At 51.1% G+C, this 70,600-nt stretch overlaps 3 gene segments (V, D, J or C); all 3 read right to left on the minus strand.

Moving 5' to 3' along the window:
- Positions 1-5,126: 5,126 nt before the first annotated feature.
- LOC101355523 (immunoglobulin heavy constant alpha 2-like) lies at positions 5,127-17,022 on the minus strand. The segment is given in 7 exon segments: positions 5,127-5,261; positions 5,586-5,815; positions 8,725-9,057; positions 9,230-9,550; positions 9,730-10,051; positions 16,239-16,372; positions 16,905-17,022. Coding segments are annotated over 6 exon segments (1,389 nt in total).
- Positions 17,023-20,153: 3,131 nt separating this feature from the next.
- LOC101356044 (immunoglobulin heavy constant epsilon-like) lies at positions 20,154-28,093 on the minus strand. The segment is given in 5 exon segments: positions 20,154-20,621; positions 20,719-21,039; positions 21,127-21,450; positions 21,835-22,131; positions 28,090-28,093. Coding segments are annotated over 5 exon segments (1,284 nt in total).
- Positions 28,094-57,541: 29,448 nt separating this feature from the next.
- The window catches only part of LOC101356308 (immunoglobulin heavy constant gamma 1-like), a 458,188-nt gene continuing 445,129 nt past the window's right edge, over positions 57,542-70,600 (minus strand). The window contains 6 exon segments of the C gene segment in view: positions 57,542-59,062; positions 59,283-59,413; positions 61,373-61,693; positions 61,775-62,104; positions 62,215-62,256; positions 62,666-62,956. Coding sequence covers positions 58,979-59,062; positions 59,283-59,413; positions 61,373-61,693; positions 61,775-62,104; positions 62,215-62,256; positions 62,666-62,956 — 1,199 coding nt within the window.

The raw sequence follows: 70,600 nt of genomic DNA on the forward strand, positions 1-70,600 counted from the left end.
CACAAGTGTGGAGGGAAGGAGGAGACTAGGTAACTATCATCTTCAACCCTGACATGAGGTGAAATCAGGCAGTGGTCCTGACTAACACATGAGGACCCAGGAAACCTGAGCAGCACTCAGATGGATTCCTTCAGAGGGTCAAGGGAGAGGCAGTATGTCTCAGAGCTCCCTGGGGTGTCCCACACCAAGAGGCTAGGGACCACGGAATGAGGCAGGGTGAATATGCGTGACATTGACACATATGCAGACAGGAGACAGCCTGCATCTCTGCCTGTCTTTTGTGTGCATGTAAACCAGTCTATGATGAGCAGGTCAACCCCTTCTCCCACTTCCACTATCCTTCCCTGGCCCAGCCCCTGGTCCCCCAACTCCTCCACCTCAACCCTACACCCAAGATCCCTTCTCCATGCAGCAGCCAGAGATGAGATACAGCAAGTCAGACCCTGTGGCCCCAGGCCCAGACAGAACAAAGCCAATGTCCTCCCCCATCAAGGCCCTATCCTCCCTGTTGCCCCAAGCTCCTGTTATTCACTGCTCCTTCCCACTGCCCACTGCCCCCCACCCCCCAGCTTCTGCTGTGCTCCTGGGCCAGGTGGGATGAGACTTGGCAGGATCATCAGGACACCCATGCCCACACAAAGCCCCTCTTGGTGGTCCTCCCACCCCTTATAAAATCACACCTCCTCCTTGTTCCTTGGCTCCTTGCCCTGGCAGCTCCCACCACTCCAAGAGCCTATACTGTGGCCCCAGGGCAGGGCTCTTATCTGACCCCTCCCGAGTGCCCCAGCATGGGTTCGTGCTGCACACAGCAGGGACCGGAGGTATAAGGTCCTCGGCCTCTCGTGGTCAGGAAAGGAGTGGTGGAGACTGTGGCAGGAACATCAAGGCGGAGGCCAAAGTGAGGGGTCTGTGTGCCCTGATTGCAAGCTCTGCCCCGGCACCCATGGCCTTCATGGCTCTGCCTCCAAGGGGGCCCAGGTTTCCCCGCCCAGTGCCCCCTTCAGCCTAGGACAGTCTGAGGAACGCTGAGAGGCAGCAGGGGTGGACAAGGGGTCAGGGGATACTTCAGGCCTGGGGCTTAAGGAGGCCAAGAGCCTGCACCATCTATCTACCCCTCAGAGTCTGGGAAGTCCCCGGGCTTCCTAGGGGAACTCTACCCTAAGACCACAGGCCCAGAGCCCTCCACACCTAGCTGTTGAGGTCTCCTGGGGACCTGCATCAACCCCAAGGCCTGAGCTCCAGAGCTGGGCCTTTGGGCCCCCGGGATGTGGCCTTTCTTGCCTTCCTTCCCTCCACTGCCCAGCCTGTGTCCAGGGGTCCCATGGAGATTTATGGGTTTCCGAGCCTGGTGGCACAGTGATTAAGAACTCGGCTGCTAACCAAAAGGTCAGCAGTTCGAATCCACCAGCCGCTCCTTGGAAACCCTATGGGGCAATTGTACTCTGCGCTATAGGGTCGCTATGAGTTGGAATCAGCTTGATGGCAATGGGCTTTCAGTTCAGAGGCAGCGCCTTGTGGCAGGGGACAGTGATATGCAGAGGGGGTAGGTGTTCGCGGACCACAGGGGCAGCCGGGCCAGACACTGGTGGGCAGGTGTCTTGGTTCTCTGCCCTCCCTCTGCACAGAACCCCAGGATGTACTTTAACTCCTGCAGCTGCCAGGCTGTCCTTGGTCATCTGTCCTTCCTCTGTGTGCATCTGGGGCCTTCCCCTGGCCAGGCCCTGATGGGCCCTGCCCCAACACCCTGGAGCAGACATGTGCCCACCACACAATGGGACCAGGACCACTCCCAGGACATGGCAGGCACAGCCAGTGAGTAGTAGGGCCGCTGACCGGGTCTGCAACTCCAACCCCAATGTCAGGCGTGTTGCTCAGCCTTGTAGGACACATTGGGGAGACAGCCCCAGTGTGAGCCCTGAGCCCACGGGGCCTAGAGAGAGGATGTGTGTGTGTGTATTTGTGTACATGTGATTGTGTGAGTGTGTATGTGTGAGTTTTTGCATCTCTGCCCTGTCTCTCCTGCTGACCCTATTTCTCTTAGTATCTCTGTCTCTCCCCCATCTCTACCTTTTCTGCTGTCCCTTTTCTTTCAATGTCTCTTCCTCATCTCTGTGCCTATCTCTCCTGCTGTCCCTATTTCTCTCAGTTATCTTTCCCTCATCTCTGTGTCTGACTCTCCTGCTGTCCTTGTTTCTCTGTGTCTCTAACTCTCCCTATCTCTGTCTCTCCTGCTATCCCCATGTCTCTCAGTGTCTCTGTCTCTCTGATGCTGTCTCTGTCTCTCCCATTGTCCGTTTCTCTCAGTGTCTCTGTATCTCCTCGTCTCTGCCTCTCCTACTATCCCTGTTTGTCTCAATGTCTTCCCTCATCTTTGTCTCTGTCTCTCCTGCTATCCATGTTTCTCTCAATGTGTCAGTCTCTCCCCCATCTGTCTCTCCTGCTATCCCCATGTCCTTCAGTGTCTGTATCTCTGATCTTGTCTCTCTCTCCCACGGTCCCATTTCTCTGTGTCTCTGTCTCTCCCCCATCTCTGCCTCTATCTCTCCAGCTGTCCCTATTTCTCTCAGTGTCCCCCTCTGTCCCCCATCTCTGTCTCTCTCTCCAGCTGTCCCTGTTTCTCTCAGTGTCTCTACCTCTCTCCAATCTCTGCCTCTCCTGCTGTCCGTTTCTCTCAGTGTCTCTCCCTCATCTCTGTCCCTGTCTCTCTTACTGTCCCTATGTCTCTGAATGTCTCAGTTTCTCTCACTGTCCCCATTTCTCTCACTGTCTTTGATTCTGTCTCTCTTGCTGTCCCTGTTTTTCTCACAACCTTTGATTCTGTCTCTCCTGCTGTCCCCGTTTCTGTCACTGTTGCTGTCTCTCCCCATCTCCTTCTCTTTTTCTCTTGCTGTCCTTGTTTCTATCAGTGTCTCTGTCAGTCTCTGACCCTGTCTCATCTCTTTCTGTGTCTCTCTCTCATCTCTGTCTCTCTCTCACTGTCCCCTTTTCTCTTACTGTTTCTTTGTCTCTCCCCTATCTCTGTCTCTCCTGCTGTCACTGTTTCTCTCAATGTCTCTCTCTGACCCCATCCCATCTCTCTGTCTGACCCTGCTCAGTGATCCCGCCTTGGACCCTTAGGGTCTGCGTGTGGGGTGCAGGTCCTGCCCTGAGCCAGTTCTGAGTGGCTGAGAGTCCTGGGCATGTTTGTTTTGGACACAGTGGGAGGCTGGTGGCTAGTGGAATCCCTGGGTTGTGCCCCACATTCTGCCTCATTCTAGGGGCCTGGGCAGAAAGAAGCAGGAGGGAGGAGCGTGTGGGGCGGAACCTGACAGAGCAGGGCCAGGGCCTGGGCTGGGGTCTGCAATGCAGTGCCCCACTGGCCTGCTGTGTCATGGGCACTGTGTTGTGGGGGCTGGAAACTGAACATTCTGCCTCTGGTTGAAGTCTTACTCAGGTGGACACCAGAATTACCCTCTGCAGATCCTGGGCTGACCATGGCTACATGTGGCTGACTCTGGCTGACCCTGGGCTGACCTTGACTGACCTTAGATAGACACTGGCTGATCTTAGTTGACCCTGGGCTGACATTGGTTGACCCTGGGTAACCCTGGACTGATGAAGGTCATTGTGGAGTGGGGGCTGAGTCCTTCAGCAGGCTCTGGGGAAGCTCACTACCCTGGAAAGCCCCCCAGCCCTAGTCCTGGCACCTTTCCTAGCCAGGGAGAGGTCACCTGGCTAAGTCTCAGTTTCAGGGCATGATTCTCAGAAACATAGGCACTCTGGTCAGGACACCTGGGCTGGGCTCACAATGACTCAGAGGCATAGGGGGCTATTTTGGGTGTTCCAGCAGGTGATGGGGATGCAGAAGCCTTGAGAAGAAAGAAAAACAAGAGAACACAAACATTCTTGATTACCCCCTCCCTCTTACGGTTTCCAACTCCCTATACCCTCCACTACTTCCACTAACCCTTGTGACCTTCATGGCCTGAGGGAGCCAGGCATAGCCCAAACCAGCCTGAGTTCTGGGGCTGTTCTGCTCTGTGCCACATCTGCCCTGAGATGATGACAGGGGCTGGGTGATCATTACAGGGGCTGAGTGGTCAGGACAGGACTGAGAGATGATGACAGGGGCCAAGTGGTCAGGACAGGGACTGAGTGATCAGGGCAGTGGTTGAGTGATCAAGACAGGGGCTGAGTGATCAGGACAGGGACTGGGTGATCAGGACAGGGGCTGAGTGATGATGACAGGGGCCAAGGGATCTGGACAGGGATTAAGTCATCAGGGCAGTGGTTGAGTGATCAGGACAGGGACTGAGTGATCAGGACAGGGGCTGAGCAATCAGGACAGAACTGAATGATCAAGATAGGGACTGAGTGATGACAACAGGGGCTGAGTGAGGATGACAAAGGCTGAGTGATCAGGACAGGGTCAAGTGATCGAGATGGGCTGAGTGATCAAGACAGGGCCCAGAGATCAGAGCAGGGCTGAGTGATTTGGACAGGGATCAAGTGATAAGGACAAGGATGAGTTATCAGGAGAAGGGCCTGATGATGAGGCCAGGAGCTGAGTGATCATGACAAGAACTCAGTTATCAGGGCAGTTGCCCAATATTCAGGACATTGGCTGAGTTATTACAATAGGAGCTCAGTGATCAGGAAATGGGCTTTGTGATTAGGACAAGGGTGAGCAATCAGGACAGTGGCTCAGTAATCAGGACAAAGGCCCAGGGATCATTGCAGGGACCCAGTGGTGAGTGATCAGGACAGACACACAATGATAAGGACATGATTCCAGTGATGAGGACAGGAGCCCAGTGATCAGGACAGATGCCCAGTGATCAGGACATGGACCTAGTGATCACTACAGCGGTCTAGTGATCAGAACTAGGTCGAGTGATCAGGTCAGGGACTAGTGATCAGGACAGGAACCAGTGATCAGGACAGGGGCCTCAGGTCATGGGGCTATTTTTCTGGATACTCTTCTGTGGGCAGTGCCACACCTGGCCTTGGTTCCAGATGGTTTATGCCCTTGGCCTCATCAGGTCCTCTAAAGGTACTAGGCACTCCTGTCTGTATTTTCCATGTGAGTCCCCACAGACATGCATCACCAAGACTGAATTGCAGCCCCTCCCTTCTCCTCTCATACAGGTCTCTGAGAAAGTTTGGCTTTTGGATCTGTTTATTGCATGGGGCAAGCTTGTGCAGGAGTAGTGGGGACTTCAGAGCAGGGCTGATTTTTGGCATCCAGAGCAGACTTCTCCAGGGCTCCATGGTGCTTCCACCTGTGGACACAGAGGCAGTAGCTAGTGTCTAGGCAGGGGTGGTCCTGAGTGTGGGCAGGGTCCTGCCAATGGCCATCCCCCTTCATGTAGGGCTCCCAGGAGACTGCAGGAGTCCTGGTGTTCCTGCACTGAGAAGTGCATGCCCCGTCCCTGGCTGGGTGACATAAATGTTGACTTCAGCACCTACCTGTGTCCTCAGTGTCTGTTATGGGACCACCTCTGGGCAGAGCAAGGCCAGCTACAGTAGGCAGCTCCAGCACCCCCCTGAGCTGTGCAGCTCTGCCCCCGAGGCCTCCTCCCTGCCTTCCTGGGCCCAAGACACACCTGGGCCTGCAGCTGGTCAGTACTGAGGAACTTCCTTGCTGCCCTGGGGGCCCCAGATGCTGGTCACTGTCAGTGCTGTGCTGTAGACGAGGCTGAGCAGGAAGAGTGTGAGCAGAGTGACAGTGGTTGGCCACAGGCTAGCCCCTTGTGCCTCCTCCTCCAGGCTGTCCTGTGGCAGGTCCAGCACCAGCCATGGGCAAGGCTTTTGCCAATCTGCAAGACAGGAAGGCCTGCCAGGCCCAGACTCAAGTGGTCAGGGGCCCAGACACTCCCCTCCCAGGCTTCTTGGGGCCCGAGTCACTGGCAGGGGCCCCCTGTCTCAGGTCTGAGACTTGCCTCAGGGAGGACAAGGAAGCAGGAGGTCCACAGGAAAGGGGCTTGGGCTCTGAAGACCCTGAGATGCCTGTAGGAACCCTGTGTCTTGGGGGTCTCAGGGTGCCTTGGTAAGAGAGATCTGCACAGGGTGGGAAGGGGGGCACTATCTTTGATGTTCCACCCAAGGCCTCTGGGTCTCAGCCCCAGATACTCAGCAGGCGCTTACCCAGGACCCTCTCCAGGCTTGCCTTGGGCTCAGAGGGCCATGGAGGACCTAGACACAGCCAGCTCTCAAGGAGCTCCAGGTTGAGACACAGACCTGAGTCTGCAGTTCATTGGGCCAAGGGCTGGTTGGGGCATGCCCAGGGGCCCTTCTTGCCCTCCCAGGGTATGTGGCTGAGGGACCACAGGGAGTACTAGGGAAGACCAGGTGAAGGCCACTAGCACAGACAGCCCTGGCTGTCTTCAGGGTCCCAGGGCATGGATCACCCATGTCAAAAGGGGCTTGGGCTTGTTTGTCGTATGCTGATATATCCAATTATTTATCCATCTGCCCACCACCCATCTATCCATCCATCTATTCACTCACTCACCCATCCATCTCTCCATCCATCCACTACCCATTCACTCACTGATCCATCTGTAAATCCATCTACCCATCTATCCATAAAGTTATCTGCCCACCCACCCATCCATCCATCCATCCATCCATTCATCCATCCATCCATCCTCCATCCCTCCACCCATGCAACTATCTATCCATCCACCTACCTACCCATCTGTCCATCCATTCATACACCTATAAAGCCATCCATCCATCCATCTTCCATCCATAAATCCATTCATTCATTCACCCACCACCCATTCATCTATCAACTCACCCATCCATCCACTCATCCATCCATCTAACCATCCACCCATCCATCCATCCATCCATCCATCCATCCATCCATCTATCCTTCCGTCCACCCATTTGTCTACCCACCCGTATATTCATTGTACATCCTATGATGCATTCTCTTATTTGCTTGCTGCCCACCTGCTGACCAGCGCTTTATTGTTGATTCTTCCTCCCTCCCCTTTGGAAAGCCCTTCCGTTAGGCCAGGTCCCATGCTGAGTCTCTAGGGATGGCTGGAGCACCTTTAGGATAGCACTTCCCCACCTTACCTGCCACTCTCCCTATCACTGTTTGGACTACTATACCCTTGACAGGGAGCAGTGGCAAGGGTGGGTAGCGGACCCCACCCTACCATGGCCCTGGGAGCAGAGGAAGGCAGCCACATGGCTGGGTCCCCCTGGAGAGGCCAGGAAGGTTCTGAAACAAGAGCAGGAGCCCCACTGCCCCCTTGTGGGAGTGGTGGTGCCAGGTGTCCCCATCGCAGTCTTGGGTTGCCCTCTCTGTGCTCTGTCTCTCCAGGTGTCCCCCTTCTATGGGGAACCCCAGGCAGAAGCTGCAGGCCTTCTGAAGTTCTTGGCTGGAAGCTCTCTGGCCTGATTCTAACCCCCTTCCCCAGCCCTGCCCCTACCCTGTCTATTGTATAGACCTTACTTTAGCTCAGGAAGGGATGGAACATTTAAGTCTGGGGGCCCAGGCTGGTGCAGCGGCTTCCTGGGAGGAGCTGTGGAATAGGGCTTTGAGTTGTGTGGAGCTGAGCACACAGGGCGGGACAGGAGAGGGCCCAGGAGGGGTTCTGGGCAGTGGGGCTGGGCCTCAAACCCCAGGTTCTGGGGCAAGACTAGGGGAAAACCCAGCTAGGAGGCTTTGGAAGGGACTCCCCTTGCCTTTCTGGAGCTGAGGTCTGTGCTTTGAACTTCCTGAACCTGCAGGGGCTCTGATGGCTGTGTGGGCATGCATACATGTGCATATATGTATGTGTGTGTGTGCATGTAGCCGTGTGTGTATGCATGTGTGTGCATGTGGCACATGTGCACGTATGTAGGTGCATTGTGTGTGCATGTGTATGTGTGCATGTAGCCATGTGTGTGTGGGTATGCAAGGACATATGTAGGTGCATGTGTGCATATGTAGGTGCATGTGTGTATGTGTGTCTATCCACAGAGTGATGTGATTAGGGAGGTGGAGAAGGCTGTGTTGGAACTGGGGTTGGTCCCATTCTGCACAAGTCAGTGAGCAGACTTAGCGCCCAGGTGTTTCACGGCCTGAGCCTGCACTCACTGAGGCAGCTGTGGGGCCTGGGTGTGCCCTTCTTCCCAGGAGTGCCGCTGGAATCTAGCCTCAGTCTCTTGGCCACCCTTCCCTGACACTCCCTATTTCCTGGGTGCCCTGTTCTCATCTTACCTTCTCTAATAACAACCCCCCTCCCCCAACCTGATGCAGCCAGAGAGAGCTTTCTAAGATACAAATGAACACATTACCTTTCCATTCAAAACCTTCCCATGGCACCCACTGACCTGCAGGTCATCTCCAGGCCTCTGATCTCACTCTTAGCTTAGCTTCACTGGCCATCCACAGATACACACACATGTCCACACATGCACGCACTCACATGCATGCACACATGCACACACATGTGCAAACACTGATTCTCATACATTCACGGGTGGGAAGGCATGCCAAGGTGCGGCTGAGCAGGGAAACTGAAGCCTGACAGGGTCAGGACAGAGGGCTGCCCTTTCTTCCCTGCCCTTGCCCTTCCCAGGCATGCTGCCAACAACCAGGATGGACAGACAAGCAGCTGGATGGAAAAGCAGGGCTGCTTCTGGTGGAGCACGGAGTTTATTCGAGGGGTGAGGGTGGGGCTCAGTAACAGACTCCATCCGCCTCGGCCATAACCACAGACACATTGACGTGGGTGGGTTTACCGGCCAAGCGGTCGATGGTCTTCTCGGTGAAGTCCAGGGGCAGGGCCTCATGGCCCACCAGGCAGGAGAAATTATCACCCTGCTTCCAGGTCTGGGCCTCCACGCGCAGCACACTGGTCACGGCAAAGGTGACAGCTTCCTGGCCTGGCTCCTGCCGTGGGGGCCAGGTCAGGTAGTTGTTTTGGGGCAGCTGCTGGGCCCCGTGCCGCCAGCGCACCAGCACGTCTTGGGGGCTGAATCCACGCACCACGCATGTCAGTGTCACCAGTTCGTTCAGCGCCAGCTCCTCCGCCGGTGGTGGCAGCAGGTGGACCTGGGGTGGGAAGCTGTTCCCTGTAGGCGAGAGAACAGGTACGGGGCTGGGTGGGGTGGGCACTCAGGCTGCAGCCTGACCGTCTCAGGCCTCAGTTTCCACTCTGTAAACTGGGGAGGGAGCCCCAAGCCAGAGGAGCTGGGGTGGGGGAAGGCTTGGGAATGTGCTCTGCCAACCAGGGCTCCAGCCCACCTGAGTTTTTGGAAATGGTGGCAGATTGGGTCCCAGCCTCGGGGTGGGTGGCAGTGCAGGAGAAGTTCTTCCCACTCTTCCAGGGCTCCCTGCAGCCAGGAAGGATGCTGGACACGCTATAGCAGCCACAGGAGTCTCGCTCAGGTGCCTTCTGTACGGCATCTGTCCCACCTGAGGTCTGCCAGGTGAAGGTGGCACCCTCAGGGTCCTTCAGGCCACTCAGTGTGCATGTGAGGTTGGCTTCCGAGCCCAGGAGCAGGTCTTCTAGGGCTGGCCGGTGCAGTGTCAGGCTTGGGTGGCATACAGAGGGGCAGCCTGGAACTGAGAGAGGCCAGAGTGGGCCAGTCTTCCCTTCCCACTGTCCCTCCCTGTTCTTTCTTTCTGACTCCAGTCCCCAGGCTCCTCCTGCCTTCTTTACTCTCCCGTCCACTGCCTCTCCTCCCAAGCATGGGAAGGGTGGCTCCTAGGTCTCCAGGCCCTGTCCAGCCTTGCCCTCTGACCTTTGCAGGGCACCTTGGCCTCCTGTGAGCTTGAGTTATGCTGCACATGGCACGTGAGGCATTTGTTGTCTGGGCACTGGTCAGCAGGTAGGGTGAGCTGGCTGCTCATGGTATACAGGACCCCGGCAGTGTCCTGGATCGGGGGGTAGTTCGTGACGGTCACGTTCTCTCCGCTGTGGTTCCAGGTCACCTTCAAGGGCTCCGGTGGGAAGAAACCCTGGACTAGGCAGGCAACGACCACATTCTCACAGGAGGCAGCACGCTGGAGACTCAGCGGGAAGACTCTAGGGCTGGTCTCAGGCTCTGGAGCAAAGAAGACAGGCTGTCAGAGGGGACAGACAAGGTCATGGGGCCTGGCGCTTGAGTTTGTGCACAGAATGGACTATGGATGCTTGTTCATACAGCACATGCCACTGGCCAGCCTACTATTTCTGCTCCTGTGCTTCCCAAGACATCCCCAAGGGCTGCACAGAGAGGCTGAGTGGCTGCCCCAAGGTCACACAGCTCGTACACCACAGGCCTGGGATTTGAACCTGACTCTCGAGTTCCAGCTGCACTGTTTATTAACCCAGTTCTCAGACAGAGCCCTCATATAGGACATGATCCTTGGAAAGAGCCTTTGGATGGAGCCCAGATATGATCTATGGACAGAGCCCTCGGAAATGGCCTGGACATGATTCATGAACGTGCCTCTGGTACAGGCTGCTCTCAAGCTGTTAGTCCTAGTTGATAAACACAGCTCTGCCACTTACTGGCTGAGTTGCCGGGTGCCCTGAGCCTCAGCTCCCACCATGGAGTGGATACTCCATGGCACCTGGGACTGAGGAGGATCATAAGGGACAGATCCTGAAGGTAAGGGCACAGTCCAGGGCAGAGAGGCCTGTGCCTGAAGCTTAGCCAGCATGGGGGGCAGTGTGCACTGGGGAGTAGAGGGAGCCTCTATGTCTGTTTCCACTTCCCATTTTGCCTGGCAGGCTGCTAGGCCGACCTTCCCAACACACTGCCCTACCTGTCACCCTCAAATAAGCAGCATTCAGCCCATGACCTAAGATAGTCGGCCAATACCAGACTTCCCTCAGAGCCAAGAGAAAAGAAGAGTGAGGGTGTCACACATGCACCTGAAATTGCATGGCTCTCAGGGTTGCCACAGACAGAGACAGAGCAGAGCACAGAACGCTGGGTCCCAGATGCCACCCTCCAACATTGTCTCACACTAACTTGAGTCCCCAGTCCAGTTCAGCCCAGTGAGCCCAACCCAGCTTAACCCAATCAGCCCAGTCCTGCAAAGTCCAGCTCAGCTGAGCCTAGCTCAGCTGGCTCGGAACAGTCCAGCAAAGCTCAGCTCAACTTAGCCAAGCTCAGCTCAGCTAGCCCAGCTCAGCTCAGCCCAGCTAGCAGAGCTCAGCTCAGCCCATTCAGCCTAGCTCAGTCCAGCTCTGGTCAGCCTAGCTCATCCAAGCCCAGTTCATCCCAGCCCACCTTAACCCAGCTCATCCCAGTCAGCCCAGTCGAGCCCAGCCCTGTCAGTACTGCTAAGCCCACCTCAGCCCAGCTAACCCAGCCTAGCTCAGCCCAGCTCAGCCTAGCCCAACAGCACTCAGCCTAGCCCAGCCCAGCGTGACCTGGTCAGTCCAACTCATCTCAATTTAGCCCAGCTCAGCCCAGCTCAGCCCAGCTCAACCCAGCTCATTCCAGTCAGCCCAGCTCAGCCTAGCCCAGCTCAGCTCAGCCTAGCCCAGCTCAGCTCAGCCCAGCCTAGTTGAGCTGAGCTCAGCCCAGCTCAGCTAGTCCATCTCAGCCCAGCCCAGATCAGCCCAGCTAGTCCATCTCAGCCCAGCCCAGCCTACTCCAGCTCAGCTCACCTCATCTCAGCCCAGCTAGCCCAGCTCAGTCTAGCCCAGCAGAACCTAGTCCAGCCCAGTTAGCCCAGCTCAGCCCAGCTCAGCTCAGCTCAGCTAGCCTACCTCAGTCCAGCCCAGACCAGCCCAGTCCAGCTGAACCCAACCCAGCTCAGCCCAGCCCAGCTTAGCTCAGCATAGTCCAGCATAGCCCAGCTCAGCCCAGCCCAGCCTAGCCCAGCTCAGCTGACCCCAGTCGAGCCCAGCCCAGCCCAGCTCAGCCCAGCCTAGCCCTGGTTAGCCTAGCTCAGCTAATTTAGTACAGCTTGGACCAGCCCAGCTCAGCCTAGCTCTACTCTGCCCAGCTCAGCCCAGCTCGACCCTGCCCAGCTCAACTCAACCCAGCTCAGCCTGGTCCCGCCCAGTTTAGCCCAGCCCCACCCTGCCCAGCTCAGCCCAGCTAGCCCGTTTAGCCCAACCCAGCTCAGCCCAGTCCAGCTAAGCTCAGCTCAGCTCAGTTAGCCCAGCTCAGCCTAGCCCAGCTCAGCCCAGCAGAACCTAGCCCAGCCCAGCTAGCCAAGCTCTCAGCCCAGCTCAGCTCAGCTAGCCCAGCTCAGTCCAGCCTAGGCCAGCTCAGCTCAGCCCAGCCCAGCCCAACCTAGCCCTAGTCAGCCTACTCAGCTAACTAGCAGAGCTCAGCCCAGCTCCACCCTGCCCAGCTCAGCCAACGCAACCTAGCCCAGCTCAGCCCATCCTAGCCCAGCTCAGTTCAGCTCAGCTCAGCCCAGCTAGCCCAGTTCATCCCCACCCAGCTAGCCCAGCCCAGCGAGCCCAGCTCAGCCCAGCAAACCTAGCCCATCCCAACCAGCCAAGCTAGACCAGCTCATCTCAGTTTAGCCCAGCTAGCCCAGTTCAGTCTAGCCTAGACCAGCTCAACCTAGCCCAGCTCAGCCCACTTCAGCTCAGTCCAGATCAGCCTAGACCAGCTCAGCCCAGCAGAACCTAGCCAAGCCCAGCTATCCAAGGTTAGCCCAGCTCAGCTCAGCTCAGCCCAGCTAGCCTAGCTCAGTCCAGCCAAGACCAGCTGAACCTAGCCCAGCTCAGCCCAGTTCAGCTCAGTCTAGCCCAGCCTAGCCCAGCTTAGCCCAGCCTAGCCCAGCTCAGCCCAGCTCAGCTGAGCTCAGCCCAGCTCAGCCCAGCTCAACCTAGCCCAGCTCACCTCATCCCCTCCCACCCCATCCAATCCCATCCCGTTCTAGCCCAGCCTAGTCCAGCTCAGCTCAGCCCAGGCCTAGTCAGCCTAGCTCATCCCAGCACAGCCCCACCTAGCCCAGCTCAGCCCAGCTCAACTCAGCCGAGAGCAACCCAGCCCAGCCCAGCCCCGCTTAGCCTAGCTCATCCCAGTCTAGCCAAGCCCAGTCCAGCTCAACCCATCTCAGCCAAGTCTTTTCCAGTTTATCACTACTCAGTCCAGCCCCTCTTAGCTCAGCTCTGACTCTCCTGCCCTGTGGTCCTCCTGGGTCTCTGTGCCATCTCCCTCCCCCTTTCCCATTGGCATGGGTATCTAGTCTGGGTGTTCTCCATCCTCCTGCCTCAGGAAGGCTCAGGACTGGCCTGACTGAGGCTGCACAGGCTCCTCGTTGTTCAGAAATAGAGATGGAGACCCAGGACCCACCTGCTCAAGGTTGCTGGAGGTTCACTCTCTGCTGAGAGGGACCCTGGTATCCCTCTGGCTAAGCAGCCCCCACATTGCAGGTTCATCGTCACAGCCCACAGTTTGCCTGCCCCAGAGTTGGCTGGAATGGGGTAGCAGGCGTAGGCCTTGTTCAGGCCCTGTTCTGATGGCCATATGGCCTCAGCCAATCTCTTCCTCTCCTATGATGGGCTGTTTCTCCACTGATTGGGCAAGGCTGGATGGAGCAACTTTAGGACACTGCCTGATGAGAAGGGCAGGTTCGGGAGGGGCTGTGTGGCTGCGTGGCTGTGTATCTGGCTCAGTGGGGTCAGTCTCCCACTTCCTGCTCCAGCAGACGTGGCAGCACCTTTACGTCATGTCTGGTCTGTGGTCTGGCTGTGGCAAGGCCAGGTGTGTGAGGCTGGGGCTGTGTGACCCCACAGGAGCCTGGTCTGGCCTGAGACTCTGTGAGTTAGGGAGCAGGGGTATGATGGAACCATGGCCCAGGTCGCTGTCCACATGATGGGGCTGGGGGTAGACGCCAGGAAGAAGAGATGAAAAGACAGAGGATTAGAGGCTCAGGGAAACCCAGACAGAGATAGGCCCAAAGATGGAGATCGAGAAAGTGGAACCAGGGCTGGACAGGACCACAGGAGGGTTGGCAGGGGTGGGGGACACAGAGGGACAGGGCCTCCAGCGTGGAGGCCTCAGGGAAGACCTTCAGTGAGAACTTCAGTATGGGGAGACCGAGCCCTGGGGTCATGGGGTTGGAGCCACTTCAGCCATGGCCATGGTGTGGTTGTTTTTCCTCCACCAGCCCCACGAGTAGTCTATATCCCAGGCCACATGGGGGCTGCAATCTGTCTCAGAGGCCTGGAACACCAGTAGGTGGGGTCAGGTACCAAGACACAGCCTCTTTCCATATCTAGCCTGCCCTCCTCCACAATTTTCTGCTCAAGGCTTTCCTGCTTTGTTGTTCTCACCCAGTGGCCCCCTCAGAGGCTGCCTATGTCATGGCCTGTCTGATTGTGTGCTCCAGCCCACCCACCTGCCCCATCCCGGATCTCTGACTCTGGAGGCCACCTTGTTTGGGCACACAAGGGGGCAGTTAGACCTTGTTCATACAAACGTTCATCTATCCATACATCTTCCTTTCTTCTTGCCTATCTCCCTTCCTTCTTCTCTTCCTTCCTTCCTTCTATCCATCTATACATCCATCTATCCACTCATCCATCAGTTCATTTATCTTTTCATCTATCCATTGATCATCCATCCATAAAGCTATCCATCCATCCGTAAATCTATCCATCCATCCATCCACCATCCCTCCATCGATCCATCCATCTATCCACACATCCATCCATCATCCATCCATCCATCCATCCATCCATCCTCCATCCATCCATTCATCCATCAATCCATTCACCCATTCACAGCTGAGCTCTCAAGCCACACACAGGACCTGGATAGTTATGCCCCAGGAATGGCACCATTGGGAGGGAGAGGCAGTGATCAGGCAGGTGCAACAGGGAATCCTGTTTCCAGAGGAGAGGTCAGTCCTTTCCAGGATGAGGGGCTTGGGTGAGGTCCAGGCTCTCCCAGCAGTAGCGGTGGTGGTCTAGTGCAAACATTTTGGTGCAATGTGAGGAGGGTGGATTGAGAGTCCCCTAGCCAGGAGGCTGGGAGGTTGCTGGATAGATCCTTGGAAGGCTGGACATGCACTGTCCTCACATCCTCAGGCAGGGCCTGCACCTGCCTCTATGCCATGGGAGGCTGTCCCTCAGGGCCACTTTCACCCATGGGATCTGCTAAGGGTCTGGGCACTTGTGAACTAGGGATGTGGCCACTTTCCTTGAGAAATGGCCTTGGAAGCTCACAAGCCTCAGATGGGCCGAGAAGGCTCCCTCATCTCCTCCTTACTGTCACTTTTCTAATTATTGGAACAGTTTCTTCCTGCTACTGACCACTTGATCTCCTTCTGTGAAACCCACTGTCCTTAGGGCTCTTTGTGTGTAAGGTAATCCTTGTCATGAGGTGACAATAAAGCGTATTCCTCAGTTTTTATTTGACCAGGAATGCAAACACTCTCCCCAAAGCACACTTAGGTGGGGAGGGGAGGGAGGGTTATGGAAGGGAACTTTACTGAGAAACCCAAGTGGAAGGAAACAGAATTACCAAGGCTGGGAGAGACTCTGGATTCTGGGTCCTGGAAAGGGCCATAGATTCTTGTTTGGGCTGTGGGTCTTGGGTTGGGCTCTGGACTCTGGGCTCTTGGTCCTGCATTGGGCTGTGGGCTGTGGGCTGTGGGCTCTGGGTAGGTCTGTGGGCTCTGGGTCCTTGGTTTGCTTTAGGGTTCTAGGTTGGGCTCCAGACCCTGGGTTCTGGACTGTATGACCTGGGTTGGGCTGTGGGCTCTGGATGATGGGCTGGGTTCTGGGCCCTCATGTGTTCAGGTGGTTTATCAATCAGAACAGGAGTGACTGGGTGGGACCCAAGGTGGTCAACACCCTGCCTCCCCAGCTCATGTCACTCTGTAGAAGGGACAAGCACTATTCCGGAGCCTGTCTAAAAGCGGGGGTATCATTGGAGGGTATCAGTGGAGGGAATTATTGGATGCCCTGAGCCCTGGGGCTGGTCATAAGTCCATGGGGGTCCCTTTGGGGGTTCACTTGCTCTGTCTCTATCCTTGTCCCACTTTGTGAAGACTGGGCAGCCTTTGGTCGGTTGACCTGTATGGCTTGGATATAGGGGACAGAGTGGCGTTCCCATGGAATGCCACTGGCCTTGGTCGGCGCTCCAGTTGGCCAGCACCAGCTCATTCTCCCAGTCCAAGCCACTGGCTACATAATGTTGCTGTATTCATGGGAGTCCTGGAGCTTCCCCTGCAACAGGGCTGAGAAGATCCACTGTACCTGTGAGGAGGCAGAAGTGAGGCTGGCCCATCAGACTGGTTCCCCTCCTTCACTCTTTGCCAGCCCAGCCACCCATGCCCCAACCTTGAAGAGGGTGACCATGGCACTGTAGCTCACGCTGAGCAGAAAGAGAGTGATGAAGACAAAGGTGCTGGTCCACAGCTCATCCAGCTCCTTGCTCTCGTCCTCCTCCATACACAGGTCCTGAACTTCCAGCTCTGGAGGTACGAGCCAGTTAGCCCAAGCCTCTGCACAGCAGCAGGGGATGGAAGACCTGGTCCACCCTCAGGAGGTGAAGAGAAGCGGGGCCCAATGTTCCGGGAGGGGGGGAGTCAGAGTCCCTCACTAGCGGCCGGAGTGGTGGGAGTTCCCTCTCTGGCCTCCTTTGGGACTCCCACAGTCACAGCCTACTGTGACCGAAGCTCCCCAGTTGGTCATGTCCCTGTGGGAGCAGCTCACATCCTCTTCCCTCTCCTGAAACCAGCAGCCCACAACTCCCTGGGACACGGGGTGGGCCAAGCCAGGGGCCTTTTCTGACCTCTCCTTCCTCTGTCCTCCCCCTAGGTGGCCAGGCATCTTCTCTCCTTTCCCACTGCTAGTAACCTCCACTCAGACCTAGCTCTGCCCCTCTCAAATCCCTCCCCTCCTTGAGAAGGCCCTGCACAGCCCATGGCAGGAGGATCCCAGGGTCATTTGTCCCTCCACCCATGCATATCCCATGGAGGGTCCCCGGGTCAGCATTTCTCCTACCTGTACTTCCCACCCCCATCCTGTGCTGCCTTAGCTCTTCTCCCGCCAGCCCCAGGTCCCCATGAAGCTGCCTGGCCTCAGGAGTGGGTTTTGAACCCTGCAGCTGCTCACAGGACATGAGGCCGGCTCCGGCCCCACGAATCACTGAATCAGGATCTCTGTGGGGCTGGATCTCTCCCTCAGGGGATTGGAGGCACCTGCTGAGTGGGACTAAGGCTAGGTAGGCAAGTGGACACTAAAGCCAGGCCTGGGCAAGCCAAGAGCTGCTGTCTGGGCCACGGGCCATACTGGCCCTGCTGTCCCTTACTCCCATGGCCCCTTCTAGGGCCTGGGCATTCTGCTTTGGCTGCTCCTCCTAATGTCCTGGACCCACAGCATGTCCCCCCACCCCCGCCGCTGGTTCCCTTCTCCAGCCCGCCTCTGTCCTCACAACCATCTCTCATCTCCACAGGCCAGGACTGAGGTGGCGACCAGTGGGCTCTCTGCCCAGGCCAAGCCAAATCTTCTCCTCTTTCTCTCCTGGCACATTGTAAGGGTGTCTCTGCCTCTCCTGGCACAGGGTTGGGGGTCTCTGCCTGTCCTGGCACTTGGCGATGTCGTCTCTGTCTCTCCTCACACAGGGTGGAGGTATCTCTGCCTCTCCTGGCACAGGGTGGGGTGGAGGGAGTATGGAGGGTGAGGGGTCCCGGGTTCTCAGCTCTGAGGAGTGAGTGTGTACATGGGGCCCAGGAGTGTCCAAGCTCCCATGGGGAGAGCGAGGCAGAGTTTCGGTCCAAGGGCCTGGGTCTGCACGTGTTCGTAGTGTCTTCAGTGTGAGCAGTGTGTATGTGGGGTACAAGAAGCTTGTTTCCTGTGTGTGTTTGGTGTGTGCTTGGGAGTGTGTGTGTACGTATGTGTGTGTGCACATGTGATGGGTGTGTTTGGGTCTGCTGTGTGGTAAGTTTGCTGTGTGTGTGTGATGGGTGTGGGGTACGTATGGATATGATGTGTTCGGGGTGTGTGTAATGGGCTTGGTGTGTGTATATGTGATGTGAGTATATGTGTGATGGGTTTGCTATGGGTGTGTGGGTATGATGGGTCTGGGATGTGTGTCTGTGTAATGGGTTTGGGGTGCATGTGATAGATTTTGAGTGTGAGTGTGTGGTGGGTCTAGTATGTGTGTGTGTATGATGGGTTTGACATATACGATAGACTTGGTGTGTGTGTTTGTGTAGTGGGTCTGGAGTGTGTGTGTGTGATTAACTTGGGGTGTGGGTGTGTGATAGGTTTGGGGCTGTGTGTGTATGATGAGGTGTATGTGTATTTGTGTGTGTGATGGGCTTGGCATGTGGGTGTGTTTGTGTGATATGTGTATGTGTGATGGCTTTGCTGTGGGTGTTTGGATATGATGGGTCTAGGATGTGTATATGTGTAATGGGTTTGGGGTATGTATATGTGATAGACTTGTGTGTGTGTTTGTGTAATGGGTCTGGAGTGTGTGTGTGTGTGTGAGATGGTTCTATGACTGTGTGTGTTATGAGGTCCATGTGTGTGTGAGAGAGAGAGGTGGGCTTGGTGTTTCCGTGTGATGGGGTATATGTGAGTGTGATGGGTTTGGGGTGTGTGTGCAATGGGTTTTGGGTGTGTGTGATAGATTTTGGCTATGTCTGTGTGGTGGGTCTAATATGTGTATGTGTGTGTATGATTGATTTGGCATATGTATGTGTGATAGACTTGGTGTGTGTGTGTTTGAGTAGTGTGTCTGGAGTGTGTGTGTGTATATGTGTTTGCATAGTGGTTCTGGAATGTGCGTGTGTGTGCATATGTAACGGGCTTGGTGTACATGTTTGTGTTGGGTCTGGGGCTGTGCATGTGTGGTGAGTCTGGGGTATGCGTGTGTGTGATGGGCTTGGTGTGTGTGTGTGATGGGTTTGGCGTGTGTGTGTTTATGTGATGTATGTATGTTCATAATGAGTCTTCTCTTAGTGTGATGGTTGGGAGTGTGTATGGTGGGTCTGGTGTGTGTGTGTGTGTGTGTGTGTGTGTGTTGGAGGTGCATGCAGGTTAGGTGGTGGGCAGAAGCCTTGGCCCCTCTGCTCTGGTCTCCAGGAGCTAGCATGAAACTGCAGCCTGCTCTGGGTTGATTTCATTTCCATTCCCATACTCAAGGCCCAGACAAAGCTAGTTTGTGTGTGAGAGCATGTTTCTGTCAGGTGCAGCAGACAAGAGCAGTCTGGTAGGGGAGGCTGGGGTCACAGGAGAGACCCATGAGGGGCCAGTGGGCTCCTGGCCAGCACGAGGCCTCTGCATGTCTGTCTCAGAGGCAGTTTCTACCACAGGGAGCTGGTGATTCAGGTGTGGCATGGGGGAGGGCCAGGAGTGGCCACTGTGAGTATGCCTGGGCCCTAACTGTTGCAGCTATCAGTGCTGCAGAGGGAAGGGCACATGTCTCTCTGTAGGTATGGGGACATGTGTGGTGTGAGTGAGTGTATGGGTATGACCATGGGTTGACCCCCAGCCATGAGATGGGGTGGGCTTGGGTGTGCCCTCAGGACCAATTTGGGTCTGGGATGGGACCCAAGCAGTAGGACAAGCCATTGGGTGACCTGCCTGTGGGCAGGGCAAGGTCAGAGGGCCTGTCCTATGCTGAGGCTGTGTGGTGGGTTTGTTATGTGTGTGTCTGATGGGTCTGGGGCGTGTGTGGGTATAATAGGTTTGGGGGGTGTGTGTGTGTGTGATGGGCTTGGCATGTGTCTGTGTGATGTGTGTATATGTGTGATGTTCTCTGCAGTTGTGAATGGAGGTGGGGTCATGGATGAGGGTCCCTGTGTGTCTCCATCTGTGAGGGGGTCTAACTCACTGGGTTTTCCCACCCAGAAGGGGCTGTGTGTGTTCATCCAGACTGGGTGAGGCTCCCGTGAGTGCAGAGCTTGTCTGTGCCCAGCAGAAGTGGGCAGCAGGCTAGACCTGGGGATAAGACCCCAGAGTCTCCAGGAGAGAGAGGCCACGGTGGCTGGATCAGGGTCTCCCTGGGCTGCTCCCTAGAGCACCACTTGCCCTGGCCCTTAGGACTCCTGTGAGCAGGCTGGGCCCAGAGTGGAGTGGGGAGGGCGGCCCCTGTAGACATGGTTTGACACACACTCTCAGACACCCAGATGGACAGACAGAGCATACCCAACTCCTCCTGCCCCTCTCCTGGGGACCCCTTCATCAGGGGTCCTAGGGCCAATGTCAGCCCACCCCCATAAGAACAGCCCAGGGCTCCAGGCAGGCACTTGATGTTTATTGGGGTGGCTTCCCAGGGTCATTACACAGCATATGGAGGGTCTGGCCAGTCCTCCACTTCCCCAATCCCCCGCCCCAGGAGACAGGGCCCGGGAGAGGGTAGGATAGGGGGATATCAATTACCGGAGCCTTTCGACACCGATTTCTCCTGAATTCTTGTTTCAGGCAGTGCCTCATGGACCACATAGCAGGTGAAGGTCTTCTGCTGCTCCCAGTCAGACTTGCTGATCTCCAGGAGGCTGAAAGTGAAGAAGGCGCGGGTGCGGCCACTAGTTGGTTGGGGCTCAGTGGTGTAGACCTGGTCCGAAGGCACGGGCACCTTGTTGCACAGCCACTGTACCGAGATGTCAGGGGGGAAGAAGTTCTGGACTAGACAGGTGAGGGTGAGCCTGTCCTTGTCCCCCTGCTTCTCGGGTGGCGGGAACAAGTAGATCTCGGGGGGCAAACGCTTGCCTGTGGGAAGGCACTCAAGGTCAGCGGGCTTGTCCTAACTGCCCTGCCCAATTCAGCCCTCCTAGCCCCAGGCCACCTCCACCAGCCCCTGGCTTACCGGGGGCCTTGGTGATAGACCTCTCAATTTCTCTGGGTAGGTGTGGGTGGGACACTACACAGTGATAGGTCTCGCCCTCAATCCAGTTCTTGGTGTCCACTGGCAGGGTGGACATGATACTGACTGTTGCATTTTGTTGCCTCTTGGCAGTATGTGGGTCAGCATGCACAGAGGTCCCCCTGCTCCGCGACCAGTTCACTTTCACCCCATCCTCACTGGCCAGGTCCACCACCAGGCATGTGAGCTTAGGCATCTTGTTGACGTACAGGTCGACGGGGCTGGGTGGGATGAGGTAAGCGCTCACTCCTCGAGGTTCAGAATCTGAGGTCAAGAGGGGCGGCATAAAGGAGTGTATGAGACCCTGCCCCCTCTCAGACTGCTAGCGCTTGTGTTAGGGTAGGGCCGTACCTAGGCACCTCTGGGCACTGGACTCATAGGATCTTCCGTGGACAGTGACACGGCAGGTGTAGGTCTTTTCAGGCACCCACTGGCCCTGGGTGATGTTGACTTCACTGTAGATGGAGGCCAGCTTGCCCTCCTGCTTGGGCTGGGTCGTGGTTGAGTAGAGGCCCCGAGTCTTCTCTCCATTAACCAGCCAGGTGACCTCTATGGACCCTGGGGTGTAGCCGGTGATGCGGCACAACAGCTGGATGGTGGACTGGGAGTCACCACGGGGGTCGCATGCTGTGTGGAACAGCTTCACGGTGGGTGAGGTTATGTTCTTGGAACATGCTGGGGTGAGAGGATTGGGTGTGAATAAAGGACTGGACTGTGGAGGGCCAGTGGGTGCTGAGACCACGAGCCAGCTTTAATCGGGGATGTTGTTAACCTCCTTGAGCTCTGTGTCCCAGCTTGTGTCCCCTTCTCTCAGTCCCCACTGCCCCTACGTCCCAGCCAGGGCCCTGAACACACTGGGCAGCTACCAGCAACATCAGTAGTGACATTTGAGCCCCTCATTCTCTGCCTCTACAAGGCAAGTGCCCTCTTCTCCTGCCCTCTGTGGGGATAAGCCCTGGGAGACTGCTCAGTCTCAGCCTGACACTTTCTGGAAGTCCTTCCTCTTCTCCAACTGTGGTCCCTCTTGCTGTACTTGTAGCAACCCCAGCCCTTGCTCACCAGTGAAGGTCCTGTTGATGCTGCTTTTGGGCGGTTCGTGTACCACGCTGCAGGTGAACTTCTGTTGGGCCCACTCGCCTGAGGCGGTCACCTGGCTCACGGTGGTGTAGAGGCTGGAGGCCATGTGGAGGGTGGTGGGGAAGGTCACAGAACTGCTGTTCAGGGAACCAGTGTACCATTTCACGGTCACTGGCTTCGAGATTAAGCCAGTCACCAGGCAGCCCAAGGTCACAGAGGCTTTGACTTCATCATTGCAGCAGAAGTTCAAGGGGAAGACATAGGGGCGGTCGCTGGAGGCTGTGGCGACAGGGCTGAGGGTCAGCACTGGATGGGATTGTCACCCCCAGGTACCAGGATGACTGCTTTCTGGGCCTGTGTGTTTGGTGAGGGGAGGACTTGGGGTGGAGGAGGGGTTGGCTGTGACATGGTGGAGGGACTGAGGCAAGTGCACCCTGTGCCAGCCTAAGGGATCATTTTAGATCTTTTCCCCACTGTCCGATGCTGCCTCTTCCCCCACAAGTCCCAGGCCCAGGATGCCATGCAACACCCCTCTGCATCCCATCAAAAGCAATTTCTTCATCACTACCTTCAGGCCATGCTCAGGAACCAGGGGTGTTCTCAGGACGTACCCACCCTTGGCCCGAAGTGACTGGACTATGGGGCTCTTCCCCTTGAGGAACAGAGGGGCTGTCCCATTCCCCAAGGCTGAGGCTCAGAGCTTGTATACCCCCACTGAGGCCTGGAGACACTTTCAGGAATCACCAGGCTGTTTAATCTACCCACCCACCCATAGACCACCATTGAGGCCCAGAACCCCCCACCCCCAGGAATCATTAGGCTGTCCTCTCTGCCCACCCACCCATAGACCCTCACTGGGGTCTGGAGACCCCTTCAGGAATCACCAGGCTGTTTCTTCTGCCCACTCATCCATTGACACCCACTGAGTCCCAGAGACCCCCCAACTAGAATTCACCAGGCTGCCCCCCAGGCCCCACCTATAGACTCCCATTAAGGCCTGGGAACCCATAAATCTCTCTCCTAGGAATCAGCAGGCTGTCCTCTCTGTCCATCCACCCATAGAATCCACTGGGGCCCAGAGACCCCTCCCCAGGAATTACCAGGCTGTCCTCTCTGTCCACCCATCTATAGATCTCATTGGTGCCCAGAGAACCCCCAGGAAACACCAGGCTGTCCCCCAACCCCCACTCACAGACCCACATTGGGGCCTGGAAACCCAGAAACCCCTTCCTTAGGAATCACCAGGCTGTTGCCTCTGTCTACCAACCTATAGATCCTCACTGGGATCTGGGGACCCAGAGACCCCTCTAGGGAGCAACAGTCTGTCCCCTTTGCCGACTACTCATAGATCCTCATTAGGGAGCAGAGACCAGAGATCTCCCTAAAGAATCACCAGGATGTCCCCTGTCTGCCCCCACCCCAATGTCCTTGTAGGATTCAATGTGGTTAGGTCCCACTGCCACCCACTCTGAGTCTTCTGTTCTCTGAGTCCCTTCGGCTTGGCTTCCCAGTCCCCTGACTACTCTGCCTTGGTTGGTTCCTTTATCACACCCTCACTTGACCATCCAGGACTCCAGGTGCTCTACCCTCCTGTATTGGCCTTCAAGGAATCTGAGACTACTGACCTCTCAGGAAGGGGCAGACCTGGCCCTGACACCCATGGATAGAAGGCAAAGACCCCACCAGCGTCCACCATAAGTCCCTCCCCCAAACAGCACACTGGTTGCCATACATGCCTGGCCCTCTCCCTTGGCCTTAGAGCCCCAGATCCACTGGCCCATCCTAAGCCTGTTCCCAGCTCAGCTCGGTATTGAAGCTGGTTGCAGCTTTAAAAAAAATCATAGTACAGCTCTGTCTGCCCTGCTCAGTTCTGTCCAGCTGAGCCCAGCCAAGCGGAGCCCAGCCTTCTCAGCTCAGCCCAACTCAGCTCAGATCTGTCTAGCATAGCCCAGCTCAGCCCAGTCTAGCCCAGCCCCACTCAGTCCAGCTCAACCCAGGCCAACTCAGCTTAGCTCAGTCCAGTTCAGCCAAGTCCAGCTTAGCCTAGCCCATCCCAGCCTGGCTCTATCCACAAAGTCCAGTTGAGCAGAGTCCAGATGGCCTTGCCTTATAATAGTCAAGACCGGAGAAGACGAATTAATTCAGGTGAGTCCTGCTCCCCACAGTCCAGCCTAACCCAGCCCAGACAGACCAGCTGAGCCCAGTTCAGTCAAGCTCAGCTCAAGTCAGCCCAGCTTGATCCTGCCTGTTCCAGTCCAGTCCAGCCCATCCCAGCTCAGTCCAGCTCAACACAGATCAGCCCAACTAACCGTAGCTCTCTCCATGCAATTCAGTCAATTTTATTCAAGCTCAGCCTAGCCAAATCAGCTCAGTCCTGCCCATTATGGCCAGCAGGCCCAGCCCACCTCAGCCCAGCCCAGCTAGCCCAGCCCAACTCAGCTCAATCCAGCTTGGTTCAGCCCAGCTTAGCCCAGCCCAGCCCAGCTCAGCACAGGACAGCCCCACCCAGCCCAGCCTGGCTCTGTCCAGCTAAGCAGAGTCCAGATGATCTTGCTTTTGGACAGTCCAGACTGGAGAAGACAAGCTAACTCAGCTGAGTCCTGTTCCCCACAGTTCAGCCTAGTCTAGCTCACATAGACCAGCTGAGCCAGATCAGTCAAGCTCAGCTCAAGACAGCCCAAATTGATCTTGCCTGGCCCAGGTCAGCCCAACCAAGCCAGCTCAGTCCAACTCAGCAAAGATCAGCCCACCTAACCATAGTGACTCAATTCAACCAACTTTATTAAGCCAAGCCTAATCCAGTCAGCCCAGCCTAGCCTATTACAGCCCACAGACTCAGCTCAGTTCAGCTCAGCTAGCCCAGCCCAGGCCAACTCGGACCAGCTCAAAATAGCCCAGTTCATCTTAGCCCACCCCAGCTCAGCCCAACACAACCATGCTCTGCCCATTCAAGCAGAACTCAGTGCAGCACAGTACAGTCCAGCTTGGTTCAGTCCAGCCTAGCCCAGCCCAGGCCAGTCCAGCCCAGCTCAGATCAGTCCAGACTGGACCAGGCCAGCTCAGCCCAGCTCAGCCCAGCCAAACCAGGCCAGCCCCACCCTGCCCAGCCTGGGCCAGCCCAAACCATCCCAGCTTAGCCCAGGCCAGTCAGCTCAGCCCAGCCCAGCCCAGCCCAGCCCAGCTCATATCTTTTCAGCGCCATCTAGCAGAGCCCAATTCAGCCTAGCTCAGCCTAGCCCAAACCAGCTCAGCCTACCTCAGCCCAGCTAGCCCAGCCCAGTTCAGCTCAGCCTAACCCAGACTAGCATACCCCAGCCTAGCTAACCAAGCCCAGAACAACCCAACTCAACCCAGCTCAGCCTAGCCCAGCCCAGCCTAGTTGAGGCTAGCTCAGCCCAACCAGGCCAGTCCAGCTGAGTTCATCCCAGCTTAGCTGAGAATAAACCAGTATAGTTCAGTTCAGACCAGGTAGACCAGCAGAGCCAGAAATGGATCGTCTAACCCAGTCCAGCTCAGCCCAGCTCAGCCCAGCACAGCTTAACGCAGTTAAGCTCATAGCAGCTCAGCCCAGCCCTGTCCAACTCAGCCTAGCTCAGTCCAGTTCAGCTCAGCCCAGTCCATCCTGGCTTGTCCATGAAATCCAGCTGAGCAGAGTCCTGATAACCTTGACCTAGGACAGTAAAGATCATAGAAGACAAGCCAACTTAGCTGAGTTCAGCTCCCCACAGTCCAGCCTAGCCCAGCCCAGATAGACTAGCTGAGCCCAGCTCAATCAAGTTTAGCTCAAGTCAATCCAGCTTGATCCTGCCTGGCCCAGGTCAGCCCAGCCCACCCCAGCCTAACTCTTCTCAGCTTAGCCCACCTTAGCTCAGTTCAGCCCCACTCAGCCCAGCTAACCATAGCTCTGTCCACTCAATTTAGTCAACTTCATTCAAGCCTAGCCTAGCCCAGTAAGCCCAGGCTAGCCTATTGTAAAAGGCCCAGCTTAGCCCAGTCAAACCAGCCCAGGCCAGCCAAGACCAGTCCAGCTCAGGCTAGCCAAGGTAAGCCCTGCCCAGGCCAGTGAAGGCAAGCCTAGGACAGCCCAGGCCAGACCAGGCCAACTAGACCAACACAGCCCAACCTAGCCTAGCCCAGCCCAGCCCAGCTCAGCCCACTCCAGCCCAGTTCAGTCTAGCCCAACCCAGTTCAGTTCAGCCTAGCCCAAACCAGCGTAGCTCAGACCCAGCTCAGGCAAGCCCAGCTCAGGCTAGCCCATCTCAGCCCAACTAAATCAAGCTCAACCCAGGCCAGCCCAGCTCAACCCAGGCCAGCCCAGCCCAACCCAAACAGGCCAGCCCAGCCCAGCCCAGCCCAGTTCAGTCCAACTCAGCCAAGAATAACCCAGTGTAGTTCAGCTCAGATCAGGTAGACCAAGATGGTACATTTCAGACTATCTAGCCCTATTCAATTGTTTCCAGCCAGTTTAGGTCAGCCTGGCTCAGGCCAGCTCAGTTTAGGTCAGCCTGGCTCAGCACAACCCCGAACATTTCAGCCAGGCCTCAGTTCAACTCTTCCTGCATCAGCTTCTCCTTGCCCTGTCCAGCCAGCCCAGACTAGCCCACCCAGCCTAGGAAAGTGTAGCTCCCTCAGCTCAGTCCAGCACAGTTAAGCACGATTTAGAACTGCCCAGCTTTGTCCAGCCCAGCCCAGTTGATGATAGCGCATTTCACGCCACCTAGCTCACCTTAGGTTAGCTCAGCCAGGCGGAGTCTAGCTTCTCTCAGCTTGGTCCAGCCCAGCCCAGGACAGTTCAGTACAGGATAGTCCAGTGCAGCACATCTCAGCCCAGCTTAGGCCAGCCCAACTCAGTCAGGCATGGCTGATGACCACCCAGATTGACCAGTTTGGCCCACCTGAGCCCAGGACAGCGTATCTCCCTTCACATAGCTCAGTCCACACCAGTAGTCACACAAAGCCTAGCCAGACCAGTCCTGCCCAGCTGGACCCAGTCCAACCCATTCTTAGTTAGTGTGGGTCAGCCCAGCCAGGCTCAGCCTAGTCCATTCAGACCAGCCCACCACAGAAACCATAGCTCAGGCCTGCCTCCATCATGCAGTTCAGCGCAGGGACAGCTCCTTGCTGCTACACCCCTTGCCAGGACTCTGGGCAGGCAGGCCCCAGTCCCAGCCTATTGCAGACAGATTCCCCCACCCCTACTCCAACCACTGCCTCAGCCTAGCCTGGGCCCTGCTGGACTGTGGAGCCATCCTTGACTGCCTTCCCTTGGGCCCTTTCGTTTCCTGTCCTGTCAGAGAACTTGGACCCTTGCCCTCTCCAGATTGGTGTTAGGCAGTCTCCTGTCTCCCTGCTGCCCTGTGTCCCCATACAGGGAAGGGACAGCAGAAGGACCCACAATGACCAAGAGGCTCAGTCCACATGAGGGGGAAGCCTGAGTGTCCATTCCCTCCCCAGCGGCAGGAGGTCTGGTCCTCACTGCCACTCGCTCCAGCCCCTATGTCAGGGCTCCCAGAGGGCCAGGATACCTTAGGTGCAGGGTCCTAGGGCCCGAGTCCCAACCTGCTGTGACTGTTCACAGGCTCCCTGGGTACTCTGCAGACTCCTGCCCTGGGGGTGGCTCCCAGATAGAAGCCAGTTGTTAGAAACCATTGCTCTTATTTTTACATCCAGAGAAGAGGACCTTGGGGCAGGGAGCTCTGACTCAGTGCTCTCAGCTAAAAATGGGACGGGAACCCCCCGGGGGTGCAGCAGCCCTGGAAGTTCCCCTTTCTCTTTGTTCTTGGGAAGTCAACTGAGGACAGAGGGGTCCAGAAAAAGCTTGTTTCTGGGACTGCACTGGGTCCTGGTGAGGCCTCCTTCTTTGCTCCTCTGCCCCTGCCATTCCTGGCCCCTCACACCCTGATGCTGTGCGTAGACTTGGTGGTGTACTAAGCACAAACGGACATCACCACGAGCCATGGAGCCCCGCCCAGTGGAGGCAGAGGGGTCTGTTCTGGCCACATCTGCTCCTCAGGGGGCTCTGTAAGGAAAGGGTGGAGCCACTTCTTGGACTAGGATATCGGGCATGCAGCATTGTGTGTTCCAGCCTTGAATACAAGGCTTCCCTTGGTGCTTTCACGTGTCAGGCTGCCTCTAGGAGCAGCTGTGGGTGAGTTAGCTGGGGTTTGATCTATGAGGGTCAGGCAGGCCCTGGTCCCCCACAGGCTCCTAGGACACCCAGCTAGCATGGGGCCTCACCCATCGTCCACTTATAGGCCCTCAATTTACTGTTCTCTGGCCTGGGACTCCCAGTTGGGCAGGCTCTGCCAAAGGCACAGGGATGGGGGTAGAGAACATTAGTGCTAGGAAGAGAAGGGGGACTGGCTGGAACCCACGGGAGCCTGGGCCTCAGAAGCACATGTCTGTCGTGGTACAGCAGAGACAGTCCCGTGGGGTGCTGGGGCCATAGGGAAGGCTGGACTCAGTGGCCCTGCTGGAGGCTCCTTCAGCCTCAGCCCTGGACCTATATGGAGGCTGGCCTGGCATGGATGCTCCAGTTCTGTCTGGTGAGCGAAACGATGGTGGGTCTGGGCTCTCCAGTGTTGTTGATGTGCAGAAGGCCTTGTGCCTGGGAGCCCCCAGGACTCCGTGCACACTTGTTGGACAGCTCAGGAAGACCTGCCAGGACTAGAGGGTCAGTGTGGAGTCAACAGTCTCTGGAGGAGGGAGGGCAGCTGAGTGGCATCTGGAGCCTGTCCCTGGACTGTGTGGCCAAGCAGAGACAACTTTTCCAGCCCTGCACCTCTGTAGGAATGTCCAGGCAGGTCCCTCAGAAGACCTCAGAGGGGCTGCCTGCTGGATGTTGGGGCTGGGTGGGACTGACCCAGTGCACTGACCCAGGCCGGGGAAACTGAGGCTGGGGAAGCCAGGGCCAGCCTGACCCCTCCATTTTCCTGGGCAGGCTATCCTGGTCTTTGCCACCCTGCCCCAACCCCCACCCCAGTGACAGATGCCATGTGGGAAGACACGTGGGCAGCATTGAGTTCCCTGGAAGGACCCATGCTTCTGAGAGAAACCACAGTGGGGAGAGTGCAGAGCCTGCCCAGGATGTGTCTACTGCCCAGTCTAGGCCCAGGTCAGGGGTGCCAGGCCCCCAGCGTGCACATATGTGAGCGTGCAGGGCTCAGAGGGGATGGGTGCCCTTGGCATCTCCCTTCTTGTTCTCCCTAGGCCCAGGGGCATTGGAGGCAGGGCCTCAATGCTCAGTAACTTGCCACTGGATCTCCCCTGACATCCTGTTACATACAGGCTTCTGTGGGGTTGGGGAAAGCTGTGTTGGGGGCGACAGTGTGTGGGCCCTAGGGAAGGGGGCTCAGATTTCCACCCTGCTGCTCTTGGGACCCTTTGTTCCTGGAGGAGAACGTTGTCTACCTCCCTCATGTTCCCCATCAGACTCAGGCTAGTCCCTTGTCTCACTCATGTTCCGTACGTCTTCAGGGCTGTGGGTTTCCCAGCCTCCAGAATTTCCTTTCTACCTACCGTCTTCTTGTCCAGGGTGTGGGCCTTGCTGCCTCCTTCCTGTCTAGTGTCTGCCTGGGCTAGCTCAGCATGCACATAGCCCAGCCCTCCTTGCAGTTCTGCTCTGGCCTTGTGTACACCCAGTCTTGCCCCGGCTGTGTGCATGTCTAGAGCCAGGGCCTGGCTCCATATCCAGCTACCCCCACCCCTGAGGCTCACAGTGCTGCTCCTTCATTTCTGCATCTCCAGACAGATTCTGCACCTAAACGTGTGCCTGTGCATGTATGCATGCTTGTGTGTGCATGTGTGTGTGCATGTGTGTGTGTGTGTGTGTGTGTGTGTGTGTGTCTGCCTTTCTACCCCAGGATCTTGAATGGCCCTCTGACCTAGAAGGAGGGGTAGTGTGAGAGAGGAGGGTATACTTCCCTGTCAGCATGTGGCTGACCTGTGGGGACAGCACTGTGTTGGAATGTCCACATGAGCCCTCCCTGCTGGCCACCACTGAGCCGGAGGGTGTGACGAGGCACAGAGCTGGGAGACTGGGTTTAGGAAGGGCTGTCAGCTCAGCCTGTCTTGGTCCAGGCTGCTCTTTAAGCCTGCCAGTTTAGCTGGGTCTGAGGGCAGGATCTGCCCTGGCCTGGGAAGTCCAGAGGGCTGAAGGGTTTGGGAACTGGGAAGATTCTAGGGGGCCTGACAAGACAGCATGAGCAATGGGAAGCTGCTCATTCCTGCGTTCCTGCCATCTCCTGGCCTCGATTCCTCTCCACCCAGACCAGGCTGAGCTTCCTGCCCCATATGTTGTTCCAACTCCAGCTCCATGCCTGCCTTCCCAGCAAGGACGTTCTTGCGAATGGATCTTTATAATCTTGCCATTCTGAAGGGTGTAGCATGGCATGTAGCATGGCATCCCTTCCTTCTAATTTAAATGTTACAATTTCTAATGAGCTGGAGCTTCTCTTCAGAAACTTGGGAGCCATTTGGACTTCTACTCTTTGCTGTTACCGTGTTTCTATAGGTTTTCCTGGTGTTTCGCTGCCCCTTTAGTTGTATATCAATGTATATGTGGCTAGTTGCTGTCAAATCACCTCTGACTCAAGGTGATCCTGTGTACAACAAAATAGAACATTGTCCAGTCCTGCACTATCTTCACTATCACTGTTATACTCGAGTCCATTGTTGTAGCTGTTGTGTATTTTGAGTACCTTCCAACCTAGGGGGCTCATCTTCCAGCCCTATATTGGGCAGTATTCTGTTGTGATTGATAGGGTTTCCCTTGGCTAATTTTTGGAAGTAGATCACCAGGCCTTTCTCCCTAATCTATTTTAGTCTGGAAGCTACACCAAAACTTCCCTACCATGAGTAGCCTTGCTCATATTTGCATACCTACTGGTGGTGTAGTTTCAAGCAACACAGTAACATGCAGGCCACTACAATAGGACAAATTGAAAGACAGGAGGTGGATCAATATACATACTTGGGCCTATTTCTGAGCTCTTTTTTGTTCTTTATGTCTGTTTGTTCATGAACTAGTACCATACTTTCTGTTTTATTTTTGTTTTGTGTATGTGACAACATTTAGTGAACAGTCTCCCTGAAACCCTCCTTCTTTCGTTCTTTTTTCAAACTTGTCTAAGCTGTATATGGATCTCAAAAATAAAAATTAGCTAGAGTTTTGATTGGGAGTACATTGAGTATATTGATCTGGGAGACAAATGATATCTTTACTGTGAAATGTCATTCCATCCTTGAACACAAAGTATATCTCCAATTATTCAGATTTCTCTTATGCCCTTTAATGGAGTTTGAAATTATTTTCCACAAAGGTGTTGGACATGACTTCTCAGGTAATTTATGCTGGTGTGAATAGTGTCTTGTTTTCTATTATATTTTCCTACTAGGTTTTTGCTGACATAGATGAGCACATTTGCTTTTGCTAAGTATGGCTCACTTTTGTAAAATCTAGTTGATTTTTCTTGTTAGGTGTAATAGATCGTCTGTTGATTCTGTTGGGCTTTCTGCGTAAATGATCATATCATTTTCAAATAATGACTACTTTACACCTTCTTTTTTAATTCTTACAGCTCTTTTATTTTTTCTCCTTGTCAAGTAGCATTAGCTAGGATCTCCAGTAACATATTAAATAAGTACTTTTAAACTATTTTGACCACAACCCCTAGTATATATATTATATATATTTATGTAACTGAAACACAATTTTCCTGAGAGATATCTACCCTTATTTTGTACAATACATAAATTTTTCTCTTCTGTTTTCTTAAAAAGTCTGGCTGTAACTCTAATTTAACTTCACAATCCACAAATATGTCAGTTCAAATATTTGAAAAACACTATGGTAAGTAGTATAACAGCAGTGATAGGGTGTGTCCTTATCTTGTCCCTGATTTTATGGAAATGCCTTAAAGTTTCCCCATTAATTATGTTTACTGTAGTTTATCCACTCATTTCCTATATTTTTTGGATTAATTAATTAATCAGAATTTCATCCTAATTTCTCTATTGGCTTTTTAGATAAAGCTCTTTGCATTATGATTTTAGTGGTTGCTTTCAGGAATATAATATGCATCCTTAACTTATCACAACCTGTTTAGATTTAGTATTTTACTAATTCATATAAGTTGTAAGAACCTTGAAAAAGTATAGTGTTATCGATTGAATTGTGTTCCCCAAAAATATGTGTCAGCTTGGCTAGACCATTGTCATGGATTGAATTATGTCCCCCCAAAAACGTGTGGATCAAGTTGGATGGGCCATTCCTGGTATTGTGTGATTTTCCTGTATGTTGTAAATCCTGCGCCTATGATGTTAATAAGGGAGGGTGGACAGCAGTTGTGTTAGTGCGGCAGGACTTAATCTACAAGATTGGATTTTGTCTTGAGGCACTCTCTTGAGATATAAAAGAGAGAAGTGAGCCAAGGGACAGGGAGACCTCATACCACCAAGAAAGCAGTTCTGGGAGCAGAGGGTGTCCTTTGGATCTGGGGTTCCTGTGTGGAGAAGCTCCTAGTCCAAGGGAAGATTGATGAGAAGGCTGACAGAGAGAGAGCCTTCCCCTGGAGCTGACACCCTGAATTTGGACTTTTAGCGTACTTTACTGTGAGGAAATAAACTTCTCTTTGTTAAAGCCATCCACTTGTGATATTTCTGTTATAGCAGCACTAGATGACAAAGATAGCCATGATTCCCAGTATTGTGTGGGTGTCTACCATTTTGTCATCTGATGTCATTATCATATGTGTTTTAATCCTATCCTCTCAGAAGTTAATAAAGCAGGATTAGAGGCTGTTACGTTAATAAGGCAGAATTCAATCTACAGGATTAGGTTGTATCTTTTTTTTTATTTATTGTGCTTTAGGTGAAGGTTTACAGAGCAAACTATTTTCTCATTAAACAATTAATACACATATTATTTGGGACATTGGTTGCCAACCCTGCAATGTGTCAACACTCTCCCTTCCGGATCTTGGTTCCCCATTTCCATTTGTCCAGCTTCCCTTCCCCCTTTTGCCTTCTTGTCCTTGCCCCTGGGCTGGTGTGCCCAGTTAGTCTCGTATACATGGTTGAGCTACGTGTATTGTTATTTGTTTTACGGACGTGTCTAATCTTTTACTGAAGAGTGAACCTCAGGAGTGACTTCAGTACTGGATTAAAAGTGTGTCTGGGAGCCATACTCTTGGGGTTTCTCCAGTCTTCATCAGACCAGTAAGTCTAGTCTTTTTCTGTGAGTTTGAATTTTGTTCTACATTTTTCTCCAGCTCTATCTGGGACCCTCTATTGTGATCACTGTCAGAACAGCTGGGTACCATCTATTTGTGCTGGACTCAGTCTGGTGGAGGCTGTGGTACTTGGGGTCCATTCGTCCTTTTGACTAATATTTCCCTTGTGTCTTTGATTTTCTTCATTCTCCCTTGCACCAGACGGGTGGGACCAGAAGATGTATCTTAGATGGCCCCTCACAAGTTTTTAAGACCTCAGATGCTGCTCACCAAAGTAGGATGTAAAACACTTTCCTTATAAACTATGTAATGCCAATCGAGCTAGATGTCCCCCAAGATCATGGTCCCCAGCTCTCGGCCCACTAACTCAATCGCTATGGGAGTTTGGATGTGTCTATGAAGCTTCTATGACTTTATCTTGGTCAAGTTGTGCTGGCTTCCTTAGTATTGTGTACTCTCTTACCTTTCATCAAAGTTACCACTTATCTATTTTCTAGTTAGTGTTTTTCCCTCCCCACCCCTCACCTCCCTCATAACCATCAAAGTTTGTTTCTTTCTGCGTGTAAACCTTTTCATGAGTTTCTATAGTAGTGGTCTCATACGGTATTTGCCCTTTTGTGATTGACTTACTTCACTCAGCATAATGCTGTCCAGATTCATCCGTGTTGTGAGATGTTTCACAGATTCATTATTGTTCTGTATCATTGCATAGTATTCCATTGTATGTATGTACACACATAGTTTGTTTATCCACTCATCTGTTGATGGGCACTTAGGTTGTTCTCATCTTTTTGCTATTGTGAATAATGTTGCAATGAGCATGGGTGTGTGTATGTCGATTCATGTGATGGCTCTTATTTCTCTAGGATGTATTTCTAGGAGTGGGATTGCTGGATTGTATGGTATTACTATCGCTAGCTTTTTTAGGAAGCACCGTACTGTTTTCTAAAATGTTTGTATTCTAACCAGTAGTGCATAAGAATTCCTAATAAATAGTGCAGTGCAACCTCTCCAATGTTGGTTGTTTTCTGTTTATTTATTTATTTATTGTATTTGTGCCAGTAATGTTGGGGTGAGATGGTATCTCATTGTTGTTTTGATCGGCATTTCTCTAATGGCTAGTGATCTCGAGCATTTCCTCATGTGTCTGTTAGCCGTTTAAATGTCTTCTTAGGTGAAGAGTCTGTTCATATCATTTCCCCATTTTATAATTGGATTATGTCTTCTTGTTGTAGAGGTGTTTGATTTCCTATAAATTTTAGAGATTAGAACTTTGTCAGATTTGTCAAAGCCAATTTTTTCCCCAGTCTTTAGGTTCTCTTTTTATTCTTTTGGTGAAGTCTTTTGATGAGCATAAGAGTCTAATTTTTAGAAGATCACAGGTATCTAGCTTATCTTCTGGTGTTTTTGTATTGTTAGTTATGGGCTGTATCATATTTATGCCATATTTAATGAGCTCTAGTGTTGACCCTATTTTTTTTCTATGATATTTATTGTTTTGGGTTTATATTTAGGTCTTTGATTCATTTTGAGTTAGTGTTTGTGTATGTCGTGAGGTATGGGTTCTGTTTCATTGTTTTTTATGGATGGACATCCACTTTTGCCCACAGCATTTGTTAAAAGGAAACCCTGGTGGCATAGTAGTTAAAAGCTATGGCTGCTAACCAAAAAGTCAGCAGTTCAAATCCACCAGGTGCTCCTTGGAATCCCTGTGGGGCAGTTCTACTCGGTCCTATATTGTCCCTATGAGTCAGAATTGACTCGATGGCAGTGGGTTTGGTTTTTTGGTTTTTCGTTTGTTTAAAAAGACTGTCTTTTCCCATTTAATGGACTTTGGGCTTTGTCGAAGATCAGGTGACCGTAGGTGAATGGATTTACATTTGGATTCTCAATCTGTTCCATTGGTCAATGTGTTTGTCATACTAGTACCAGGCTGTTTTCACTACTGTAACAGTACATTAGGTTCTGAGGTCAGGTAGTGCAAGGCCTCCTACTTTCTTCTTCTTCAATAATGTTTTACTTATCTGGAGCCGCTTTCCTTTCCATATAAAGTTAATGATCAGTTTTTCCATCTGATTAAAGAATGCTTTGGTATTAGGATCAGGATTGCATTGTATTTGTAGATTGCTTTGGGTAGAATTGACTTTTTTTCAAAGTTTAGTCTACCTATCCCTGAGCATGGTATGTTTTTCCATTTATGTGGGTCTTTTTTGGTTTCTTGCAGTAGTGTTTTGTAGTTTTCTTTGTATAGGTCTTTCACCACACTGGTTAGATTTATTCCTAAGTATTTTATTTTTTTAGGGGCTATTATAAATTGTATTGCTTTCCTGATTTCCTTTTTGTAGTTCTCGTTATTGGTGTATAGTAATCCAATGGCTTTTTGTATGTTGATCTGCTGAATTGCTTTATTAGTTCTAGTAGTTTTCTTGTGGAGTCTTTTGGGTTCTCCATGTGTAGTATCATATCATCCACAAACAGGGATAGTTTTACTTCCTCCTTACCAATTTGAATGCCCTTTAATTCTTTTTCTTGCCTTATTGCTGTAGCTAGGACTTCCAGCACAATGTTAAATAGGAATGGTGTTAAAGGGCATTGTCCACTTGTATTTCTGTTATAGTAGCATTGGATAATTAAGAGAGAATTTGGTACTGGGAGTAGGGTGCTGCTCTAACAGATACTTATAATATGGAAAGAGTTTTGAAACTGTGAATGGATAGAGACTGGAAGAGTTTTAAACTGCCTAATAGTAAAAGCTTTGATTGCCTTGAAGAGACTGTTGGTGGAATTATGGACATCAAAGACAATTCTGGTGAGGACTCAGAAGGAAGTGAGGAGAGCTGTAACACTGGAGATGGTGCAGATGGTGAGAAGCAGCAGCAAAGAAACAGCAACAACAGAACCAGGATACTGGCATGAGGCAACATAGGAGATGACCCATGGAACGAGAGAGTTGAGTGTCTTTGTGCAGGAGGCTTCCTGCAGAGTGAGGTGCCTCCAGGAACTCATTGGTGGAGTTAGGCTTGCTGACTCATGGAGCAAGAGAGCTAAATGCCTCCCAGCTGAGGTTTACTGGTGGAATAGGGTGCCTCCAGATGCTTATGGGTAGAGCTAAAGAGCTTTGGAACTCTTGCCCAAGCAGGAGAGATGCAGGGCTGGCCCAAGAGCCTGAGGGGGCTGATAGACCAAGGAACTAGGAAGCAGAAGTTGAGGAGACAGACAGCACAGGAAGCAGAGCTGTTTCAGTGTCAAAGGCTAGGGCCGCAACCTCTGGGGTCTCAAAGTGTGGGGCCACTGCCACCTAGGTTTCAAAGAGTTAAATCTTCACCAACTTGATTATGGAGTGGAGCTGCCATTCATGAGTGCTAATGGGATGGGGCCAGATCCACTGCCCAGAACTGAGGTGGCAGAGCTTCCATGCCCTCAGGGCCTGCTGGGGCCGAGGGGGTGATGTTGTCACCTAGATGGACTAGAATGTGGCCGCCCAAAGCCAAAGGAGCAGAGTTGCCGTTCCAGTGAGTCTGGAAGGTGGAGCTGAAGCCCAGGGCCTAGGGGCCTCCACCAAGAATTCAGAGAGTGTGGCCTACACCCAGACTCTGGAAGGCAGGGACCTTGCCTAAATGGTCTCAGAGAACAGAGGGTTATTTTTAAGCCTCGAGAGCTAATGTAATGTATTCTTCTGTCTTGCTTGGTTCCCCTTATCCCTTCTTTCCCTCCAATTTCTACCGTTTGTAATGGAAATGTCTGCCTTGTGCTTGTTCCATCATTGTACTTTGGAAGCAGATGATTTATACTTTAGATTTCACAAATGAAGAAGAATTTTACCCCAGGACGGAATTTGGACTTAGAATTGATTTAAGACTTTTGGGATGATATGATAGAGTAAAGTGTTTTATATGTAACAAGGACATGAATTTTGGGGGGTTAAAGGGTGGAATGTCATGGATTGAATTGTGTCCCCCCAAAATGTGTGTCAAATTGGCTAGGCCATAATTCCCAGTACTATGTGGTTGTCCACCCTTTTGTGATTTTATGTGATTATCTTTTGTGTTGTAAATTGTAACTTCTGTGACATTAATGAGGCAGGGTTAGAGGCAGTTGTGTTAATGAGGTAAGATTCAATCTACAGGATTATGTTGTATCTTGAATTGATCTCTTTTGAAATATAAAAGAGAGAATGGAGCAGAGACGTGAGGGACTTTGTGCCACCAAGAAAGAAGCACTGGGAGTGGAGCACGTCCTTTGGGCCTGGGGTCCCTGGGCTGAGAAGCTCCTAGACCAGGGAAAGATTGACGACAAGTATCTCTTCCCAGAGCTGACACAGAGATAAAGACTTCCCCTAGAACTGGCACCCTGAATTCAGTCTTCTAGCCTCCTAGACTGTGAGAGAATATCTGTTAAAGCTATCCACTTGTGGTATTTCTGTTATAGCAGCACTAGATAACTAAGACATATAGTTTCACTTATTGACTCATTTTTGTGATAGTATCATGTTTTGCATTGACACATGTTATAAACCCCTAAATACACTGCTATAATTTTCACTTTAAAGGGTCAATTATCTTTTAAAGAAATTAAGAGGAAATAAACAAAATATAATTTTTTATATTTACACATTTCACATTTCTGGTGCTCTTCATTTCTTCTTGTAGATCTGAGTTTCCATATGGTATTACAAAGACTTTACTGCAGGTCTACAGGTAATGCATTCACTCAGTTTTTGTGACTCTTACAATATTTATTTGACTTTCATTTTTCGAAGATATTATCACTGAATATATAATTCTGGTTTGAAAGTCCCCACCCCCCACCTCCAGCACTTTAAGGGTGTTATTTCACTGTTTCTGGCCACTGGTTTTTCCATTGAGAAAAACTCCCAAAACCATATCTATTGCTGTTGAGTTTATTCTGACTCACAGTGACCCTATAAGACAGAGTAGAACTGCCCCATAGGGTTTCGTAGGCTATAATATCTATGAAAGCAGACTGCCACATCTTTCTCCTAAAGAGTGGCTGGTGGACTGGAACCACTCACTTAGCAGTTAGCAGCCAAGTGCTTTACCATTGTGCCGCTAGAGCTCCTATTTCCAATGAGAAGCCAGACGTAAGTTGTTTCCCTGCATGAAACGTGTCCTTTTCTCTGGTTGCTTTCAAGATATTCTCTTTATCTTTGTTTTTTTATCAGTTTGATACAATGTGCCTAGGCACGGTTTTCTCTATCTTTATGTTTGGAGTTGGCTGAGTTTCTTGGATCTGTAAATTGATATTTTGGTCATATTGGGAAACTTTTGGCCCTTATTTCTTCAAATAATTTTCCTGCTCCATTCTCTTTTGTCTCCTTTTAGAACTTCAATTTAACATGTTAGAATGCTTCAAACTGTCCTATACATCTTTGAGTGTTTTTTTTTTTTTTTTTCATTTTTTTCCCCAGGATATTTCTCTCCATTCTTTGGATTGAATTATTTCTATTAAAATATCTTTGAGTTTCCTGACCCTCTCTTATGCCTTCTCCAGTCTTCTGTTAAGCTCATCAAGTGATTTTTTTCTTCTCAGAATTGTACTTTACAGTTCTACAATTTTCATCTGGCTCTTTTAAATAGTTTTGTTTCTCTGTGGATATTCCCATCTATTCATTCATTATGACCATATTTTCCTTTAAGCCTTTAAATATATTTAAAACAGCTTCTTTCAAGTTCTCGTCTGCTAATTGGGCCTGCACCTGGGTCATCTTTGGGTTGTTTACATTCGCTGCTTTTTCTTTTGAAAAAATAAAATGGGTAACATTTTCTTATTTCTTTGAAAATCTAGTAATTTTTGAATGCATATTGAACATTGTGGATGATATGTAGTACATATTATGGATTTTGTAATCTTCCTCTGAACAGTATTGATTTTTATGCTAGGAGGCAATTAATTTGACTGGAGTCAAACTCTAAAATCTGTCTGTCCTGTGGTTGGCAGTAATGAAATCTTAGTTCTTTCAACATTTCAGCTATTTTTTTCTGCTGGACTCTTTGACATTTCCCCTGCACATGCACAGATAATGGATCAGTCACAGTCTGAGAGGACTTTATGTAAAGAGTTTAGAGTTACCCTTCTGTTGTTGTTGTTAGGTGAAGACAAGTCAGTTCTGATTCATAGCGACTCTATGTACAACAGAACGAAACACTGTCCAGTTCTGCACCGTCCTCACAATCGTTTTTATGCTTGAGCCTATTGTTGTAACCACTGTGTCAATCTATCTCTTTGAAGGTCTTCCTCTTTTTTGCTGACCCGATACTTTACCAAGCATGATGTCCTTCTCCAGGGATTGATCCCTCCTGATAACATGTCCAAAGTATGTGAGACATAGTCTTGCCATCTTTACCTCTAAGGAGCATTCTGGTTGTCCTTCTTCCAAGACAGATTTGTTAGTTCTTTAGGCAGTCCATCGTATAGTCAATATTCTTCAGCAACACCACAATTTAAGAGTGTCAATTCTTCTTCGGTCTTCTGTAGTCATCACCCAGCTTTTGCATGCATATGAGGCATTTGAAAACACCATGGCTTGGATTAGGTGCACCTTAGTCTTCAAGATAACATCTTCGCTTTTCAACACTTTAAAGAGGCCTTTGGCAGCAGATTTGCTGAATGCAATGCGTAGTTTGATTTTTTTTATTGCTGCTTCCATGGGTGTTGATTGTGAATCCTCGACAACTTCAGTATTTTCTCCATTTATCATGATGCTGCTTATTGGTCCAGTTGTGAGGATTTTTTTTTTTTATGTTCGGTTGCAAATCAGTACCGATGGCCGTAGTCATTGATTTTCATTAGTAAGTTCTTCAAGTTCTTCACTTTTAGCAAGCAACATTGTGTCATCTGTATAACGCAGGCTGTTAATGAGTCTTCCTCCAATCCTGATGCCTCCTTCTTCTTCATATAGTCCAACTTCTCAGATTATTTGTTCAGAATACAGATTGAATAGGTATAGTGAAAGGATATAATCTTGACACACACCTTTCGTGACTTTAAACCATGCAGTATCCCCTTATTCTGTTTGAAGGACTGCCACTTGATCTCTGTACAGGTTCCTCATAAGCAGAATTCAGTGTTCTGGAATTCCCATTCTTCACAATGTTATCCATAATTTATTATGATCCACACAGTCGAATGTCTTTGCATAGACAATACAACACAGGTAAACATCTCTCTTAGGCTGGGTTCTCTGAGAAGCAAAACCAGTAAAGCATATAAATGTATAGCGAGAGATAGATTTATATCAAGGAAATGGCTCACACATTTGTAGAGGCCCAGGTTCATGGATCAGCATAGGGGCTTCTCCTGATTCACGTAGCTGAAGGAGCTGGTGAACTCAAGATTGTCAGATCAGAGAGCAGGGCTCTTGCAGACGGGCTGTGAAAATCGACGAATTCCAAGATTGGCAAGCAAGACCACAGGTAAGCTGCTAGTTCAAGTCCCAAGAACCAGACGTCAGACGAACAGAAGCCAGCTGCAGGATCCAGAACTAGCAAAAAGCTCCCGAGCCTTGCCAGAATGTCTGCTTATATTTGGATGCAGGCCACATGTCCAAGCAAACTCCCTTTTAACTGATTGGCTACTCATAGCAGATTCCATCCTGGGGGTGATCACATATCAGATCTCAACAGGGAAGTGGTCACAACATTATATGATGGCTAAAACACTGAGAATCATGGATCAGTGAAAATGACACACAATCTTAACCATGACAGTCCCCCTCCTTTGTCAACTTGGCAGCTGTATGCATCACCTTAAACCATACATAATCTCAGGATAAAGACAATTATAAAGTCATACTTGTGCCTAACATGATACAACGAACACATACAACCAAAAATGCACTAGCCCTGTTTACATCTTATATTTTATAAGTGAAGAAAACAAAAATATTTGATGCACACCTACAAGACAGGAATACTCATAACAATTACAGTTCTCGTTTCTGCAACTGGTCATGTGTCCATAACTGGTATTTAGAACTACCGTCTTCTGCAATTCATTCTGTATTCCCTTTGCCCTCAGCAAGCACCTTGGCTGGTTGTGGTTCTTCTGAGAGGTTTGGGCCATTAGTAGTTACGTCAGAATTGGGTTGCTGTAGTTTTCCATTGACTTTAATCACAGGGCATGGTGGTATTAAGAGACACCCTAAGGGATCCCCTGCATTCCAGACATACTCTTCTTTACCTCCATTATGTAATATCAATCTGATTTCCTCTTGATTATCAGAATCAATCACACCAGCCAGTATGGTAACTCCCTTCTTTTCCTGTTGATTCAGAGGCATAAGGAGTCCAAAGTGGCCAGGTGGCATTCTTAGCTTTCTGTTCAATAGAATCAGTGATGTGTCTCCAGGTGAGAGCATTCCTCCCTTTGTAACTAAGACCTCGAGACCCACAGAGCATAAGGTCGTGGGGACAGTAAGCAGAAATCTTACAAGTGGGTCACTAGTGGAATAGTAACTGGTGCCACTCCCATTTCCACCCCTTCATTCCTGGACCTATAAATCCTGGCTACGGGAGAAATAACACCATATGTTGGACCCTGATTTAGAACATATACAGCCTCCTGGAGAACATTGCCCCAACTCTGCAAGGTATTGCAACTTAGCTGGCACTGTAATTGTGTCTTCAGAAGTCCATTCCATCATTCTATCAAGCCAGCTGCTTCAGGATGATGGGGAACATGGTAAGACCAGTGAATTCCATGAGCATGGGCCCATTGTCACACTTCATTTGCTGTGAAGTGAGTCCCTTGATCTGAGGCGATGTTCTATGGGATACCATGACCATGGACAAGACATTCTATAAGTTCACAGATGGTAGTTTTGGCAGAAGCATTTAGTGCAGGGAAAGTGAATTCATATTCAGAGTAAGTGTCTATTCCGGTAAAAACAAAACGTTGTTTCTTCCTTTCCATGATGGAGGAGGTCCAATGTTATCAACTTGCCACCAGATTGCTGGCTGATCATCTAGAGGGATGATGTCATATCAGGGACTCAGTATTGGTTTCTGCTGCTGGCAGATTGGGCACTCAGCAGTGGCTGTAGCCAAATCAGCCTTGGTGAGTGGAAGTCCATGTTGCTGAGCCCATGCATAAACTCCATCCCTGTCGCCATGGCCACTTTGTTTATGAGTCCGTGGAGCAATGACTGGAGTAGCTGTGGAAAGTGTATGAGTGGTTTCCATCATCCTATCCACTTGATTGTTCAAAGCCTCCTCTGCTGAGGTCACCCTTTGCTGAACATTCACATGAGACACAAATATCTTCCCTTCTTTGGCCCATGCAGAGAGGTCTATACACATACTTCTTTCCCATAAATCCTTGTCTCCAATTTTCCAGTCAAGTTCATACCAAGTCCCTGACCATCCTGCCAAACCATTGGCCACAGCCCATGAATCAGTATACAGTAGCACATCTGACCATTTCTCCTTCTAAGCAAAGTGAACACCAGGTGCACTGCTCGAAGTTCTGCCCATTGGGAAGATTTCCCTTCACTACTGCCCTTCAGGGAATTACTAGAAAGGGGGTGTAGTGCTGCCACTGTCCACTTTTGAGTGGTGCCTGCATATCTTGCAGAACCATCCACAAACCGGGCATGAGTTTTCTCTTCTTCAGTCAACTGATTATAAGGAACTCCCCATGAGGCCATCGGTGCAGACTGGAAGGTAGAAGGTAAAGTGGCAGGAGTGGAGACCCTGGGCATTTGGGCCACTTCCTCATGCAACTTGTGCCTTCAGGTCCTACTCAGGCCCGATCTCACATATACCACTTCCATTTAATGATAGAGTGCTCCTGTGCACATCCAACTTTATAACTCTGTGGGTTGGACAATATCTAGCTCACGATGGGCATCTCAGGCCGCATGGTGACTTGGTGTCCTATGGTTAAGCGTTAAGTCTATACCAAGGCGTAGTAACAAGCCAAAAGTTGTTTCTCAAAAGGACAGTAGCTATCTGCAGAGGATGGCAGGGCTTTACTTCAAAATCCTAAAGGTCTGTGCTGTGATTCATCAATAGGGGCGTGCCAAAGATTCCCAATAGCTTCTTTATCTGTAACTGACACTTTAAACACTGTTTGATCAGCTAGATTATATGGTGCAAGTGGCAGAACGGCATGCACAGCAGCCTGAACCTGTTGCAGAGCCAGCCTTCTCTTGTTCTGAGCCCCACTCAAAACCAGCAGCTTTTTGTATCATTTGATAAATAGGCTGGAGTAGCATACCCAAAGGAGGACTATGGTGCCTCCAAACTCCAAAGAAGCCCACTAGGCATTGTGCCTCCTTTTTTAGTTGTGGGAGGAGCCAGATGCAATAAGTTATCCTTCACTTTAGAAAGAATATCTCAACTTGTCCCACATCACTGGACCCCTAGAATTTCACTGAAGTGGAAGATGCCTAATTTTTTTGTGGGATTAATTTCCCAACCTCTAGCACACAAATGTTTCAACAAGTTCAGAGTCATTTACACTTCTTCCTTGCTAGGTCCAATCAGCATAATGTAATCAATGTAATGGACCAGTGAGAAGTCTTGTGGAAGGGAAAGGTGATCAAGGTCCCTGCAGACTAAATTATGACATAGGGCTGGAGAGTTGATGTAGCCCTGAGGCATGCAACTTTAGGTGTATCGCTGGCATTGCCAGCTAAAGACAAACTGCTTCTGATGGTCCTTCAAAAACAGCTATGGAGGAAAAAGCATAAGCCAGGTCAATTACGGCATACCAGGTACAAGGATATGTATCAATGTGGTCAAGCAATGAAACTGCATCTGGAACAGCAGCTGCAAAAGGCGCCACCACCTGTTAAGATTTCAATAATTCATTGTCATTATCCAAGATCCATCTGTTTTTACCACAGGCCAAATAGGCGAGTTGAATGGGGATGTTGTGGGAATCACCACCCCTGCATCCTTCAAATTCTTGATGGTGGCAGTAATCTCTGCAATCCCTCCAGGAATGCAGTACTGCTTTTGGTTTACAATTTTCCTAGATAGGGACAGCTCTAGTGGCTTCCACTTGGCTTTTCCTACCATGATAGCCCTTAATCCATTTGTCAGGGACCCAATGCACGGTTTCTGCGTGTTGCTGAGTATATCTATTCCAATTATGTATTCTGGAACTGGGGAAATCACTACCATAAGGGTTCAGGGACCCACTGGACCTACTGTGAGATTTACATGAGCTAAGACTCCATTAATAACCTGACCTCCATACACCCCTACTCTGACTGGTGGGCCACAGTGACGTTTTGGGTCCATTCAGAGCCTGTACTCAGCCATCCATGAAAACTCTGATTATTTCCTTTTCCTCAATGAACACAGTCACTCTTATAAAAGGCCATAGATCCCTTTGGGGAAGCCTGGGAGAAAGATCAACAGTACAAGTTTTTGGCAGTGTATTGGAGTCTTTCCTCAAAGGGACACAGTCTCTCCTTAAATTAAGGGATTGTGGGTCTTTAAACTCGCTCAAATCTGGGAATAGATTGAGGGGTCTAGACTCTATTCTGGTGATTCAAGTTAGACGGCCGTTCACTTGACCTAGAATTCATCCACTTGCATAGATCAAGTAAATATTTAGTAGATTTCCTATCTATTTCACTCTTAGGGACACCACGACTAAGTAGTAATTGCCATAAGCCAATATGAGTCAGACTATTCTGATTACTACTTTGATTCTGCTGTCCATTATGGTAACCATGCCCACCTTTTCTTTGTTGATTGAGTGCCACCATTTGACCCCTACCACCAAGGGGTCCAGTTGGCCTCATTGTCGTTAGGTGTCTTAATTCAGTTAGGGCATTTCCCACTGTCAAATCTGACTTACATAAAATAGCAATCCGCATTCTTCAAGGATGCTGGGATTCTGTTCACAAATTTGTTCCTCACTGTTGTAAAAGGTGTGACCTCTAGGCATTCCATGTGTGGGTCTGTGGGTATAACCTGATAAATTCATTCTAGCATGCCAATTTCCCTAAGCTTTTGGATACCTCTTCTACAGTATACCAAGGCAGGTCTTTTACTTCGGTTTGATTTAGTGTAGGCCACCGTATAATCCATGCTTCAGCAACACAACCAAATAAACTATTAGATCCTTTCCTAACTTCTCAAGCTGAAACATTGAATGAAGAATCTGTGCTTAGTCGGCCCATATCAATAAGCTGAGGCTGATCCACCTTTATGTTCCTTGCTTTGTTATCCCACACCCTTAATAGCAATTCCCACACATATTCCCAAGATTTCTTTTTGTACATATTAGAAAAGTCAAGCAGTTCTTTTGGAGTGTAGTGTACCTCCTCCTGGATCACACTTTGTACTTCACCCTTTGGGGCTAACTGGGACTGAAGTTTAGATATAGGTCTAGAAACCAAAATCAGTAGGGAAATGTTTTGAGAACTTTCAGCATTGTCTTGTAAAACATCTGCCTCAGGCGATGCCCCACGCAATGACTCAGACAAAGACACTTTAGATGCAGCTGGGTTAATCTCATTAGATGGGAGTGGATGGGCTAATGGTTTTGCTGGGCAGGATGATTTAGCAGACAATCATGGAATAATCCCTTCAGATGTGAGTGAGAGGGCTGATTTTGATGTCAGGAGTGTTTCAACGGAATTTAAGGGCTCAGTATCTCCAGCTTCCTGATTATCTGCCCATATGTGCCCATCCTAAGTTTCAAGATCCAGTTTATTCCCAATCAATGCCTCATTTTAACTTCAGACACCTCTGGAGGTTGGCAGTTGAGTTGGCATTGTAATTCAGCCACTCTTACAGTAAGACTCTGGGTTTGGTTTTCAACAATGTCAGCTCTGTTAGTACAAGAAATAAAGCTTTCTTTCAAGGAACAAGTGGAAACTTTGAGGTCATTTATGTGGTGCTTTAGCTTTGACTCTGAAGCCCTGAGCTCATCCCTTTCTTTCACCTGTTTGTGTAACAAAAGTAGGAGAAATCAATCAGCTTTCTTATACTTCTCATTCTGACAAAACAGTAGAAAGCTATCACACATGCATGCAATCACTCAGAGCCTCGCCTTCACCAACACCTGATCTATTGGTGCTGACATTTTGTGTATTTGAATTGCCACCTCATGACATAGATTAGTAGTGGCTTCTTTACTACTGAAAGTAGAGTCATCAACATCTTTAAGACTAGCCAGACTTGAGAACCAATTTAAGTAGGGTGTTATTCAGTTTCCGTGTAATTGATGTTCTTCTTTGCTCTTCCTGTTGTTAATTTCTCCTTTGAAGGTGTTGTGATCAGAGAAGGTACATTGTATTATCTCAATGTTATGGATTTTGTTGAGGGTTGCTTTGTGGTCTACAATGTGGTCTATTCTGGAGAAAGTTCCATGTGCCTTGGAAAAGAGTGTGTACTTTGCAGCTGTTGGGTGGAGTGTTCTATATATGTCTATGAGGTCAAGATGGCTGATTGTGGCCTTTATATCTTCTGCATCTTTGTTGAGTTTCTTTCTAGATGTTCTGTCTTTTACCAAGAGTGAAGTGTTGATGTCTCCTACTATTATTGTGGAACTGTCAGTTTCTCTTTTCAATGCTGTTAGAATTTGTTTTATGTATTTTGGAGCCCTGTCATTGGGTGCATAGATATTATGGTTATGTCTTCATGATGGACGGTCCCTTTAATCCTTATATAATGCCTTTCTTTGTCTTTTATGGTGGGTTTTGTTTTAAAGTCTATTGTATCTGAGATTACTATTGCCACTCCTGCTGTTTTTTGGTAGCTGTTTGCTTGATATATTTTTTCCATCCTTTGATTTTTAATAAATGTGCCTCTTTGTTTCTAAGATGTGTCTCTTGTAGACAGCATATTAATGGATCCTGTTTTTTTAATCCATTCTGTCACCCTCTGTCTCTTTAGGGGTGCACTTAGGCCATTTATGTTCAGTGCAATCATTTATAGGTGTGAGTTTATTGCTGTCATTTTGTAGTGCTTTTTTGTGGCGCTGCTGTTATCTTTGTTCCTCTTACTCTCCTGTGCTGAATTCCTTTTGTCTGTGGATTTTTTTTTCATTTCTTTTGTTTTTGTAGATTTTGTTTTTACTGAGACTTTATGTTTTTCTTGTTTATTTTGATTAGTAGGTTTGTTAACTTTTGTGGTTACCTTGAAATTTACCCATACCTTCTTCGGTTTGAACCAGTCTTTTATTACTTTGCATCATCTTGCCTTCCTCTCCATTAGAAAATTCTATACCTACACCATTTATTCCCTCTTTTGTTGTTCTGATATTATCGTCATTTACAGATTAACCTCTCTGGTTCCCTGTTGTAAATCTCTTAGTTTTGAATAGTCCTTGAGCACTCATTTCCTAGGTTGGTATCTGACTGGTGTGATCTTGCATTCTAGATTCAGGTTGTCATCTGATGTTGTTTGTTCTCAAACCAAAGGATTCCCATTAATACTTCTTGTAAGTTTGGTTTGGTTTTTACATATTCCCTTAATTCCTGTTTTTCTGGAAATGTCCTAATTTCATCATCATACTTGAACAAGAGTTTTTCGGATATATTATTCTTGTTCGGCAATTTTTTTTCTTTCAAAGTTTTATATATGTCAATATTTATAATATTATATAAAATATGTTTATTATATTGCTTTCTTGCCTGCATGGTTTCTGCCGAGTAATCAGAGTTTAGTCTTATTATTTCCCCTCTGCATGTGACTTTTTGGGTTTTTTTGAGCTGCTCTCAGGATTCTTTCTTTGTCTTTGGTTTTAAGGAGTAAAATTATGATAAGCCTTGGTGATTTTATTTGAAAGTCTATCCTATACGGAGTTTGTTGAGCTTCTTGGATGGTTCTCTTTGTCATCTAGTGCTGCTTTAACAGAAATACCGCAAGTGGATGGATTTAGCAAAGAAAAATTTATTTTCTCACAGTCTAGTAGGTTACGAGTTCAAATTCAGGGCATCAGCTCCAGGAGAAGGATTTCTCTCTCTAATGGCTCTGCAGGAAGGTCCTAGTGATGCATCAGTCTTCCCTTGCTCTGGGAGCATCTCAAAACAGGAACCTCAGGTCCAAAGGACATGTCCTGCTCCCAGTGCTTCTTCCTTGGTGATATGAGTTTCCCCTGTGTCTCTGTTCACTTCTTTCTTTTATATCTTAAAAGAGATTGGCTTAAGACACTGTCTAATCTTGTAGACTTCATCAGTATAACTGCCGCTAATCCGTCATATTACATCATAGTGGTAGAGTTTACAATACTTAAGGCAATCACATCAGATTACAAAATGGTACACAATCATACAATACTGGGAATCATGACCCAGCCAACTTGACAGATATTTTTTGGGGACACAATTAAATCCATGACAGTGGTAATCTTTTCATCTTTCATGATATTAGGGAATATTTCTGTCAGCAATTCTTCAATGATACTGTCTGTGCTTTCCATTTTCTGCCCCGTTTTGGAACTCCTATCACTCAAAAAATTTTGCTTTTGCTTGCATCCCACATCATTCTCAGGTTTTCTTCATTTTTCTTTGTTGTTTTCTCTGATTTTTCCTGAAACAAAGTGGTATCCAAGTATTTGTCCTCAATTTCACTGATTCTGTCTTCCACTGTTTCAAACCTGCTCCTCAGACTTTCAATGACACTGTCCATTTCTGAAACCTTGTTGTTTGTCTTTTGGATTTCTAATTGTTGTTTTTGTATGATTTCTAGTTGTGAATTTATTTTGACATTTTGTTCCTGTATTATTTTCCTGAATTCTTCCATTGTTTAGTCTGTCTTTTCCATGATTTTGTCTGCTTTTTACATGATTTGTCTATTTTTTCCTCGTTTTTGTCTGCTTTTTCTTCAACTGTTGTATAGTTCTGAATATTAGAGATTTGAAATCTCTATCAGGTAGTTCCAGTGCCTTTTTTTCTATTGGAAAGTTATCTGGTGTTTTATTTTGGACACCTACTGGAACCATCCTGTCCTAGTTTTTATATGTTTTGATAGTGTCTGCTGTCTTCAGGGCATTCAGTAGTTATTTTCCTTGTTTATTGATTGTAGATTTGTGTTTCATCCTGCTTCTTTGTTTTATTTGGTTATGTTGGAGCAGGCAGGCTGTGCATTCTTTGTTTTTTACTCATCTGTGGGCAAGATATTTTTCACCTCTTTGTCCAATGAACAGAGCTAGTCTCTCAGCTTTGGAGCAGCAAGGCAGGTTCAGCTGAAGGGGAGGGGCTGGAATGGGTTGTTTTGGGCATGTACTAGGGCACAGGGTGGGCCAGGGGTCAGTGCAGGGCAGATTATGGAAGGCTGTGCCTGTGCTGTTCGAGGGTGTGATGTTCAGTGCACTGTATAGATAGGCAAGAGAGAGGTGGGAGGTTGTGATATGCAGAGCTAAGTTGGGTATAGGAAAAAAGAGAGAGAGTAGAGAGAAAGAAGAGAAAAAAAAGTGCAGAGGGAGCCGGCCATTGGAGTGGAGAGATGAGAAACTGAGAAGTGAAGAAAAACAAAAAGGAAAAAAGAAAGAGAAACAAATAAATAAATAATTTAAAAAATGCCCCCAAGGATCCTACTGCCAACCAGAGAAGTGGCTCCCAGACCTCGGGACACAGCCCATCTAGAATGGGCAGAGATGACACACAGTGCCAAGTAGTCAGGAGACAGGAAAAGAAGAAAAATAGAGACAGATTAGAAACTGAGAAATGAAGAAAAATAAAATAAAATAAAATAAATAAAAAAGAAAAAGTAATGCCCCTAGGGATCCCAACTGAAGAAGTGGCTCCCAGGTCTTGGGGTATAGCCCATCTAGAAGGGACAGAGATGGCACACAGCATCAGATATTCAAGAGACAGGAAATGAAGGAAAGTAGAGAGATGAAAAACTGAGAAATGAAGAAGAACAAAAAGGAAAAAAAATTCCGCCAGGGATCCCACAGCTGCACGGACTGGGGAAGTGACTCCCAAGCCTCACAATACAGCCTGGCTAGAAGGGGTGGAGATGTCACACAGTGCCAGGTATTCAGGAGACAGGAAAAGAAGGCAAGTAGAGAGAGATGAGAAACTGAAAACTGAGGAAGAACAAAAACAAAAAAAGGTCCCAGGGGTCCCACAAGCTTGGTGGTGTGGACCAGGGAAGCAGTTCCCCAGCAGAGTGGCACTTCACAGCCTGTCAAGAAGAAGCAAAGATGGCACACCAAGCCAGATGTTTGAGAGAAAGGAGGGGAGAGGGGTGAGAGACAGGGAAGAAACCAAAAGAAGCCCAAAAAAGCAACACCAGCAACAAAGAAATGGCACTGAAGGAGCCAGCTTGTCTGGGCAGGTCCAATCCAAGCGGCATGGAGCCGGGCCCGCCTGGCTGAGCAACCGAGGCCCTCTGGGTTGCAGTGGAGGCTGAGCAGGGGGAAAAAAGTAGGGCGTGGGAAAGTGTGTATCACTGGTTACTGGGTGCTCTGTCTCCTGCTGAGAGTTCCCCCTGCAGCTACTTTCCCCTACTCCCTGTCTGCTGATCTCTGACAGGAGTCTAAGATGGTGAATCCATGCTGCATTAGCTGATAACGGATCTCTGCTCCGTGTCTCTCCTAGCTCTCTGTTCTCCGTCAGTTTCTTATTCCATTCAGTGCTTGGTTGAGTTCTTTATCTCTTAATTTGATGCTTAGGGTTCCAGGATTGACATTTGTATCTGTTTTACTTAGTTTTTCTGGTCTTTGCTTCTGTTTGTAGTGCCATGTTGGCTTCACATCTTGAGAACCAATTTAGAAAACTCATCCTTAAAATTTTGTTTCTCTTGAACCACTTTCAGTATCAAATGTATTAGGCTGGGTTCTCTAGAGAAGCAAAACCAGTAAAGCATATAAATATATATGTAGACAGAGATTTATATCAAGGACATTGATCACATGGTTGTAGAAGCTGGAAAGTCCCAAGTCTGTGGATCAGGATAGGGACTTCTCCAGATTTACATAGCTGAAGGGGCTGGTAAACTCAAGATCGTCAGGTTGGAGATCACGGCTCTTGTCACAGGCTGTGAAGATCAATGAATCCCAAGATCAGCAAGCAAGACTGCAGGTAAGCTGCTAGCTCAAGTTCCAAGAACCAGAGACCAGACAAACAGAAGCGCTAGCTACAGGATCCAGAATGAGCAAAAAGCCCCCAAGCCTTGCCAGAATGTCTGCTTATATTAGGATGCGGGCCACATGCCTGAGGAAACTCCCTTTCAACTGATTGGCTACTCACAACAGATTCCATCATGGGGGTGATCACATATCAGATCTCAACAAGGAAGTGATCACATTGTATGACTACCAAAGCACGGAGAAGCATGGACCAGCCATGTTGACTCTCAATCTTAACCATCACAACATCTTTCTGGTATTCCCTGCTTTCAGCCATGATCCATCTGACATCAGCAATGATATCCCTGGTTCCGCGTCCTCTTCTGAATCTAGCTTGAATTCATGGCTGTTTCATGTCAATATACTGCTGCAGCCGCTTTTGAATGATCTTCAGCAAAATTTTACTTGCTTGTGATATTAATGATATTGTTCGATAATTTCCGCGTTTGATTTGCTCACTTTTCTTGGGAAAAGGCATAAATACGGATCTCTTCCAGTCAGTTGGCTTTCTCCCTTTACGTACAGTAAAAGTTGTGAAAGCCAGAATCCGTGTAAGGTGGAAACCTGTGAGAGAAGGAAAACTCAAATATTTTCCACTAAAATAAGTGATGGAAAAGTGCTACAACTTCACTCTGTCAAAGGCAAAAAACTTAGGAGACCCAGAAAAACAAGGCAGTTCCATCAAATTCCAACTCTACAGGTTTCACTGTACATCTCACCTTAATTTGGCAGCTCTGGAAGTGCAGCCCTGATTTTCATTATCTGACTCTTTTAACCAGTAAAACTTCAGTGTTCTGTTTGAGTTCTGGTTGCACCAGGCTGGGTGGATTGGAGACTGCCTTCAGACAAATCTTTAAAGGGAAGAATACTCTCTAGTGTCTGCCTGCGTTTGATCAGGTTCCATGCCTTCAAATAGTAGTTTTAAAAACAGTTTTCCCAGAGTTTATGATTGTTATCTGTCAAAGGGGTAGTCTTATACAAGATACTCCACCATTGTTTGGAATAGGAACTACTTTCTCCTGTGTGGTTTTTCATTTTCATTTCCCTGATGACTACTGTGGTTCAGCGTCCTTTTCATGTTTCATGGCCATTTGGTTACCTCTTATAAAATGCCTGTTCAATTCTCTGGCCCACTTTTCTATGGAATTGTTTGATCTGTATAATTGATTTGCAGGGGCTCTCTATGCATTCTGGATATATTTTAGTCAGTTAGCTATGTTTGTAGGGGAAAACTGTGAAAGACTTTGAAGTGGACCAAAAGAATACTGGGTGTCTTCAGTGGAAAACAAGACGTTGTCTTTCACACTCTTCCAGGTTATCTGATTCTGTGGGGATCTGTGCCTGTCTTTCCTTGTCTTTGATTTACTTCACAACTACATAGGTTGTAGAAAATTGATAGCAATATAAATTCTTTTTGGTGGAAGATTACATGTATTTATAAATTTATTTTAGCATTCCTGATTCAACTATATAAGTATAGGATTTTGAATTCTACTATGAACTGGGAGTAACATTTTAATTAACGAATGAAACAAAATTTTTGACATGTGTTCCTTATATATCTATATGAGAGTCATGACTATACTCTTAACAAAATTATCCTTTAATATGTTGTAAATGTCTTATCCTACCCAACCTCAGTGTCCAGCAGGTTTGGTCTTCTTTGGCCCAGAGGAACAGGAGACCAGGTGTTGATGAGCAGACCTGGGACTGACCACAACCTTCGTCTATGGGTCTTCTTTAAGGGCAATCCCTTGGGAAAGCCTCTCTAACCCCATATGCTGGGTTAACTTCTTTGTGTTATGTGACCTTATAGTCTCCCTTACTTTTCATTCATAGCATTTACCTCAATTGTACTTAAATAATAGTTTTTGGAATTATGTACTTGATGCCTGCCTATGTCCCCACACTCTAAATTTCTTGAAGGCAGGAGCCATGTCTATATGCCTGATGCCTAGTGGCATCTGGTGCCAAGTCTCCTATTGGGTAAATATTTGTTGAAGAAACTAATGGACAGTGTCTTCACAGATCTTCCTAGGGCCGTCTGTCCTCTCTCACTGTCTCTGGGCTGGAGGAACCTCTTTAGGGCTTGACTTTCAGTAGCTGGGTTGAATGCTGCCTTTCCCTTTGGGCAAGAATCAGATCAGGATGGTTTTCTGAAATCTTCTTAAGGGGCAATATGGAGCAGTAGAAGGCTTATGATCTTTGGAGTCAAAATACTTGAGTTCAAGTTCTTGCATCCTACCCACAAGTAGGAAGCTGAAGCCTCTTTGAAACCTTGGTTTCTTCACCAGTAAAATTGAGACAGTGACTCTTGCTTCTTAGGGGGTATTATCAGCATGAAATGAGAGAAGGATCTCTGTTATGGATTAAATTATATCCCCTGAAAATATATGTTGAAGTTCTATCCCTTGTACTTAGGACTGTGATTTCATTTTAGAAAATAGGATCTTTAAAAAAATATATTATCAGTTAAGTCACAGAGGAGTAAGGTGTGTCCCAGTCCTAATCCCTTCTGAGTGGTATCTTATAAAAGAGGAAAAGTTACACAGAGACAGGGAGACAGAAGGACTGAGGCAGATATGGTAGCAAGCCAAGGATTGTCATGGATGGATTTCTGGCAGCCACTAGAAGCTAGGAGAGAGGCATGGAGGGAGCCCTCGGAGGGAATCGACATGGCCAAGACCCTGATCTGGACTTCCTGTCTTCAGAAATGTGGGGCAGATTTCTATTCTTTGAAACTACCTATTTTGTGATTTGTTTATGACAGCCCTAGGAGACTGAGATAGTCTCAGAAAACTCTGAAAAATCAAAACACTGTGCAAACATCAGGTATGGTTATTATTACATTTTAATACTTATCCATTTTACTTCAAATTCTGGACAAGCATTTTGATTATGCTTGTATCTATCTGTCAGCTTTTGCTAGGAAAAGCCATGGTAACAAGCAACCTCCAAATGAAAAAGGTTTTGCAGCATCATAGCTTTATTTCTTTCCCATTTCTATGTCTCTTGCAGTTGTCTGTGACTCTGCGTGGCTGTGCTCTCTGTGCCTTCTTTGTTCTGGGATCCAGGCCGAAGAAGAAGTGCTTTCTGGAACATGCCATTCTCAAGAAAGAGGAAAGGAGCAATAGTGGAGCCACATGATGGACACAAGTCCACCAAGGCTGATGTCAGTGGTGGTATGGTATCCTCCTCCAACGGGGGTAGCATGCTCACAGCAAGCGGAGGGCAGTGAACAGTGAGGAGCAGTACTATGATTTACCATCAGGATGAGGACACTGCTGGAGGAGAGCTCAGCACAGGTTGCCTGAGAGCCAACATGTCTGCTGGGTTTTGTGCATTTTGTGCATCATGCCTTCCTAGATCTGCCTTTGTATCCCCTGCTGCTGCTGGGCCCCCCTAGGTGTGGGCTTTTCCCACATCCTACGTGGACAAGCTCTTACTTCCCCTCTGTTTTCTTTCTTCTGGCCTGATCATCTGCAGCCTGCATTTGAACAGAGCCTGGGGGATGACCGTGTGTTGAGGGAAGTTATTAGCCTGAATCTAGAGGTCCAGATATGGACCCACCTCTCCACATGCCAGTGGGATGACACTGGTCATGTCATTGACCTTTGGCATCTGCCCAGCCCTATCCACATCCATCCCACGGCCTGGACTGGACCCTGAGATAGAACCTGAAGAAGGGTCTAGGATGTCAGTTTTCTTTTCTCCCACTTCCCTGCCCATACTGCAGTTCTGCAAACTGGAAGGCACACCTCAGATGCCATGCCTTGGACATCACACCATAGACATCCTGTATGACCGGCCATTGAGTACTAGGTCTGAGCCAGGGGTCCCGAGGACACTGTGGAGGTCAGAGGGTGGTAGCCTTCGATTTATGCAGAGCTGTGGGAAAGATGGTGCCCAAGCTCAGCCTTCCAGGCAAGGTTTGAGGGCCAAGACCTACTCCAGGTGGAGAACTCTTTGGGTGGCTGTCTTTTCTGCCTGTGTCTGGGTTTGCCCTGCTGTGTTCTGGCCTAGACTTGCTGTCCAAGTGTGTAAATGGACCGATGACAGCTTGAGAGCTCTCTCTGCAGCTGGGATAGGGCTGGCAGGTGGCACACCCCTTTGTCTGCAAGGGCCTTCAAGCCAGGAAAGAAGGACGCACCCAGGAACCTCTGCCCCTCGCCCGTAGCTCCACAGCACAGAAGCCTTACTGTTTAAAGGGCCACAATTTGGCACCAGTTACAGAGCACAACCGGCTCCATCTCAGGCTCCCTGGAGCTCGGCCTTGAGTCTAATGCAAGGACTCTCCGGTGATGTTATGGGGTGAACTGTGTCCCTCAAAAAAGTTATGTTGACTCTGTAAATGGAAGAGTTCTTGTTCTTTGCCATCAGGTCAGCCCCTGTCATGGATTGAATTCTGTCCCCCAAAAATATGTGTCAACTTGGTTAGGCCATGATTCCCAGTATTTTGTGGTTGTCTTCTATTTTGTGATTGTAATTTTATGTTAAAGAGGATTAGGGTGGGATTGTAACATCCTTACCCAAGTCACATCCCTGATCCAATGTAAAGGGAGTTTCCCTGGGGTTAGGTCTGTACTACCTTTTATCTCTCAAGAGATAAAAAGGAAAAGGAAGTAAGAGATCTGGGGACCTCATATCACCAAGAAAGCAGTGCTGGGAGCAGAGCTTTTCCTTTAGACCTGAGGTTCCTGTGCTGAAATGCTCCCAGACCAAGGGAAGACTGATGACAAGGACCTTTCTCCATAGCCTACAGAGAAGAGAAAGACTTCCTCTGGAGCTGACACCCTGAATTTAGACTTGTAGGCTACTGAACTGTGAGAGAATAAATTTCTCTTTTTTAAAGCCATCCACTTGTGGTATTTCTGTTATAGCACACTAGATGACCAAGACAGCCTCCAACTCATGGTGACCCCTCATACAATGGAACAAAATGCTGCCTGGTCTTTCTCCACCCCCATGACTGGTTGTGGATTAAGCCATTATAATCTATAGAGTTTTCATTGGTTGATTTTCAGAAGTAGATAACTAGGCCTTTCTTCCTAGTCCACCTTAGCGTGGAAGCTCTGCTGAAACCTGTTCAACATCATAGCAACGTGCAAGCTTCCACTGACAGGTGGTGCATTGTCCAGGAATTGAATCCAGGTCATCTGCATGGAAGGTGAAAATTCTACCATTGAACCACCAATTCCCTCCCTACCCTTTCTACCCCCTGCCCCCCCCCAAAAAAAAATTATGTTGAAGTCTTAACCCTGTACCTGTGAATGTGACCCTGTTTAGAAACAGGGTATTGTTTGTCATATAATGAGGTCATACTGAGTAGGATGGGTCCTAAACCTAATCATTTCTGACTGGTGTCTTATAATAAGAGCAGGATAGACACAGAGACATACACACAGGGGGAAGAGAGGCACCAAGGAATGCCAAGGAACTCCCAGGGATACCAACAAGGATGCGCCCGCACCCCGTTAGAGCTGATGCCCTGATTCTAGCTTCCAGAACGGTGAGACAATAAATTCTGGCTCTTTAAAGCCTCCTACTTGTGGTATTTCTCTCAAGACAGCACTATGGAAGTAAGACAGATGGCAAGGACCCAATTGTGTCAGTGGCATGGCCCCTGCTCCCCACCCATGGCCATTCCAGAAGCTGGGTCTGGACTCTAGTAGCTGCTCTTCCTGGCCTCCCTGTCTTCAGAGCAGCTCCCGTGCAGCACCATACAATGAGCCCCTCTACAACCCTTCCCTGTGTAAAATTACCTGCATCTCCCTACAACCCCCAGGACACGGGTCAGTGACTCAGAGGCACTTTTGACCCTACTCTGGGTTGGCCTTTTTTTGGTCATCCCACCTAGTTCTGGCCCCCTTCCAGCACAGCACGGGGCTTGTCCCTCAGCCATAGCCAAGGTTAGACAAGCCTCCTGTGCAACCCCTTGGGGCTCTGCTCACCAAGCTTCAGCTGCCTCCCTACACAGCTTCTTTGCACATCCTCGAACCTCCTTGCTCCATCCATCTCAGGTGCCGAGATCACTACTCCTGGCCTGCTGTTCTCAACCACCTGGCACCACAGGGGTCAGATTGGGGCCTTGTCCAGCACTGTGCCAGGCACAACAAGGCCCAGTCCCTCCAGTGAGGATGGAGGCTGTCCTAAGACCCCTTTGTCCTGCCCACACCACAGAGCAAGGGGGCAGGCACATCTGATGTCTCCCTAGCTGTGGGGTGGAAGTCTGCTGGAGAAGAAAAGACACAGGTGCTGGGGAGACCCAACGGCCCCTAGCCAGTGCTGGGAGCTGAGTGCATGCACTGTGCTCTGGGACCCATGTCTTGGCCAATCTGACTGCTGGGGCTGGTACTCCAAAGGCTCAAAAGTTGTCACCATAGAAAGACTACCTCCATGATAAACCGCATAATTTAAGGCCATTTTATTGTAATTAAAAAACAAGGACAACATATGTACATGAAAGAAAATCAAGGGGCTTCAGGAAATTAAAAAGAAGTAAGAAGCTACAAAGCTGATGACATTTCCTTGGCATGTTTTGCTTCCGTTTGCCTCATTCTTCTTCCCACTTTAAGATGTGGGCTTAGCACTCTGGCTCCTTTGTGGTGTGACTCTGCTGGGCATTTGCTTGAGGGGCGGTTGGGAGACATGGAGCCCAGAAGGGTGGCAAGGTTTGGATCCCCAGAACTCTGTGCTGTGCCTGTGGCCAGGCTGGCCTGACTCTTCGTCAGAGTCTCGCTTGTGAGACGCCCACTCCCAGCATCTGGTCATCTCTCCTCACTCTCACGCTCTTTGTCTTTGGCCACCTCTGTCCTGGGCCCATGGAGGTGGCCTCCCATGGCACACCCTGACCATTTGGGGCACAGTCACCAGGTCTCTCTCCAAGAGGCTGTCCAGCCACTCACCCTTAAGACCTGATGCCCTTTCTGGTCAGCACAGATGACACCCTCACCCAAAGGCCCTACCTTTGCACCCTCCAGACCCTGCAGTTTTTAAGGGGGCAGCCCAGGCCTTCACAGGTGGTCTCTTACATAGTGGTGAGGCTGGGCCTTTGGGCTGGAACTGGGCTGGTGGCTGGGAGATGGCAAGTATCCTGGGCCAGCCCCCTTGCCTGGCCTCATGCTGGCAGAGGCTGGGAGCATCTATCCCTTGGGTTGAATCCCACTACTAAGAGCACTGCGAGAGGCCGATATTGGAGGGGAAGCCCCTTCCCATGAGCTAGAGACAAACTTTCCAGTTCAAAATGAAAATGAGCTTATTCCTCAGGCCAGGGACCACAAAAGTGATGGAGGGAATCCCAGTGGTCTCCCAGGGTGGAACTAGCCAGGCGAGGGCCGAGAGGAAGCATCATGCAGTGAAGGCTGCAGCACTTCTCAGGGAGAGTACCTGCTTGAGGTGATGGTCAGTGGCTCCCCTGCCTTGGTGCATGATGTCCCCACCAAGGATCTTTGAGACTTGGCATCTCTCAGAGTCAGGCTCAGGGTGGGGCTTGCACTCAAGTCCCTGCTCCAAATGGACATGTGAAATACTGGCCCATCCCCTCCTCCAAAATGGACATGCACAGCTGACTCTGAGGGTCTCCCAGTGTGATGACCCCACCGGCACTCCTGGTGCTGCTGTAAATGTTATTTAGATATGGGGTGGCGGGGCATCCAGGCTGCTGAAGTATAGGGGAGAACCTGCTGTCCACAAGGTTCTCTGACAGGAGGGAGATGAGACAGCATGGTCAGAGGGCAGTAAGGGGTCAGAGGGCAGGGCGGGGCTCGGTTGGAGGGTGGAGCCACCTGAAGCCTATGGCGGGGTCCAGCTTCTATGTGTTCGTCTCTGAACAGCCACTAGGCAGCCTGCCCTATCATATTCCTGTAGTCGGGGACGATCGTCCGCTTCAGCTCCACCACCGAAGAGAAGATCCACTTCACCTGAGGGTGACAGAGAGGCAGCAGTGAGGGGATCAGCCCCAGACCCCTGTGACCCCCAGGCCCTGAGACCCAAAGCCCCCCTCTCCCTCTGCCCACTCATCTGGGGTCCGGCTGCTCCATGCATGGGGACCCTACTGGCAGAATAGCTCTCTGTGGGGGGCAATGGGCTAGGGGTTAGGAGTCGGAGGTTGGCACAGGGTAGAGGCCCTGGGAAGCAGACCTTGAAGAGGGTGATGGTGGCACTGTAGCACACGCTGAGCAGGAAGAGCGTGATGAAGATGGAGATGGTGGTCCACAGCCCATCCAGCTCCCCATCCTGGGCCTCCGCACAGCTCTCATCTGGGTGCAGCTCTGGGCAGGGGATGAGGGATCAGTGAGGGTGTCTGTGCCACGGGGGGTGGTGCAGAGATGGGGGACAGGAAGGTCCAGGAGAAAGGTCCCCATCTATGCTGGGGGTGGCCCTCCAGTCCCCTCACCCTGTCCTCCCTGCCTGTCTCCTCCCTGGAAGGGCTGGGACAGCAAGGCCCCGTGGTCATCTCTCCCTGGCCATACTTCTATAGTCTCTTGGGACTGTGCTGGGGACCCCTCCCCAGGCTTGGGCTCTGTCCTCAGTCCCATCCCTCTCCTACAGCTTGGGCCCCAGCATGGCTGGGAACCCCTGTCCCACTCATGGCCCAGCCAGCTGTGGGAACCACTCCCTTTTACCCTGCCACCAGTGCAGGGCTGGTCAGGGCAACATAAGGGTCCATTTTGGGACATGGCCACTCCAAGCCCCCCTGCAGCCTGTCTGGGCCCCTGGCCTTCCACTGTCACTCCCCTGGGTGAGAAGGTGTGGAGGGCAGGAGGGACAGAACAGCCTACCCTCCCCAGGGAAGCACAGTGCTGAGAAGTGTTGTCAGGGACAGTGAAGGGCTTTTGACCCCTCATATGAGGAGGCAGGAGTGTGAGTGTGCAGGAGTCTTTGTCATCACAGCAGTGAGCTTGTGATGTGAGGAGACCAGGAGTCCTGCCCCTTTGAGCAGCTCTGGTGGGTGGGTCTGGGAGGGAGCATGTGGGTCCCTACAGGTAGGGACCTTGTCTGAGTTGGTCAGGTATAGATGAGCTGGGAGCAGCCCATCGGACACTCTTGTTCAGCTTTGGAGGGTGTAGGATGAGGCTGGTGTGTGTATTCATGGGACCTGGGCTTGTGTTCACAGGGACACAGAGGGAGGTATTGTGCAGTTTGCCCTGTGTGAGGCCCCAGTGTATAAGGAGTGTGTGTGTATGGGCGTGTGTGAGTGTGCCCATGTGTTTGTGTGTGCATGCATGTCCATGTGTGCACATGTGTGTGGGTGCACGTGTATGCTTGTGAGTTTGCATGTGTTTACTTGTGTGTATCTGTGCATGTATATGTACTTGTGTATATGTGTGTGTGAATATGAGTGCATGTGTGTGTGTGCCTGTATATGTACATGTATGTGTGAATATGAGTGAATGTGTGCCCATGTGTTTGTAAGTGTATGTGCGCACACATGTGTACCCACCTCCCCATGTGTTTACGTGTGTGTGTGTGTGTGTGTGCACTGTGGTCCATGTGTTTGTGTGTGCATGTGTGTGGTGTGCGGGAAGACAATCTGTGGGTGCTGGGGTGTTATTTAGCAGGAAGGGTTTGTTTTTCATGGGTCTGAGGTCTGTGTCCATATGGGTGTCTGGTCATTGCCACCCCTCCCCAGGGCAGACCGCCTTGATCCTGAGTGTGTTGTGTGGAGTGGCCTGTTCTTGGAGCCCCAGTGGAAAAGGGGGGCCTGTCCCCATATCCAGGGGCCTCTATGTGAACACAGAGCCACCAAGGGGAGCTCCTGCAAGGCTCAGTGGACAAGGATCCCTGGGGACAAATCAGACACTCTCTCCACCACACAGCCTCCCTAGGTGCATCTACCTGTTTCCTCCCTCACTTCAGGCCAGAGTAGCTGCTGGCTGGAGAAGGGGCCCAGAGAAGAGACACTGCTGGTGAAGGACGTGTCTCTGTGGCAGGCTGCCCACAGCTGGCTCCCCCCAGGTGGCCTGCACATACCCCCATGCTCTCCCCCAATGCTGACAGTTCAGGTCTCAGGCCACTCCTGACCCCACAGCCCAGCAGGGCCCAGGCTCATGTAGGCCTCGGAAAGAACCATGCCAGTCTTGCAGGACCCCAGGGCAGAGCTGGGTGCTTTATTTTTAGGGTGGATTGCCTGGGGTGTATATACAGGTGAGGTTCCAGGTGTGCTCAGGGGCCCCAGCAAGCAGCAGTGGGGAGGCACTCGCTGGACGTGCTGGCTAGCACTCATTTACCAGGAGACAAGGAGATGGACTTCTCAGTGTAGTGGTTGTGCAGTGCCTCGTGCAGCACCACGCAGGTGAAGGAGCTTTCTCGCTGCCAGCTATCCTTGGACACTGAGAGCTTGCTGTACAGGAAGAAGGTCCCATCGGCCTCAGCCAGGGCTGGAGTGCTCACGTAGCTGTTCTCGGGCACTGCCTGCTGGTTGCTCTTCCAAGAAACATCAATGTCAGATGGGTAGAATCCCTTCACCAGGCATGTGAGGCTGACCGTGTTCTTGGCCAGCTCATCCCGGTGTGGGGGCAGGACATACACCCGTGGCTCCTGGGGCTGCCCTGTGGGACAAAGGTGGAGGGAGGTTATTTCCAGTGTTGAGGGAGGCGTAGCCCACCCCTCCTCACCCACCACTGCCTCACCTTTGGCTTTGGAGATGGTCCTCTCAACAGGTGCTGGGAGGGCTCCATTGTTGACCTTGCACTTGAATTCCTTGCCTTTGAGCCAGTCCTGGTGCAGGATGGGGAGCACGCTGACTATGCGGTAGGTGCTGTTGTGATGCTCCTCCTCTTGCGTGGTCTTGGCTGTGTGCACCTCTTTGTTGTCCATGTACCAGGTGAAGTGGACCTCACGGTCATCATGGCCCACGTCTATTACCAGGCACGTCACCGTGGGGGTTCGGGAGATCATGAGGAAGTCCTTGGGCTTGGGGGGGAAGATGAAGACAGAGGGCCCTCCCGGGAGCTCAGGAGCTGGTAGGAAGAGATGAGAGTCAGTGGCAGGGCAGTGGGAGCTGGGTTGTGGACTGGGTTTGTCCCCCACTGGGGCTGGCTCCTGTTAGTGAGGGTGGGGTTTACTTTACCTGGGCACTTGCACTCTGTCAGACATGGCTTGCGGCATGACTCTACAAAGATTGCAGACAGACAGAGAATGTTACCTTAGTGGAAAGGAGAGTAGGCATCCTGGCTGGGGAGGGAATGTTTGGCCCTCAGACTGGGATGAGGTCAAGTTAGGCTCTTTCATGCAGCAGTTGGCAGCTCTGAAATCCACCATCTGACTCTGGGCCCAGGGACTGGATTACAGGCATCCAGGCTGTGCATCCCCTAGGCCTGGCAGAGGACCCCAGAAGACCCCCTCCTTGAACCTGTGGGACCCCAGGAGGGGCAGGCAGAGTCCTTTAGGGGGAGGAGACAGACAGGAGTCACCACCTGCCCTGCACCCCTTGGTGCATCTGGGGCCTCAGGCTGACCCTAAGCTTGTCTGCTGTGGACACAGGTTGTGGGTTCCCACTTGCAACCTTGCCCGTGGCTCACCTATCTTCTTCTTCACGTTGGTCTTGCTGGGAGTGTGGGCAACGTTGCAGGTGTAGGTCTGGCTGGGCCAGCTGCTGGCAGGCACAGTCACCGTGCTACTGAGGGAGTACAGGCCAGACGACTGCAGGATGGCTGGGAAGGTGTGTGCGCCAGATTGGTCTCCAGGGTTCCAGGACACCGTCACTGGCTCTGGGAAGTAGTTGGTGACCACGCAGGCCAGCACCACTGTGGATCTGGATGTGGTCCCACAGCAGGGGGCCAAGGGGAAGACTGTTGGGGCTGTGGTGGAGGCTGCAAAAGAAGGGGCCCTGTGTGACCATGTGCCCTGGCTGAGCCTGGCTGCCTGCCTGCCAGGCCTGTACTCTGTGCTCACAGGCACCAGGAGTACACACCTGAGGAACACTTTTGGGGCACACACCTGGGTCACACAGCTGGCCGGTCTCACCTCCTTCCACCTCAGCCCTCCCTCCCTGGGGACCCCTAGGAAGGTGCCAGGCCTGGGACATCTCTGACTGGACATGCTTCCAGGACAAGGTGCCTTGGCTGTGGCCTTGTTGACTACCCCAGGACCACAGGCTTGGCTTGGTCAGCCCAGCCAGCTTTCCAAGACCACCTACAGCCAGCTGAGCCCTGGGATCTCCCAGCCCCTTCTTCTGACTCTGCTTATCCATTAACCTTAATGTGGGTGGCTCCAGGTCCCCCACCTCCCCTGAGTGCCAGACCTAGTCCTCTGGTTGACCCCAGACTGTAAGCCCCTGCTCTGGCCAGCTTCTCTCTGCTCTCTCAGCCAGTGGCCATCCTTGGGCCCTCTTGCCCCAGTCAGGCCCTATACCTGGGAGTAGCAGCCTCTGCTACACCCTGCCGGCACTCCGGTCCAGGCCGCTCCACACAGAGCCTCTTGCCACTCCACTCTCTGCCTTCCGTGTCTCCGGGTCTCCTGGAGTCTACCCCCTGACTCCAGCAAAGGATCTTTATCTGCAGTGAAGGCTGCCCAGGCCCTGTCTTGTGTCAGAGACTGCTGACCCTGGCCCCCCCTGTCCTTAGCCAGCTCCCTGGGAGCGCGGGCATGCCTTTCTCTGCCCCCTACCCCTTCACTGGCCCAGCCCAAGCCTCTAGCCCAGGCTGCTTCTAATCTGTTGCTCTGGGCCTGAGCTCCTATGGCCCCCTGTGGCTCCACCAACCCAGCACTCACACTCCCCCATCATGGCCTCCCTGTCCTTCCTGGCCACTGTCCAGCTCCTGTTCACCCAGATGCTTCCTCTTTCTTGTGTGGTCCTGCCTGAGTTAGCCCCAAGGCACCACCTCCTCCTCCCTCCATAACCCAAACTCAGGTTACCTGCCTGTCCCTGCCTCTGCCCACATGGCTCCCAGGTCTGTCAGTTCAGCCTGAGCACCGCCCCCCTCAGGCTCTGCTTCCCAGCCCAGCAGCTCCTGAAACCAGGGCATCCCAGCCCACCCTCAGCCCAGGTGGGAGCTGTGCACCTGCCCTCTGACTCTCTTCTTCCCTGCTTGTGCCAGTACCGTGAGCCCCAGGCAAATCGAGTGTACCCTCTGTCCCTGCATCCTCAGGCTTTGGAAGCTCAAGCCCACCCCCTGCCAGGCCTGTGCCCTCGGACTTTGGGCCCCTCTGGCCACCCCCTCTCCCTTGCCCACTTACACCACAGGTTCCAGCAGCCCATGCTCAAGCCCGTCTGCCAAATCAGCCACCTTGTGACCCCACCCCATGACCCCATCGCCCCTGAAACAGAGCTGAGCCCTTTGGAAGAGACTGTGGCTTCCTCCTCTGCACTGGGGCCTCCACTGCTCATGGTCCCCTCCCTGCACAAACCCTGGACCCTTCCTCCCCTGGAGCTCCTGCCAGTCCAGTCTCCTGCCTCTGTCCACCTGCTTTCTGTTGGTCAGTTCAGGCTGGGCGCCTGCTGACTTCACCAGCCCAGGGCACCTCGCCCTCCTCAGGGTCCTCAGTACTGACCTACCAGAACCCCCGCTCCAGCTCCTGCAGGACCCCTGCACCTCCTGCTCTCTTGCTCTGAGGCCCACCTACACAGGACCTGAGCCCAGGCTCAGCCTCAACATCCTCAGACCTTCTGCCCATCCTGTTAGCCCCAGCACTTTCAGCCCAGGTCTGCCAAGGGTCCCTCCTCTATCCACTCACTTCCCAGCACTGGGCTTGTTCCCTTGTTCCCAGGACACCCACCATTGGCCCAGCTGTTCAGCTGCCAAGGCCTTCAGTCTCTCCTGTCAGAGCAACCAGCTCCCACCCCTAACTCCTGGCTTCAGCTCTCTGGCCCCAACTCCCTGCACCCAGCTTGCAAATCGCAGCTCCTAGCTCTCAGTTTCCAGCCCCCAGCTTCTAGCACCCAGCCCCCAGATCCCACTTCCCAGCTCCTAACACCAGCCCCCAGATACTTGGCTCCAGCTCCTAGCACCCAACTACCAGCTCTCAGGTCTCAGCCCCCAGCTCCTAGCAACAAGTCCCCAGCTCTCAGCCCCCAGCTCCTGGCACACAGCTCCCAGCCCCCAGCTCCCAGACTTCAACCTCTAGCCCCCAGCTTCTAGCTCTGAGCTCCCAGTCCCCTGTCTCCAGTCCCTAGGTCTCAGACCCTAGCTCCCAGCTCCCAGCCTTCAACTGCCAGCTCCTAGCAACAGCCTTCAGCCCCCTATCCTCAGTCCCTGCTTCTCAGCTACCTGCTTCTGGCCCCTAACTCACTCCTCCCAGCCCCCAGGCCCTACCCCCATCTCTCAGCTCTCAGCTCCCAGCCCCCAGGTCCTAGCCCCCAGCTCCCAGCCTCCAGCTCCTAGCACTAAGCTCCTACCCCCAGCACCTACCTCTCAGCTCTCAGTGTTCACCCATCAGCCCCCATATCTCATCCCCAGGCTCCCAGCTCCCAGCCACCAGCTCTCAGTACCCAGTTCCCAGTCCCCAGCTCCTAACCCCCAGCTCCTAGCCCCCAGCTCCTAGCTCCCAGCTCCTAGCCTCCAGCTTCTAGCTCCCAACTCCTAGCCTCCAGCTCCTAGCCCTCAGCTCCTAGCACCCAGCTCCTGGCCCCCAACTCTTAGCCCACAGCTCCTAGTAACCAGCTCCTAGCACCCAGCTGTCAGCTCCTAGCTCCCAGCTCCAAGCTCCTAGCATCAAGCTCCCAGTACCCAGCTCCTAGAACCAAGCTCCTAGCCTCTAGGCCCCAGCTCCCAGCACCCATGTCCTAGCACCCAGCTCTCAGCACCCAGCTCCTAGCACCCACTTCCTAGCACCCAGCTCCCAACCCCCAGGTCTTAGCACCTAGATCTTAGCCCCCAGCCCCTGGCACCCAGTTCCCATCCTCCAGCTCCTAGCACCCAGCTTCCAACACCCAGCTCCCAGCTCCTAGCATCCAACTCCTAGCAACCAGCTCCTAGCAACCAGCTCTCATTCCCCAGCTCCCAGCCCTGAGCTCCTAGCACCCATCTCCCCAGCCCCAGCTTCTAGCACCCAGCTCCAGCCCCCTACTCCCAGCTCCTGGCCCCTAGCTCCTAGTACCAGCTCCTAACCCCCAGCTCTCAGCCGACAGCTACCAGCTCCCAGGCCTGAACTCCTAGCACCCAGCTCCCAGCTTCCAGCTCCTAGCACTCAGCTCCCAGCCCCAGCTCCTAGCACCCAGCTCCTAGCACCTAGCTCCCAGCCCCCAGCTCCTAACCCCCAGCTCCTAGCACCCAGCTCCTAGCACTCAGCTCCCAGTCCCTGCACCTACCACTCAGCTCCCAGCACTCACGCACAAGGCCCCAGCTCTTAGCCCCAGGCTCCCAGCTCCTAGCATTCAGCTCTTAGCCCCCAGTCCCCAGCTCCCAGCCTTCAGCTCTCAGTTTATAGTCCCCATCTCCTAGCACCCAGCTCCCAGCTCTAGTGCACACCTCCCAGCTTGCAGCATTCACCCATCAGTCCCCAGCTTTCAGACCCAGGCTCTCAGCCCCTAGCCCCAGCTCCCAGCCCTCAGCTCTCAGCACCCAGTTCTCAGTCCCCAACTCCCAGCTCACAGCTCTCAGCTCCCTGCTCCTAGCTTTCAGCTCCTAGCCCCTATTCCCCAGATCCCAGCTCCTAGCACCCAGTCCCTAGCCCCTGCTCCCAGCCCCTAGCATCCAGCCTCAAGCCCCTAGCACCCAGTTCCAGCTTCTGGCCCCTACCACCCAACCTCCAGCCCCCAGCATCCAGCCTCTACCTCTCAGATCTCAGCTCCTAACACTCAGCTCCTATCACTTAGCTCCAAACCTCTAGCATCCAGTCTTAGTTTCCAGCCCCTAGCTCTAGCACTCAGCTCCCACCTCTCAGCTCCTGGCCCCCAGCTCCCAGGCCCTAGCCCTCAGCTCTCAGCTCCTACCTCCTAACACCTCGCTCCTAGCCCCCAGTCCCCAGTTCTCCACTCCTAACACCCAGCCCCCAGCCCCTATCTCCCAGCACCCAGCACCCAGCTCTCAGCTCCCAGCCCTTAGGTCTCAGCTCCTATCCCCCAGCACCAAGCCTCTAGCACCTAGTTCCCAGCTCCTAGTACCCAGTTACTAGTCCCTAGCACCAAATCCAAGCCCCTTTCCCCTAGCCTCTAACAACCAGCCTCTAGCCCCAGCTCCCAATCCACACCTCCCAGCTTGTAGCTCCCAGTTCCTTGCACCCTCTACCCTAGCCCCATTCCCCTAGTTCCCTCCTAGATGAGCTCCTAGCCACTGCCAGGTCTCACCCTGACCTCCCCAACCTAAGCTTCAGTCCCTGATCTCCCCACGGGCAGGACCAGTGCTGACCCCCGACCATGGCTGGATCCCTTCCTCCCAGCCTTACATCTACTCCTGGGGGCCCAACATCCTGTTCTTGCTCCCAGGTCCCTGGATTTGACCCTTTCTTCCTGAAGCCCATCGTGCTGCCCACTCAGTGCCTGCCCTGGTCCCAGCCCCTGGCCACTGAGCTTGGGCACAGGGATGCCCACTCTGACCCCTCCTGCGGTTGGCCCTGGCTGTAGCCTAGAATGTCCCCCCACCTTCTCTGACACAGCCCTGGGGCTCCTACTGGCTCCATGGGTCTGGACTGGACCCTCTGGCCACTTGGTGGCCCCTCCCCTATGCTGAGCCAAGCCCACCCCTGTGCCCTCAGTTCACACCTGCCCTGCCCCACCTTGTGTCAGGCTCAGCGCCTGCTGGCTCTGCCTCGTGGCCCCAGCCCAACTCAGACACTGTGCAGCTCTGAGGCCTCCACCCGTCCATCCTGGCAGTGTCTCCAAGGGCAGAAGGCCCCCTGCAGCCCACCTCTGCCTGCCCTTGGCATCCAGGTCTTTTGGTGTGGCTGTGCTCCTGCCACCACTCCTCTGTCCCTGCAATGGGCAACCCTCATCCCCATATGGTCAGCCACTCAGCCTGAGCAGCCAGTTCGTCTCCGACTCTGAGGGCCTGTTCTCTCCTCTGCTCATCCCAGACTCTCCTTGTGGCTGTTTCGCTGCCCAGGACTGGCAGATCCCACCAATGCCCCTCCAGCCTCTCCCCTGGCTCTGGCCCCCCTCCTCTGCAGACCTGCTGCTCCCTGCCCACTCAACTTACCGAACTAGTGCCCTGGGCTGGCCCTGGCACAGGGGGCTGCTGCCCCCTCCCAGCCCCGGCCTCTGAGTTGTGAACTCCTCCACAGGCCACAACAACTAAGAACGGGATTGAAACCTGGCTGACACTGCTTGCTTCCTGAAGTTCCCTTTTCATCTGGGTAATTTCTGCCTCGGAAGCCTTGGGGGGAGTACAGACACTCTAGGGCCTCTCACGTGGGCGTGTGGGGGAGGGGTGGAGCCCTGGGACCCAGAGAAGTCCGTGGGGGCATGTAGGAGCCCCAGGCATCACGTGCTAGCTATCCTCCCTTCTTTGCCCACACAGGATCCCCAGGCCAGTCTGGGCCAGGCAGTGAGTATGCCCCTCTCAGCCCCACCCAGGTCAAGTGCCCAGAGCTTAAGCCTACCTGCAGGCTGAGGTCCCAGAGCCTCTCACCCAAGCCCCATAGGCACTTCCTTCTGCCCTGGACTGGGTAGAGCGTGGGCAGATCAATGCCCCAGGATGGCTCTGGTCCCTGCTGCTGCTCAGACCCTCCAGTCCAGCCCCAAGCCCCATCCTCTTCCATACCCACCTGAGCTACCCACACAAATGGCCTTAAGAGGAAAATGCTGTCTTTTTGGTCCTTGCCTCTGACTTCTACAGGTGACTTCCCTCCTGCTTCTTTGTCACTATCCTTGGCTCATCTCTCTGGCCACTGAATGGGTGCAGCACACTGGCCAGAGGGGATGTTGGCCTCAGGATTCAGCCCAAGGGACACTTGCAGATGCTAGAGAAACACACTGAGTCCATATCATCCCTGGTCAGCTCACTCATATTCATAACTTTGACAAAGCCCCTCAGCATGTTTCTTTCTTTTTAGTTTATTAGACCTGTGAGTGTGCACCCCGTAGAATCCACGCCCACCACTATGCCCAGGTTTCTGGATATGCTGGCAAATCTTGCATGTGGTGTGCATACCACTTTCTTCTGGTTCCAATCCTGTTTCAGCTCCCTGGATTTTCCCAGGACTGCTCTTGAGTTATAGTATTGTGGGCTGGTCTCAAGGAAAATTGGCAACTCTTGAGATCATTACAGGATTCGAAAGCACCAGGTGTCTATTCTCCTTGGACCAATGACAGGAAAAGCTGCTCTGACTAGTGGTGATTTGGACATTCAAGGTACTGGACTTTATCAGAATCTGTAGAAATGTCCTCATTGCAGTTCTCAAGGTCACTTTCTTTCCAGATAAATTCTTTCACATGAGAAACCTGGTGAGGCTGTGAATTAATTCATTCAGTGTTGAGATTTTGCAAGCTGTTGTAACAAACTTTGGGTCTGGCTTTCAGAAACATTCCCCCTGCAACCACATTCATCCTATGGCTATGAGAGAAAATAAATGCTTTTAGGGCATTCGTAAGGGCCCCCTTGCTCTCTGACCTTGTCTCTAGCTGAGAGGTTGGAGTCCCGAGATCATCCTTCTCATTCTGTAGACTCCAGTGCAGTGATGAAAGGCCAGCCCACACCACAGTCCTTGCAACCCTCATTTCTAAACTAACATTCTCTTGCAATAGTATCTGGCTACCCAAAGGCTTGCTGGCACTTCATTTCAGGCAATTGTAGATGACTGTTTATGTGACAGTTTTGCCACTGTATGCTGAGACTACTCATGTCTAGTTTCCACTGATGATCATTTCCTCCATAATCAATTATAATTAATTAATCAGGTAAGCAATCTCAGTTCCCATCTCTGGGGTTCTGCCTCCTGGAATTACTTTGTTACCCTTTACTTACATTACTATGTAAGTCAGAATTGAATCAAGAAAACATACAGGAAGGGATGCAATGTAGTGAACCTTGTTAGATGAGCTAGGGGAGTGAAGATTGGGAAAAACTGTTGCTGTCCAGAAACACCAAGGCTCCGGATTCCCAGGGAAGCATGTGGTTAACTGCCTGCTGCACTGAAGTGGGTGGTTCCCAGGAAGCTGCTCAAAACTACCATAGCAGTAAAAATGATGACCACTGGGATGGCATCCACCCACTCAAAATCTCAAAGAAAGACCCCCATTGCCACTTTCCTTTGTGGTATGGGTCAGATCACACACCACTTGGTTGAGTGCTGGCATGATTGTGTACATATGTCCCATAACAACAAGAAGGTGAAAGCAAGTCCCATCATCAATACTCACTGCTGATTCTGTGGTAGAATTCTCACTGTCCATGTGGGAGACCCAGGTTCTATTCCTGGCTAGTGCACTTCAGGTGCAGCCATCACCTATCTGTCAATGGGGGCATTCATATCGCTACGATGCTGATCAGGTTTCAGCAAATCTTTCAGACTAAGACAGACTAGGAAAAAAGGCCTGGAGATCTACTTCTGAAAAGCGGCCAGTGAAAACCTTATGGATC

This window comes from Trichechus manatus, unplaced genomic scaffold (assembly GCF_000243295.1).
Source record: "Trichechus manatus latirostris isolate Lorelei unplaced genomic scaffold, TriManLat1.0 scaffold00053, whole genome shotgun sequence".
In the NCBI taxonomy this organism is placed as follows: Eukaryota; Metazoa; Chordata; class Mammalia; order Sirenia; family Trichechidae; genus Trichechus; species Trichechus manatus.